Below are 72,089 nucleotides of genomic sequence, written 5' to 3' on the forward strand. Positions count from 1 at the left end.
GAGTCAGGCTCTGTGCTGACAGCTCAGAGCCTAGAGCCTGCTTTGGATTCTGTGTCTCCCTCTCTCTCTGCCCTTTCCCTGCTCACGCTCTGTCTCTCTCAAAAATAAATAAACATTTAAAAAAAAAGCCATACTAAAGGCCATGATCTCCCTTCACTCTCTCTGCCTTCTGACCCACCCTGGTCCTTCCCCATGTGGCCCCCGCATGGCATGGGGAGCCCTCCTCCTCTGGGATCTGTAACAAACTATCTTTTCAATGACAGGCATTTCCTGATTTGTTGGCCTCACTATACCTGAATAATAATAAAACTGGCATTTTATAGCAGTAATTTGGAACAGGAAATTTAAATTTTTTTAAGTTTATTTGTGTGTGTGTGTGTGAGAGAGAGAGAGCAGGGGAGGGGCAGAGAGAGGGAGACAGAAGAGCTGTGTGAGCACAGAGCCCAATGTGGGGCTTGAACTCATGACTGTGAGACCATGACCTGAGCCAAAATCAAGAGTAAGTCACTTAACTAACTGAGCCACTCAGCTGTCCCTGGAACAGGAAATTTAATTCCCATGCTGTCCCTAATCATTTCTGAGCCTTCAGGGGGCTAAATCTACATTGCCCAACATCAGGTCCAGAAAAAGTTCCTGTGTTTCCTCATCAAGTAGCCTCGGAAAGGCCAACTGGGACTGTGGGCAAGCTGCCCTCCTCCACCCTGTGGGACTCAGGCTGGATGGAGTCCCACAGGGCAAGAGAACTAAAACCCTCGGGAATTCTATAGGGAGGAGGGACACTTGGGTCCCATTCCTGGTGCTTCCTTCCCCATGGTGGGACCCCCACTAGAATCATTCGTGTCCCCTCACGGATTCCAGATGTATCTCTTGTGAGTTTAGAGAGGAACCAAACACATGCATCTTAGCCCTTGTCAGTGGCCGGGTCACCTCCAGGAAAGCAAATATTTGCTCTGCTCCTTCTTGTCTGTCTCCTTGCACAGGATTCACCCCCGCTTGGGGCCAGCTGTTCTCCAGCTGTTCTGAGTCCTGGAAGTATTAGTTGTTTGTTGCCGCACATCTACGCCACATGATGACGTCATGTTTAAACAGAGCCTCCTTGCCCTTGTCTCCAGCACATGGGTTCAGTATTCGCCCACATTCTGAGGATTAAATTGAGTAAAACATATAAAATCTTGTACGTTGTGCATTCTTAAATGTTGGTTTCCTCTTCTTCAGCCTTGCTTTTTTTCTCCCTCATCGAAAGCTTTTTCTGCCTTGGTCCTTGCAGCTGGCCAAGCAGCTCCTGGCCCCGCATGGCCCAAATCCCTGGCCTCCCTCAGGGACCTGGTAACTGCAGACCGGCCATTTTTGAAGAACCACTAAGCAGCACCTCTGGGAGTTTCTTTGCAGGAGACTTTGTTTTGCTTTGCTTCATCTGAACAAGAATAAGGAAGAGGTTTCTGCAGTCACATCACGGAGAAGAGGCATATTCCACAGATGAGTCGTGTGGGAGCGGGGGTGCAGGCCCCCAGCACCACTGCGCTTGTCTGGCCAGCCACATGAGCCACAAAGGGGGAACTTCTGGCTCCTGGCACCACAGCTGACAGAGGCTGCAGCCCAGGGTGACGGTTGGATGGCTTGTCCTCGGGACACCCCGAACACTGCCCTCTGCAGCGGGACATTGCTCTGTTGGAGGCCAGACACAGTACTGAGGAGTCTTGAAGAGATGGCATGGTTGGCAGATGCCCGGGGATGGGGGCAAGTGCCGGAGGCCCGCTCCGGCTGGTCCAGGGCTCCCTGAAGGAGGCAGCGGCCTCGGCGAAACGGGTTGAGAGAGATCCACACAGTTTCTTTCTTTCTTGGTCACCAGCCTGGCATCATCTCTGTCATCTCTCTCGGTTGCCAGGTTTTGGGCCTTTATTTATAGATTTAAGTGTTAACATGACATCAAAAAGTGGAATTTTTACAAATAATTCTCAGTGATAAAGATGCTTTGAAAAGGGTGCAGAAACAGGTTTTACAGAGGCATTTTTGCAGAACTATTCTGATTACAATGAGGTAACTTACACATCATAGGATAACAGGATAGTCATAGTGAAAAGCAGATAACATACACATTTGTTTGAACCAGTAGTAAATCTTACAACTAAGAAGATAGCAGCAAGTTTTCAGTGAGAAGCAAATAGCAAACACATTTTATAACAATAACGCTAAGATTCAGGCATAAACAAGGCTAGGAGGCATTCTATTTGGCTCAGAAGAGGAAGAATATTCCTGATGGTTAGTAGATAAACCTTTTGTCGACCTTGTTCTTTGATGTTAAAGGTGTAAGTGCCATAGGTGCCCTAGATGTGCGGGCCTTTGCATATGCGTTTAAGTTGTAACTACTCTTACCTTTCCTCACACTAAGCACCAAATTAGCATATGTATGCACAGTAACTTATGCCTGGCTCTTGTTTGTTTGTATTTCCTAAATTAGGCTCTTTATCTCGGGGCCAAAGTAAATATTATTCTTGTGTTCTTTAACCCTCTTTATTATCCATGTCTTAAGTTTGTGAAGCTCAACAGAAGAGTCTTTCCACAAACATCTGCAGTGCTTTGTTTAAATTCCTCTTTATAGAGGTGGGAATATGCTTCTTCCCATGAGGTATCTGTGTGGGGAATATCGGTTTGACTTGGAACATTGTGAGACCTAATCAATAGCAACTGGCTTAATGTCACATGAGTAGTAGTAGCAGAAGGAGATGCCAGTTTCCGCCTCTCATGGCAGGAGCCATGCAATATCTGCCATTTCCTTACTGTGACCATGTCATCCAGCAAGGCCGGTGCAGCTCCCAGCAGGCAAGAGCAGGAAAACAACCACCAAACACGAGGCCCATTTATGTGTCCTAGTGAGCTATTAGAACAAGTCGTGCAAATAACCAGTGCGGATTTGGGAGTAGGGGTAGGAGCCAGGAAACTTGGGAGAACCCTACTGGTGGGATCCCATTTGTCCACACAGGCTGGTGAGTTCTGGGAAAAGCCAAGCAGCACACGATTTCTCTATCCATCCAGCAGATGCTTCTTAAGTCCCTACTAGGTCCGAGGTGCCATGTCAGGTGCTGGGGATGTGGGATGTGTCAATGAGCAGAAGTGCCCCGTCGCTGGAAGACTGTGCCATAGATATACCACCCTACCCACTCTGAAAAGCCCCTATATTTTTCCACAGCACATGAAATACTTGAGACATCAAATTTAATTTGAGTGCATAAATGATGGTTGGTACCTGTTACTGGTGTCCACTGTCATCCGCAGTTAGTTCTTGGGAAAGTAGTATTGCATTACATAGGGCTTGTTTTCCTGCAGGTAGTACGCCCAAGTGTGAGGCTGCCAAATGCTATTTACTGCCCATCCCCCAGATTTGTAGGGGGAAGTGAAAATTCAAAGGCTCAATGAAAAGAAGGAACATAAAATAGATGAAAACATTAAGAAAATGCCTCATTTCTTTTGTTCATTTAATTCGGACTCAGATGTGCAGAATTAATCAGATTCCTAAGTTCAAGACACGCACTCTTCATTGGTCCATGAGTGGCCTGTGTCTTAATCTGTGTGATAATAAACAGTAATAATCTATGACTCAATATGAGATCCAGACTTGATGATACTTACCTCTTCCTAACCCATCCCAGCCTGGTCTTCCATTTGTCACCTGATGTGTTCACGCTTGTAGGCCCTGGGTTTCTCATTCTCTTGCTTTCTTCAAATGTAGACAATTGTAAACAACTTAAATCACATAAAGGATCACATATCCTTTAAAAAGGACACATACACACCCAAATATAGTTAAAATGTAGTTTATCACATATGTGGTCTTCTATATAAATATGCACATATGTATGCATGTATTCATAGAGAATGGTTGTAATTTTAGTTGTTTTTCACTTTATATAAAAAGGCATCATGCTTTAAATAGATGTTTCTGGGACTCATTTTTTACTTAAGATTTCTAAGGTTTGTCAATATTGTTGCATGGAGCTATGTTTTATTCACTGCCACCACTGCAGAAGATTCCACTGTGCCCTGCTCGTGGATTTAGTCCCCTGTCTAGTGGGTAGTTATTTCTAAATTTTTAGTTTTTTCCTGTGTATTGTGGAAATTTCTAAACATACGCAAAATGAGAGAGTTGTATAATAGGAACCCTCATGCACCGTCACTGATGTTAATGATCATCAATACACAGATAATCGCATTTCATCTTTATTCCCTGCCCCTGCCATGGCACTGGACCATGTGGAAGCAGATCTCAACTCTCATCCATGACTACTCCTGTATGGCTCTTAGAAAAATATAATGAATCTTCTTCTGAGGCACCCGTGTGGCTCAATCAGTTAAGCTCCAACTCTTGATTCCAGCTCAGGTTGTGATCTCACGGTTGTGAGATCGAGCCCTGCATCTGGCTCCATGCTGACAGCCTGCTTGGGATTCTTTCTCCCCCTCTCTCTCTCTCTCTCTGCCCCTCACCATCCCCTTCAAAATAAATAAACTTAAAAAAAGAAATACAACGACTCTTCTTTCAAAATGTTACAATCCCCATATCACACTTATCCTTTGATATTATTGTAAATCTGGTGTCCAAAATTCCCTATTCTTTCTAAGAGCATGAGCCCCACCCTGTGAACTGTGGACAGGAGGAAGTACATAAGCTGTGCAGTCAAGGTGGAGTCTAAAAAGTTGTCTTCTGGCTGCAGTCAGCTTCTTTTCTGGGTCATTGCTGAAGCTGCTGGAATCTGAAGGTGGGGAACTCCGGAGAGCAATGGAGGAGTCGTCCCAGGAAGGAAGAGGGAGGAGAGCAGGGCGGCACCCAAGCCTGAGGATCCAGAAAGGGCAGAAACACCCAGAAAGCCCCCTGGAAAGTCCTCACCTCTTCTTCCATCCCAAACCTTGTTTCCCCCTCCTTCCCGGTGAAAGTTTCTGATTCGATGCTGAAAGGCATCTCCCTTCCCATTTCCTTGTCTGTCCTTACACGCTTACCAAACAGGAAAGGAAGGACAGAGAAGAAAAGGGCAGGGAAATATAAAAGTAAAGCTCAAAAGCTGCCTATATGTTTCCTTGGTCTAAACCAGTGGTCAGAGAGCTTTCTCTGTATGGGGCCAGATAGCAAAGAGTTCAGACTTTATGGTCTCAACTACTCTGCCTTCAAAGAGCGAAAGCAGCCATAGACCATGCATAAACAAAATGGTGTGTTCTAATAAAACGTATTTTCCAGGGGCCCCTGGGTGGCTCAGTTGGTTGAGTGCCTGACTTTGGCTCAGGTCGTGGTCTCATGGTTTGTGGGTTCGAGCCCCATGTCAGGCTCTGTGCTGACAGCTTGGAACCTGCTTTGAATTTTGTGTCTCCTTCTCTTGCTCTGACCTTCCCCCACTTGTGCTCTGTCTCTCTCAAAAATAAATACACATTAAAAAAATTAACATAATTTACAGAAACAAAGGGCAGGCTACATTTGGCCAGAAGGCTGCAGTGTGTCAACCTTTGGTCTAAACAATACAAGTATTTTTATTCCTGCATATTCCTCTTATGTTTTTGATTATTAAATATCGCACTCTAGGATAGTCCTTGTTATTATCCCCATTTTCCAGATTAGAAGACTGACTGACACGGAGAGACTAAAGGCCTTGCCTAGGATCAGAGGCACCACATGGTACACCTTGAATTAAACCCAAGAAATCTGTCTTCAAAATCCTGGGGGTTTTTTTTCCACCCTTTTCTAGTTGCAAATGAATTTTAGCATTGTCATAATCATATAAATCACATAAAATATACAATTTTCCCATAACAATTATTTCAGTCTCACATTCTTGCTAATTATAATTTATAATTGGCGCGTAATTGTTCATCATCACGGTGATGAGTTTCACTGAAGTTTCTCAAACATCTGTTTATCTTCTTTGGTTCAATTGTTGTGGAAGATTACTACCCTGGAGCAGCATTTCCAGGCATCTGCACAGCCTTGTAGGGGGTACTGGGAAGGGACCACGGGCCTGTGGCGTTTGCCAGTTTCCATAGCATCAGACTCCCATGGTGGTGGATTTTAAGCTACTAACACGATGACGTCTCGGAACGGAGCTCAGAAGAGAGCCCACACTCCGCTCTTGCAAGAAGATACACGCTGTACCCAGCACCCTACTGGCTTGTTACAAATTGCCTTTCTACTTCCCAGTACCAAGTTATAAATGGAATTACAGGAAATGGGAGTTATGATTTGGAAATGACCTTGATGTTGCCTTTAAAACTTGATATTGTGTGAGTGCTTTGGTATCTCAATGTTGCTTTAATTTCCATCTCTGATTATTCCTGAAACAGATCGTTTTTCATGGTTCCATTATGTGTTTCTTCCATAAACTCCCTGTTCGTGTTCTCCCATCTGTGAGCGTCATGACGCCTTTCTTTAAAGCCTGAATTAACCATATAGGCTATCATTATTAATTCCTTGAACTCGCCTGACATAATACCTTTTACATTTTACTTTCATTCTCGTGTGAGGCAGGAATTGTAACCTAATTAGGCCCGTCCATCTGTACTCTGCCCGTTCTTTTTTTTTTTATTGGTAGTGAACAAAAGAAAATACATCGTAGGCTCACTTATTTTACAAACATTTATTAAATGTTCACTGTATGACAGGCATGATTCCAGGTACTGGGAATACAGCTGTGACCAAAATAACACCTCTGCCCTCATGGAATTCCGGTGGGAAGACCCGAAAATAAAGAAGTAAATCTGTAATGGAAGGTCTGGTGGTGATAAGATCTATCTCAACACAAAGCAGAGGGAGGGGACAGAGAGGGATGGAAAAGAGGTGCTATTCAGAATTGCCTCTGGGAAGGTCTCTTGAACAAAGACTCAAATAAATGAAGGAGTGAGTCATGCTAATTTTTCTACAATTTGATTTATTTAAATTTAATTTATTAATTTAACTGGGATTTATGGGGGGGTGATATGATATAGAGGCCCGAGTGAGCTTTTCCCCAATGCGCATGCAATTATCCCAATGCCTTTCCTTCCTCCTTACTTTCAGAGGTTGTGTTATAAAGTTGAGTCTGTTTCTCAGTTCACTAATATGTCCTAACATGTATTTTTCTCACAGTCTACTCTATTTTAATTGCTATTTCTTGGCTCATCCTTTTGTAAAAACTCAGCAGTCCTTGCTGATTCTCCTTCTATAGCATGTCTAACTCGCTCCGGTCTCAAAATGAAATTCCATCTTCCCAAAAAGACAGCCTATATCTTAACTATTTTTGAATCTATAACACCTTCCACAGAGCATAACCAAGGTAGACTTCTAATACATAGTTGTTGGGTGACAAATGAATGAAGTCTAACACTCATGTAGATGTTTTTGACTCTAACTCGGGCCTGGGGGCACCTCACTCTTTTAAAACAGGTCACAAATGGCAGGGAACTACTGACCCTCCCGCATGCACACTTCCTCCTGCCATTCAGCTTCAGGATAAACATCACGTTCATTCTTCGGTCCTTCACCATAAACACAGCAGCTCTTGTTAAACAACTGAGGAAGAGCAGAATCCTCGAAAAGGTCAAGCCACTTCCATGAAAAAGGATATCGCTTGGATTTGCATTGTTTTATTGCCTTTATTTCACTCGGATAAGATTGAAAATCTTAAGGGCCAGTCTTTAACGTGGTCAAACCATATGTTTTTCCAGTTCTGTGTTTATACCATCTGTGCATCCATATTCCCACCAAAACCAAGACGACCAGGGAGAGGGGCGCCAGTGCAATCTCCCAGGAGAACGAGGCCGCTGTAGGAAGAACAGAGTTACATCATGGGGGACGGAACATGCTCTCACTGCCAAACAGGATGGTGCAGGGCAGGTTTATGGAGAAGACAGGAAGTTGGATTTGTTTTTTCTAATAAGAATGCACTGATTTTTCAGAAAGCACATCCCTCACACCAGATCAAGGACCTTTGAGAATGCTATCTGTGGCATTAGGGAAATAAGGAAGGTAGAACAAAAATCCATTAAGGAGAAACAGCACAGAGTGGGGATCAGGTCAAGGGTCTTTGTTCCACCCATTGAACAGTGTGCAGTAAGATGGTGTCTGTTTAGGGGCACCTGGGGACTGAGTCAGTCAAGCATCCAACTTCGGCTCAGGTCATGATCTCACAGTTTGTGGGTTCCAGCCCCCATGGGGCTCTGTGCTGACACCTCAGAGCCAGGAGCCTGCTTCAGATTCTGTGTCTCCCTCTCTCTCGGCCCCTTCCCCACTCAACCTCCTTCTCTCTCTGTCCCTCAAAAATGAGTAAATGTTAAAAATAAATTAAAACAAAAAAAGATGGTATCTGTGTAGGCCTCAACCAGCCGACTGTGACTTGGCCAGGGAACAGTCTGCCCCTTTCCAGTGAGCACGACTGTCAGGAAGATCAATAAAGTAACAAAGAAAGAGAAAACAAACTTCAAATGAAGGAGCATTAGGTGTCCAGATACTGCTTGGACCCAGCTACTTTATATTCTACTCCTTGGTATCCCTGTGTTATGAAAATAGAGTATGAATAAAAACATAACAAGTAAACACAAGAACGCAAGTGTTACTGGACTCGATGATGAAACCAGGATTTTACATTTTAAAGCTATTTATCATAGTCTGTCTAGGCCTCCAGGAATCAACACAATCTCAGACCATTTCTCCAGATGATTCTTTTCTCTTAAAATCGCACAGGTTTAGAAGTGAGAAAAGCTTTAGTTTTCTGAGCAGCTGCCCAGATGCACCTCTCAATAGTGGTGACAGGTTTTCAACTACTCCCGCAGCCATGAGCCATGGCCACCCCAGCACCGGACATGCAGGGAGAGGGCTCACCTTACAGAAACATTTAAAGGGTCCCAGCTTCAGGACGGGCAGACAAACCACAGGTTCCTTTGGGTCATACTCTGGACCCCAGAAGTAGATTCTGCTTTCCGTGGTACCCTTCCTTTCCAAGTCTCTACACCTACTGATTCTTTCATGGATATGATCTAGGTCAGTGGTTCTCAAACTTGAGTATGAAAGGAGTCCGCTGGACTGCAGTCTCTGTCTTACCCTGCGAGAAGCTGAGTAGATGTGGGGTGAGCTCAGGGCTCTGTGTTTCCAACTAGTGGCCCAAGTGTGCCTTGCTGGTGGTGCTCAGACCACATTTAGAAGAAAGTCCTGTGTGCAGTCATGCTGTGCCCTGAGGCTTAACCAAATCCTCAGCTTTTCAATTACAAGTCTGTCTACAGCTGCCTTCCCAGCAAACACTGAGAATGTGGAGCAATTTGTGTGATTGCTACAGAATGCCCAGAAGGCCTAATGAGACTGCAGCAGGAGGTCACTTCAGTGTGTCCCCGGCTGACCTTTCTGACTGTCAAGGGTCTCCGCACTACCTCTATTTCCCTTTCCCACTCAGTGCTTAAACACTGGGAAGAAATTAACTTGGTCAAAATGATAGTATGGGCTTTTCTTCTTCTTCTTCTTCTTCTTCTTTTTAACATTTATTTATTTTTGAGAGAGATAGAGGACAAACAGAAAGGGGTAGAGACAGAGGGAGACACAGAATCCGAAGCAGGCTTCAGGCTCTGAGCTGTCAGCACAGAGCCCGATGTGGGGCTGGAACTCACAAATCAAGAGATCGTGACTTAAGCTGAAGTAGGATGCTCAACCACTGAGCCACCCAGATGCCCCATTTTTTAAAGATCCTTAAGTGGGCATTGGGTTGACTGGACTTTAGTCTTGTGTTTTCTCTCCTGTCAACTGATGACTTTAGCCTGATGCTGCCCAGAGCCCTGCCTATCTCCCAGTGCCCATCTCCAGCCCCCATCTCTCGGAGAAAGGAGTTTTCTATTTCAGGGATAAAGAATGTCCCACCGTCCTGCTCAAGGCATCACGAAGAAGTAGGAGGTCCTGCTGATCCAGGGAAGAACCACATGAAAACACCAGGGATATTTTTTAGTTTATCACAGGACCATTCTGTGTTTTTTCCAAAAATCAGCTTGCCTTTTAAAGTTTGATTTGAATAATCTCCCAAAGCCAGCCCCCACCCTACAAGAAATAAATCAGGAAAAAAATAAGAACTGTTTCTGGTGATATAAGCAAACATCTGGAGAGCCAGTAGCTTTGTCTAGCAGCCACAGACCATCAAACACGCTGTTTTCCTTCTTTAATGCCCAACAAGTACATACCTTCTTTGACTGTGGTGCGTAGCATCTGAAAACTCAGTGTGTTCCGGACAACGCATTTAAAATCCGTGTTCAAATCCTCTCTTATGACTGGATCAAAAATCAGTGGCACTTCAATGTAGTTCTCATTGTTTTCTGAGTATTCCCTGAGTTAGGAAATAATCACTTAAACATGATGTATCAAATGCAAGTTCACCATTATGACATCCAAACACTCTCAATGAGAAGGATCCATTGTGCTTAAATTGGTCTTGATTCATAAAGTCAAGGGCACTCGCCATGCAGTTTATTTGTTCCCTATCTGGGAGAATTCTAAGCCTGTGCCCAAGGTGGGTGACGCTGAAGCTGTTGGGAGTGACACTAAGGACATTGATCCCTGTAACAGGACACTTGTCATAAGGAAAACTTAACAGGAGCCCGTTTTGTTTGGATAATGGAAGAATTCATTTTTTAAGGCCATTGATGAACAAAGAGGCAGCGGTGGGAATAGAAATGCCGAGTATGGGGAAACTTGACTGTAACACCACTAAATCATTTGCATATTGAGGAGAAGGGAGTTTCCAGGAATGCTGGCCTCCATGGCGTTTCCTCCTCCTCTCGGCTCCTTTGCCAGCTAGGTCCCTCTGGAAACTCAAGTTGGGAGCAGAGCGCCACAGACGGGCCACAGAATGGCTCCAGTCAGCCATTTGTAGTGATAGCGACATGAAGATGCTTCACTGCCACTGATGGGCATAAATAAACATATCATGATGTGGATCTACTAGGGCTACTTTTTTTTTTCCTCTTTGGGAGAAAATAGGCTCCTGTAAGTGAGTGGATAGTATGAGTAAGCAGACATGGGGCATGTTAGCAATGCCAAGGTTTTCCCAACGACTGTGTAAGCAAGCAGCTATGCTAACCACATATAATTCTGACCTGCTAAACTGCATCCAGAAAGAATTTATTTGTCTTTCAAAAAAAAAAAGATAAAAAAATTGGCAATTGAAAGTCCAGGCTAATTCAGAGTACCAAAACCGTAATTTCAAAAGTACTTGGTAATTGGGAACATTGAATGGTCTCTCTCCCTTCCTCAAACACTAAAGGTTCACATTTCCAAAGTCTGATTGTTCTACCTTTAGAGTGAGAAAACATTCCAGAGATTAATGCTTATGAGAACAAAATTCTTCCTTTCTTTTAATATTAACCTTTCTGAGTGCCTGCGGCAGCCCCCAGATCCTTGAGAAAGAAAGGAGGCCGTGCAATACGGGGTTGACCTTCAGAGCCTTCTGAGGGGTTTGTGAAAATGTTTGACACTCAGGTTGCAGAGTGCAGAGTGGAAATGTTTTAACTCCAAAGGTTTTTTTTTAACTCCAAAACTCAAGACACAAAACGTTTAACAAAACAGCTAGAAAATGCAACATCAATGCCAAGCAGTCCGCTACAACTCAGCTCCTAGAGAAAGTTTGATTCTCAAGAGCAATTGGGAATGCTTAGCCAAACTCCATGTATAAAATCCTGTAACTCCAACAGCTTAGCATCAAAAAGGTTATTTTTAATATAGTATGTGTGTCATTATGAATAGGATTCTATTTCTAAATAGAATTTCTAAAAGAAGAGCAAAGCCCACGTCAGTCCCCTAACAGCTCTGCCTAGAAGATGCTTCTCAGCAGACCCAGATCTTCACACACTTACTGGCGCTGCCCCTCGGTCACACGGCCTCCCCGGTAGGCGCCCTCTATGCTGGTGGTGTTGGCCATCCACCACAGCATGGTAGTCGAATGCGTGCCAGCTCCCAGAAACACCTTACATGGGATGGTCAGTCTTGACCCTGCATACAGCAAGACAGCACACATCAACGTCAGAGCCCGGCCAGGGAACAGGGCTCACACCAGTCCTGCATCCATCTGAGCGGCGGACCTTTCCCCGTCTCAAACACCCCTTGCAGCCAACTCTTTCCTTAGGAGGAAACTTAGCTCCCTCATATGATTTCATTCACACAGGACTCCAGTATTTATCAAGTGTCCCCTGTTCCCTTAACTGGTCTTCATGGCAGATGAAAACTCAAGAGGCAAGTGGCTTCTCCAAGGCCATTAAGCTCCTACAGGACATTCTGAATTCACAACACCTTCTCCCACAATTTATTCTAAGTACCTCAAAAAGTCCAGATTAATGTTTGGATTCTTTCTCTCCACCCACTACTGGTGTCAGGGCTCATGTTTCCCCCCAAAACTCCCCAGTCCCAGATCATGTTCATTTGGGATTTACCATTGAAGAAACCACTGGATTTTATAGGGATGGGGCCTTTTACTGTTGCTCAGGGTACCGGTACTGGGCCCCTTGCCTCAGTCACTATGAGTTTTAGTTTTTAAGTCACTGAAGGGGAGGAAAGAAAAAAATGAACAAATCCATACCATCTGTTTTTTCCTTATGGGGGATTTGCCTCCCTGAGGTGTGTCTTTGAATATCCTGGCCTCCCTTGAGGCTCAGAATGCCAGCTCTTCTCCCTCCTTCACCACCTCTGATAACCTTAAAGATTTCTCAGCCCAAACCAACCCATTACATCTGGCTCCGTGAGACTCTGCCACACACATCAGTGCATTCAAAGCACCAGGATGGAGAACTCAACTCCACTCGTCTGGGGAACACTGAGGAGCCAGGTGGCTGGAATCTCAGCCAGCACCAGCCCTGTCCCCACTTCCCCCAGCTGTCCCAAGGGCTATGACAACCATCAGGAGCTGCAGCTCATGTGTCAGAGAGCAACCCCACCATCTGCACAGAAGTCCCCCTTCTCTACGGCCACCAATTAAAACTTAGAACATAAGCCCAATTCCAAACAGAAGAGATGGATAGTTAGATGGATGGGTAGATGGATGGAAGGATAGAATGTAAGCCCAACACCAAACAGAAGATTTGGATGTATGGATGGAGAGAAGGATGGGGAGGGAGGGACGGAGGGTGGAAGGAAGGAAGGAGGGAAGGATAGATGGATGAGGCCTACAAAACCATTATAAATAAGCATAGGCCTACAAAACAATTATGCAAAAAAAAAAAAAGGCACAAGCCTGTCTGAACCCCAGCCTGACTTGAGTGTGGCTTTTGATCTTCGTTGAGCCACCATGATCCCTGAGCAGCTTTTCCTTTTGGAAAATGGGAGAAATGAGGCCCTCCTACAGGGTCTATCTTGGCATTGAGTGGCATCCCATTAGACAGTGATGTTCCGCAGGGAAGTGTGTGCGTGGGCCCGAGTGAGAAATGGGAAATCCCATCAGTCACTTTCATCACCCCAGTCGACCAGCTGACAGCTATTTCGGCCACCGGGGACACCTCTGTGGGGCCAGCGGTGGCAGGATCAGCCTCACTTTACAAATGGACCCTTAGGGAAATGCGGAGTGTCCGCCTTCGGTAAAGTGAATGATGAAAAATACCCTCCAGGTGTGGGCTGCCTGAGGGAGCCGCGCCGCCGATTGCCTCGCACAGTTGAGGACTGCCACCAGAAGGTTTGGAGCGTCACAATCAGACTGTCGTAGGCAGCGTTTTCATGTAACAAAGCGGACCTATTTTCAATCAACGCCACTTCTAACATCTCACGGAAGAAAATGTTCCTTCGTATCTGTTATCTCTGCCTCTCACGGCGGGATGCTGGGGTCCCACCCAGGCACACTGCACATCAAAGGGACAGTGCAGTCAGGGGTCACAGGGTCTGGGACCATGGGCGTGGGCACTGCAGGCACCCCTGTGGGTTACACGGTCCTCGTGTGCCTTACCCAGTGAAGCTGAGATGGTCTGGTGAGGGGAGATAATCACAGGAATTGTCTCCTCTTCTTTTTCTGAGAAATACAGGAGACAAACAGATTCAATTAAGAAAGCCTTCATTTCAAGCTGAGAGTCAAGTTTCATTGTTCAGCTAATTCACAAAGTTCTCCTCAGCAGCATGGCCAGCCATTGTAAGGTTCGACCTTCCTAGCAAAGGAAACAGGCTCTCCACAGAAGCAAGCATCTCTGGCCAATGCCTTTCCCAGAAGAGATATTACTGGAAGCGGCCACAGTTAAATACACATTCCGCTACCAGATGTTCTTTGCTCTGTGATAAATAATTAACCATTCCCCTTCCTGGCTTCCTGAATAAATTCTTAAGAGTAAGGTCCACAATGTCCACAAGATGGGCTTTACCTCAACATCATTTGCCCTACAATATCTCCATCCTTTCCATTCCTGCCTCCCCATGTGCCTGCCTCAGAATAATAAAGAGTCACTTGAAAAAATTTTAAAAAGGCACTGGAATTTGGGAACCCCCTGTTTATACTGCTAATCCCACACTGAGTGATAATGAGCACAATCCAGCATTGGCTACTATGTCTTGTTCATTGAAGATGTAACTCTTTTGGGAAACAGAAATGGACTTCTGAATAGCAACCCAACTCCCCAAGAGGAAGGCCTCTCAACAGCTTGAAGAAACTGGGCACGTGAGCCAGAGCAAATCCTTACGTCTTCCCTGCAAAGCGTTTTGAAATCCTAACGTGAGTAAGTATTAGACAGTCTCATAGCAGAGAACCAAACCAGATGGCTTCTTGATCGTGACCAGGAGCCTCCCCACAACTGCCCCCCACAAACACTCATAATCACATGTCTGCTGCACTGAGGGGGAGGGGGGCAACAGAGAGGAGGTGAGAAAAGAGCCTCAGGGGCTAGTACCTCAGTGCTTCTCAGATCTGAAGGTGCAGCAGCATCACGTGGGCCACATGTTAAACACAGATTGCTGTGCTCCCCCCACCACATGCCTGTTTCTAACTCAGTGGGTCTGGAATGGAGACTGAGATTCTTCAATCTGGTGAGCACCCAAGTGCTGCTACTGCTGGCTGGCCCAGGACCACCCTTTGAGAACCTCTGAGAGTGTGAGCATAACGCAGGGTACTATGAAGGTTGGTCGCCCCCTAGCGTTCCTGGGCAGTATCACATAAACAGGATAATTAAGAGCCCCTTCAAAGACCGGAAAGTTTCTGTGATTTCCCTGTGGGGGAATAAGTTGTTGATATGAATGAATGCTGTATATATAACTTAGAGATTTTAGTTCATGGGAGGCACGATTTTCCCTATAGTAAAATTGAATCTCTGGATTCCCTGTGACCAAAGAAAAAAAATGTCTTCTCCCTTCAATGACCAATTATTTAACCTTAATGTATTTTCAAAGCCCTCTGAAATGCTCTAGAAGACTCCAACTGTGTCCTTGTTCAGTATATAACATCAAGAAAGGAGGTATAGTCTTTAGGGTGGAGTCCAGGGTTAAAACACTTTTGTGTTCCTTGTACCAAGCTTGATGTCCAGCACATAGGAGGTATGCAGTAAATGCTGAACAATTTTAAATACTAACCAACACTGTTCACAACATTATTTTCAAGTGGAACTCATTTAAACCAATGAGAGCCCTCACTGTTTGAAATTCTAGTTTCAAGAGCCACATGCCTTGGGGAAGACCAAAAAAAAGGCAATTTCCACTGGATATGCCAATACACAGCCTTCTAACTGAAAAGCCCAATAAAATTCTAGTATCCTAGAATTATACATAAAGTTATGGCAGCCATGTTCTGATCACTGACCCTGGAGCACAAGCCTTCCAAAGGGGGCTTTCGAAAGAGACCTTCCAAGTGAACCAAGTGTTTGGTGCCCTCTGCTGGTGTGTTTTAGCCTCACACTTGGAACCCTATCAACTACCCAGGGATTCACCTTTTCTCATGAAAACATCCCGCTATCTTCCGAAGGTTCACACATGTTTCATTAGCCTGATGCTTTAGGAAAGTTGACAGGTCTGTCTTCCTTTCCTACAAAGACATTCAAGGAATTCCACGGAAACCCTAATTTGTTCCTTGCATGCTTGGTTTTGACAGGGTGGAGAGGTACCTCGACGGCAAGTACTCACTGTTGACGCGTAGTTCAATGTTCCTAGTCACATTGTACTGCGTGCCTGCGTGAGCGAACACCACGGCACAGCTGTAATAGCCCGCGTCCTCCGCAGACACATTATGTATGAGTAAGCGAGGGGTTCCCCTCACGCTTAGGAACTTGTCGTTGTCTTGATCCAAAAGGACAGAATCCTTAAGGGAAAATAGTTTTGGAAGTTATACTATGTACTAATTTATATCTCAAAAGCTATATGAATAGCATCAGTATTGTCAATCGATGTTGAATATGCAACCCAACAATTGCCCTAGTATTGACTTTGTAAATGTCCTTTGGACATACTATTAACTGTACTTTTTAGCAGAAGGAATTTGTTAACATAGAAAACAAAATTGTAGGGTGCCCAGGTGGCTCAGTCATTAAGTATCTGACTTCAGCTCACAGTTAGTGAGTTCCAGTTCCACATCGGGTGATCTCGAGCCCCATTTCTGCCTCTAAGTCTCTCTCTCTCTCTCTCTCTCTCTCTGTGCCTCTCATGGGATTCTCTTTCTCTCTGCTTCTCTGTCTCTGCCCCTCAATCACTTGTGACTTGAAAAGTAATATTCAAAAGAAATGATGTTGCAGTAATTACTTTAAAGATCATTTCAATTTCAGGAGTCAATAAAGATGGTGGAAATTTTGTAAGAAAAAACTAAATGAGAGAAATGAGGGCCCACTTCTCACATGGGCAAAAGATTCTGTGGGTTTTACACAACAGAATCCTAAAGAGCAAGGCCTCAAAGAACAGAAAAAGCTGAATGAGATTCAAGAAAACATCCTAACAAGCACAAAGTGTTCTCAGGAACCTAACTTTCAAAGCCATGATGATCAAAGACCTGCAATAGTCAAACATAACCTTGAGCTGTTTCAGACTCTTGCTCTGAATAGTAGCACAGACATAATTGGAAAGGTTTGTCACCTAATGGCTCATAAAGTATTATTTTACAATCTATTTAACTAAAAAGAGATTTTATTGTCCCTAACATGAGTAGCCAAACACGGAAACGGGGCTCAGCACCCTTGTTTCTCCAAGGCCTCCAAGCCCCCAGGGCTCCCCTGCACGGCAGGGGTGTGTGGAGCCCGGCCTCAGGGGCTAGAGTTCTGGCTGCACCATCTACCAGCCGTGTGACCTTGGACAAGGGCCTTACACTTCTGTATCTCCATTTCTTAATCTGTAAAATGGAGATATTAACAGTCCCTACTTTGTTAGTTTCTATGCCAGGGAGTCTAGAATAGACTTCTACCCAGGACAGGCTAAGTAAAGATCAGCTTCTGTGTCCTATGTATATCTTGTAGGTATAATACCAGTCACTTCGTTGACCTATCCTTGATCAAATAATTCATTTGTATCAAATTGTATTTTTTTATTGTTTTAATGTTTATTTCTTTTGAGAGAGACAGAAACAGAGAGAGACAGAGAGAGAGTATGCAAGCAGGGAAGGAGCAGAGAGAAAGAGAGAATCCCAACTGTTGGTGCAAAGCTGGACATGGGGCTCAATCCCACATCCTGCAAGATCATGACCTGAGCCAGAATCAAGAGCAGGAGGCTTAACCGACTGAGCCACCCAGGTGCCTTATGTCAAATTTTACACAAATAACTGTACTTTTCAATATCAGTCTATGGTCTGTCTATAACGGGGATCAGCAAATTCTTCTGTAAAGGACCAGATAGTAAATATTTCAGGCCGACAGTCCACATGGCCTCTGTCCTCTGGAAAGTTTGAAGAACTACTCCATTCTGCCCTTGGGGTATGACCACAGAAACAGTAAGCATGGCCGTGTCCCACTAAAGCATTATTTACGAACACTGAAATTTGAATTTTACATCATTTCCATATATCATGAAACACTAGTCTTCTTTTATTTTTTTTTAACCATTTAAGAAAGTGAAAACTGGGGGCGCCTGGGTGGCTCAGTCATTTAAGTGTCCAACTCTTGATTTCTGCTCAGGTCATGATCCCAGGGTCATGGGATTGAGTCCCATATCAGGCTCCATGATCAGCATGCTTAAGATTCTCTCTCTCTCTCTCTCCCTCTTCCTCTCTCCCTCCTCTCTCTCTCTTTCAAATAAAAAAAGAAAGAAAGAAAGTAAAAACTATCCCCAGCATATAAAAACAGGCAGCCCCTCAATTTGGCCACTGTTTATAGCTATCATTTGCCCACACTTGGTCTACACGGGTGATCTGATGATAGTATTTGTTAAATCAGGCAAAAAAATGAATTGTTTATATATATACTCTTTTAACACAAAAGTTAATTATCATGTGCTTTAAAAAATCTTCATTAATATGTATACAATGTCATTAAATAAACAATTGGTTTTTTCTACATTGTTATAGACAAATGACAGAGTAAAAAGCTATTTTCTTCAACTGTCACTTCCTCTGCATTCATTTTACATTCTGTCTTCTCAAATTCCTATTCTGAGAACCCTTGCCCCAGCCACATAAAGATAAATAGAACATATTAATTATGACCCTTTTTAAACCAACTAGTTGAAAAAAAATCAGAAATATAAAAGGGAATATGTTATCTTCAGAACGGCTATTTTATATCTTTCCTGTAACTAGTAAGACACATTTTAATTAAATGGCAATTTTTAAAGATGTACCTTGTACCACTGGATCTTCACTTCCATTTTGTTACGGGTGAATTCACTCAGCTCAGGGCAAACTAAAGACCCAGAGGTTGACAGCGTAAGGATTTGTGGGTATGAGATGAAAGGCAGGGAAGCTTCTGTCTTCTCAAAAACCCTGAGCTCAGTGGACATTTCATCACAATAAGAGGCATTTCTGATGTAAAAGGGAAAAAAAAAGGATAATAAATGATAAGGCAAAATAACAGTAAAGCTAAATGAAGTTAAGATTAATTTGGGGTGCCAGAGTGGCTCAGTTGGTTAAGCATCCAACTTCAGCTCAGGTCATGATCTCATGGTTCGTGAGTTTGAGCCCCACGTCAGGCTCTGACGCTCAGAGCCTGGAGCCTGCTTTGGATTCTATGTCTCACTCTCTCTCTCTGCCCCTGCCCCATTTGTGCTCTGTCTCTCCCTCAAAAATAAAATAAGACATTTTAAAAAATAATAATTTCCCCAAGCCCATTAAATTCTGTGTTCTTCATTTCTTGATTAGTATTGCAATGCTTCTCTTCCTGATCTTTTTGAGTCCTGAAGAGACAAAAGAAAAAAAAAAGTACCACATCATAACTATTGTAAAAAATAAAATAAAATAAATGATGACATGGTCTGCATTTTTCCCAAAGGACCCTCTGCAGGCCTTATTTCAACCCCATCAAGTGTCACTAAGAGGTCCCCAGATACCCTTCAAATGGGCCTTAACTTTCCGGTTCTAGGGGGTCCCTGAGCACAGCCCCAACACACTTCAGCGTCCTAGTGCAGAAGGCCACATCCAAAAAGACACATGGTCTCCTAAGAGCCACCGTTTACCTAGAAGAAAGTTCCCTTTACTCTTGCAAATCATCTATAAGCTTAAGTCGAATTTCAGAAAACTGCTGAGAACTTTGTGTAAGATCTGTAAAATATTTTTGCAATACAGCATAGGGAAATGAAAGCAAGTTTGTTTTGTTTTTAATTTGGTTTGGTTTGGTTTGGTTGTTTTGTTTTGTTGGTTGGCCTAACTCTAATCTCAATATCATAATTCTATCAAGACCCTAGAGCAGGGGAAAAGGCAGAGGCAAAACGTTGATAGAAACATGGGGTGGGGGGAGATAGAAAAACATAAAAATACAATGACCTCAGCTAAGCCCCTGGTTATCTAAGAAACACAACATCAACAGAGGCTATGAAAATGTGTGCTGTAAAAGAAAGAAAGAAAGAAAAAGAAAGTGTGTGCTGTATAAGGAAGGGGTGGGGGGCCTGTACAGCCAAAGGAAGAACAATCTGTATCTAAAGAAGGAACAAAATGTGAAAAATGTATGTAAAAGAAGTGATAAAAGCTTGCTACCTGAAAGTGAAAAGAATTAATTCAAATATACAGAGGCAATATCTATATTATATTTCATGTCTGGTTTAAAAAAGGAAAAACAATGAGTGAATATTTTAGGCACAAAGAAATGCAGGAAGTTAACTATCACCTTGAAAAATATATAATCTCACTGTAAGAAATGTAAATGAGGAGGGGCACCTGGGTGGCTCAGTCGGTTGAACATCCGACTTTGGCTCAGGTCATGATCTCATGGTCCGTGAGTTCGAGCCCCCCACCAGGCTCTGTGCTGACAGCTCAGAGCCTGGAGCCTGCTTCAGATTCTGTGTCTCCCTCTCTCTCTTCTCCTCCCCTGATTGCACGCTCTCTCACTCTCTCAAAAATAAATAAACATTTTTTTTAATTTTAATAAGAAAAAATGTAAATAAAGACAAGTCTAAAGAAGAGTATACTCCTGAAAGTAGTCACCCCAGCAGCTAGAGGAGGCACGTGCCAGGCCCTGTGTTTTATGCTCTATATTTGTTATTTTATTTATTCTTTAACCCTATGAGCAGGAATTATTATTATATCATTTTTAGGTGAGGAAAATTAGGTATACAGAAATTAAGTAATTTCCTAAGGCTGTACAGCAATTAAGAGGTCAAATAAGGGTAGAAGCCCAGTAAGCCTCTGGGAAAACCCATAAATTAGGGCAGTATCTCCCGAAACCAAACTTACTACACATATTGAAAGTTACAAATCTGTTCCCATTATTGATCTCGTAATTCCCCTTGGGCATTGAAATTGACACAGAAGAAAGATGGGTACGGAATGATTTGATCACCACTCACATTCTCCACGTGGCGTTACATCCCCACAGCAAACAGGCGGTGGTCATGAGTGTTATTCACCAAATGTGTCCAACCCCCCATCCTGAGCAAACAGTGGAATTAACAGTCATGGTCATGCCCCCACTGTGGGTGGGTGCAGTTATACGACTCTTCTAGTCAATGACATATGTATGTCACTTCTATACCAAAGTATGTTATTTTTAATGTGTACTTATTTTTGAGAGAGATAGGATAGAGCACAAGTGGGAGAGGGGCAGAGAGAGAGGGAGACACCGCATCTGAAGCAGGCACTAGGCTCTGAGCTGTCAGCACACAGCCTGATGCGGGGCTCAAACTCACAAACCACGAGATCATGACCTGAGCCGAAGCAGGATGCCGACTGAGCCACCCAGGTGCCCCTACACCAAAGTTTTGATAGCAATAGAGTGTAAGACACTCTAGAGCATGTCTCCTTCTGGTGTGGCAGCCAGCATTTGAGATAGTGGCTGCTCCTTCAGTCTGGGTCCCCGATTGTCTCCGAACCCAACATGAGTTTGTTGATAAGTGAGAGTCACCGACTGTCGGTGACTCTCAGCCCACTGGGAGCCCAGTCTCAGAGCCGGGAGAGAGTTCTAGAGATCAGGCTCTTTCTCATGCTAAGAAACCTTGACCCACACTGAGATGTCTACTTCCCCCCTCAATCTCAGATCTCTTTTTTTCTGCAAGAATAGAAAATAAAATAAGAGTATGAGGTACAATTTTTTAAAGCAAGTATAAAAACAAACCTTAAGACAAACATGACTTAGTTCACCTCTCCCTGATTTTCACATAGTATCACTACAGGAGTCTATAGACGTTGCTTTCAGGAAAGAAAAGGCATTTTCATGTATATATCGACCATCTTCTATGGTGCTCCCCATAACTAGGTGCTTCACATGCTCTGATTTCATAGAACTCTCCCAACAACTCTCTTTACAGAGGAGAAAACTGAGACCCGTAAATGCCAAGTAATAAGACCAATGTCCTACCAGCTAGAAAATGAGAGAGATAGGATTCACCCCCACACTATTCCAATTTCCATTCCTTTTCTACTGAACAATAAGTTTTCCTAGTAGTGCTCCTAAGGAAAACATTAGAATTCTTCTACACTAAAAGGCAAGGAAAACTATGCATTGATAGCTATTGTAAAAACCAAACATCCACATTTCCCTGAAATGGAAATAAGAGAATGTTTGTCTAGGTCCTAGGCCGGATTCATCGACAGGATTGAACTCATACACTGGACTATGACTCAGCCAGGAAAAAGAATGAAATCTTGCCATTTGCAACAACATCGATGGATCTAGATGACATGATGCTAAGTGACATAAGTCAGACAGAGAAAGATAGATACCATATAATTTCACTCATAGGTGGAATTTAAGAGACAAAACGAATGAACAGCAAAAAAAGAGAGACAAACAAACAAGACTCTTAAATACAGACAACAAACTGGTGGATGCCAGCGGGGCGGTGGCTTGGGGGATGGGTGACCCAGACGAAGGGGATTAAGAGCACACTTAGCGCGCCGAGCACTGAGAAATGTACAGAACCGCTGAATCATTATACTCTGCACCTGAAACTAATATAGCACTGCATGTTAATTGTTTTTCCATTTTTAAAAGAAATTAAATATAAGAACCCAAAAAAATTTAAAAATTAAAAATAGGCAAAGGACTTGAACAGACATTTGGCCAATAAAGGGCATGGAAATAGGCTTAGAATAACTAATCGTTAGGGAAATGCAAATCAAAAGCACAATAATATATCACTTCACACCCAGGAGGATGGCTATTATCCCTCTCCAAAAAAAAGAAAAAGCAAAAGCAAACCCAGAAACTAATAAGTGGTAGTGAAGATGTGGAGACACTGGAAGTTTGTACACTGCTGGCGGGCATGGAAAATGGAGCCGGCACTGCTGCAAACCAAACAATGTGATGGTTTCTCAAAAAATTAAACATAGGATTACCATACGAGCCACCAGCTCTCTCCTGGGTATGGACCCAAAAGAACTGAAAGCAGGGGCTCCGCCAGATCTTTGTACACCTGTATTCAGCCCAGCATTACTCAAACAGCCTAAAGGCAGAAGCACCGTAAGTACCAAAATATGATATATTTATGCCATGAAATATTATCCACTCTTGAAAAGGAACAAAATTCTGATACACGCTGCAATACGGATGAGCCCTGAGGATTCTGTGCCGAGTGAGATAAGCCGCTCACAAAGGACAGACACTATACGACTCCACTCGTGTGAGGTGCGTAGAGCAGCCAAACTCACAGAGACAGAAAGCAGGGTGGGGGTTGCCAGGAGCTGGGGGAAATGAGGAGCTAGTGTTGAATGGGCTCAGAGTGTCAGTGCGGGATGATGAGGCGTTCTGGAGATGAAGAGGGGTAGTGGTCCCACACCGATGGTGACTGTGCTTACCACACCAAAGTGTACCCTAAAGAGCGGATAAGATGATGACTTGGTCGCTGTGCATATGTTACCATGACTTTTCACAAAAGCAACAGGACAAAGAGGGAGCGGGGTAGACCCCACACCAGGAGGTTTCAGTTTCGGTCTCAGTTCCACACCGGCCACCTGGGCTCACTCCATAAGTGAGCTTGGTCCCCTTACATGTACAATAAGCAACTGGACCAACTCACTCCTAAAGTCCGATCCAATTTCTACACCAGTTTCTTCTGTCCATGTGGACACAGGCATGAACAAATTGGCCCAAGTCCCAGTGCTCCTGGGGTTTACGTTCTTACAGGGTAGACGAACATTCAACATGTAAACACATGTGTGTCAGGTGAGGAAAACTACCAGAGAGAGTGTCTGGAGTACTGCTTTAAGTACTCCAAAAGAGATCTCCAAAGATGACATTTGAGCAAAGACTTAAATGCAGAGGAAGGAGCCATGAGGGCATCTGGGGAAGGCTCCCGGGTAGGAGGTAATTCAGGAACAGTGAAAAGGACAAAAGGCAGATTCTCATTTCGAAATCCAGGTCAATATTGAAGAGGCGCATAAAAGTCTGTTCTGGAGGGAGCCCCGCTTTTAGCCTAGTCCCGGGGCGCTCACCTGACAGTGCAGATGTAGGTGCCGGAGTCCTCCTGCAAGCCTGGCAAGATCCAGAGAGCACCATCCTGGACCCACATTCGTGTCCCCTCTTCCCCTGGGACCGTTCTAGCAGAATCATTTTTACGCCATGTCACGTTGATGTGGGGGCCGACAGACTCCCACAGCCACAATTGCACCTGGGGGCACTTCAGGACCACAGGCTCCCCTTCCACCTTGAAGTCAGTTTTGAAATGCTTGCCAAGAAACTGGCAGTTTCCTGCAGCTACTGAAGGACAGAGAGACCACAGTCAGGCTTTGGGTCCAAAACCTCCTTCGATGAGCATGTCTGACGAAGCTGAATGCCCCTAACAAGCAGCCTGCACCCTGGAGGCCCCATTAACCCCTGCTGTTATAATGATCCAAAATTCCCCAAAACAATTTTTGGGCTATCGTCAATGCCAATTTACATTTTGTGGGGAAAGTTCGATCCAGTTCAAGTAGAGATGAAAGAATGATTTAAAAGTTGGGCCAGGGGTGCCTGGGTGGCTCAGATGGTTAAGCCTCCGGCTTTAGCCCAGGTCAGATCTCATGTTCGTGGGTTCGAGCCCCACATCAGGCTCTGTGCTGACAGCCAGCTCAGAGCCTGGAGCCTGCTTCCGGTTCTGTGTCTCCTTCTCTCTCTGCCCCTCCCCCTCTCATGCTCTGTCTCTCTCTATATCAAAAATAATAAATAAAATATTAAAAATTTTTTTTAAAAAGTTGGGCCATAGTTTTCACTTGTTTACTCCTTATCATTGAAAGTGGATTTGGGCTGAGTTCAGATAGAAAAAGAGCTTAGTTGTGACAGGACACATGGTTAAAATCCAAAAGCACCTTTTGCTGAGGACAAACGTGCCACCTTCTTGGCTCACACTTTGGCAGGAATGACCGATGCCCAGAGCAAGCAAGTGCAACAGAGCAGATGGGCAGGAGGAAGCATTGGTCACATCTTGCCTTTTGAAAACAACAGACTGCACTAGATAAACAACCACTTTCCCCCAGAGAGGCTGCTGGCAAGCCCTTTCCAGCTGAAAGATTCATTTCTCACCTGTACGTTCCTCAGGCTGAGGGGCGAACGAATAAACACCCATCATCAACATGTACAAGACGAGCATTGTTTCCGGCAACTTCTGGAGGACACGGGAGGTGGAGATCATAGGTTCAGCGCCCCGTAATCTATAGGTGGAGACAGAGGGGTCACCAGGAGCCACAAGCACACCCAGAGAGAGAACTCCTTGACGGTGGTCCCAGTAGGAGGCTCTGGAGGCTTCCCCTGATGATGGAAATCTTTATGTCCAGACTTTATAAACAAGAAAAAAACAGAAGTTTGGGATTTGCTGCTCAATAGCTATATTCCCTGAGCACACCTTACATCAACTCCCCAGAGCACTAACAAGGTGTCTTGGCCGAGGTGTTCCATCTCCTAAAGTGTCTCTCTCTCCGGATGTGCGCCTCAGCATTCCCGGCCCTGAACTGAGATGCTCTTTCCTTGGCTGTGGCCACTGCCCAGGCTCTCGCCAACCTTCAGGTCCTTACTCAAAATTGTTTTAATGAGGTCTTTCCTGACCTTTCTGGGTGCAGCGGCACCACCCTTCTGTGTGAATGCTGCACATCTTCCTTTGCTGCTTTACTGCTGCCTATGGCATTCATCATCAACCACGTCTCCTCCCTGTAGAATGTAGCTCATGTGCTCAAGGATCCGACTTACAACCGTATCCCTAAGTTCTACTTGTTGAATGAATGAATGCATGAATGAATGAGTGGCTTAATCACCAGAAGTCAAAAGGTCCTTATATTTTTACTGTCTCTATGAATTAGCTCTTATTTTACATACAATTCGACGATGATGGATTCTATGTACCACTAACTCTCTGGTTAGAGCATCCCAGGAGGAAAAGCAAAATAAGTTACAAATAGTGAATAACTCATACAAGTTCATAAAACACTCCACTTGACATACTTCCCTGAGATGGAGCACCAGATGCCTCTGTACCACCCTGAAGTCCCTGTCACACCCTATTGTAATTGTCTGTTGTATTAGCTGACCATCGCCACAGCCATACTGCCAACAATCCATCTCAAAACTGAAATGCATAAAACAATCACTGTGGCAATTATGCCAATGGTGTAAAACAATTCTAGCTCACAGTCTGAGGATCAGATAGGGGTTGGCTGACCTAAATCGGGCTGTTAGGTTTGACTCCATGCTTTGGGTGGGATTTAAGTCTCCTCCATGTATTTTTCATCCTCCTTGGACCTAGGACCTCCTGGGAGATGATCTCCTTCTGTGATGGCAAAAAAGGAAAAAATGTGGGCAAAACCCCTCAAGGCTGTTCTCAGAACTGGCTCACTGCTGGTCTGCCCACATTCCACTGGCCAAAGCAAGTCACGTGGCCAAAGCTGCCATCATCAGGGAGATTACCTCCACTTCTAGTGGGAGGAGCTCCAAGTTACACCAGGAAGAGAAATACCAGGGAGCAAGGATGACGTCTGCCACACCTGTGTCTTGTTGGCTTCCCTGGGTGGGGACAGTCTTGAGAACAGAGGCCTGGTCTTATTCACTGCTCTCAAGGCCTACAAGATACCCAGTCCCAGAGAGTACCAGAGATTATTAATGATCAAAAGCCTAGCAGGAAATTGGAAGTGATGAATGAATCTAAGGAAAAAAAAATTCCCTTTTACCACCCCTCCCCCATTTCAGTAAAGTTTTTCTTGTTTCCTGTCCTTGGAACAGATACCATTCTGAATGTCTCACAGTAAACCAAGATGGACCGTAAGCGACCAGGGCAGCATTGGCAAACTAAGGAAGTAACCCTTGCAGGCTAGAAACCCTCCCTCATCCAAAGGCACAGGCTCAGAGTTGCAGTCTAAACTCCCCGTTGGGTTATGATGAGCTGGGGTAGGCAGTGAAATGACTTGAGATCTTCCCTTAGCTGCCTGTCTGCCCCAGGGCTGTTTCCCCTAAGCTCTTCCTGCTTCTGCATGGTCCCATCCTTCACATGCTTCTGAAACACAAATATTTCCTGTGACTTTAACCACTAACCCCAGCCTCAGGTTAACCAGACCACTTGATTAGCATAAGAGTCACATCAACACTGACCAAGTTGCTTTGCCCTCTTTGCACATACATTAGCTTCTTGCATCCCCCGCTGTACCTGTCCCAGTCAGACTCACTGGTTCTCTAGAGAGGATATGAAAAAAGAGGGAGTCAAGTACACATGTATAACCAATACCACATATCCACATAAGTGAATTGAGTCAAAGATGGTGACAAAAGGGCTGGTGTGATCATGAGCTACTGAGCTAAATGCTGAGAAGATGAGTTTTCTCATTTTACCCATGACGTGAATATCATGATGCCAATTTGGTAGATCATATAATACAAGAGATTAAGGAGGTTATATAGCTTGACCAATATCTCACAACTAGTAAGCAGGAATTGAAGTTTAAACCCAAGACTACTGATTCCAAAGCCCCTACTCTTCAAAAATATGGAATTTACGACAGATGCTGTTGGTTTCGTCCTCTAAGATCTGTCTTCCCTGCTTTGCCCGTTATAGAACTCCTGACTATCACGTTACTGTCCCACACAAAGGCTACATTTCCCACCTTCCCTTGCTACTGGGAGTGGCTTAGGGACAGAATTTGGGCCAATGAATGTATGTGGACATATATGCTTCTCCTGGGAATTCTACTTAAAAGTCTCCTCAAAAGACTGAAAAATCCCCACTGGTCTTCCTTCCTGCTGGCTCCATATGGGAGCAGTGGGTGGATGGCAGCCATGTTGGGCCACAAGGTGCAGACCCCTTGCCAACAGTGTTGGGGCAACAAGACAGGAGCATGAGTCCTCCGTGGTTTCATGAACATCCCACCCAAGATACTTTTTTTTTTACATGTTTAGGCTTCCTGCCATACATAGGTAAACTGAATCCCAATATGCAAACTTGTCCAAGTTAATAAAAAGGGCCCCACGGGAAGGAGCCCTGCCAGGTCGGGTGTTTTGTTCTCACTGGTCATCTTCCGAATACTCAACCGTTTCAAACAGTTTCTGCTGACTGACTCTAAGATGTCAACTCGGCTTCCTGGCTGGCTCAGCTGGTAAAGTATATCTCTTATCTTAGAGTCATGAGTTCAAGCCCCACACAAGGCGTTGAACTTACTTAAGAGAAAACATTTACATTATGGGGCACCTGGAGGCTCAGTGGGTTAAGCATCCAGCTCTTGATCTCACTCATGTTTGTGAGATGGGGTCCCATAGCGGGCTCCATTCTGAGCATGGAGCCTGCTTGGGATTCTCTCTCTCCCTCTCTGCCCCTCCCCCATTTGTGCCTTCATGCACTCTCAAAATAAACAAATAAATAAACTTTTTAAAAAAAAAGTGATTTCAACTCAAAAGCAGGAGGCGCTGAGCAGCCTCCCTTTGGATAAGAGCGTCTCCCAGGACTCAGGGCAGGCTTAGCCTTCAGTTACATGACCTGTAACCATGTCTAAAATTACTTTCACACGAGAGAGTCAGGCTGTATCCATCCAGGGGGGGTTGTCAGCTGAGGCTTCACAGAGAGAGCTGGAAGGGTCTTAGAGAAATCTAGTCCCCTCACTTACTTCATCATGGGTTGAAAGCAACCTGGACATTAACCTTCTTCTCAAAATCGCATGTCTACTCGGGAGAAGTAGAGGTTCTTCAACAAGGACCCTGTTCCAGTAGAATGAAACCCTAAAATGTAGTACTCATCATCCCCCTCCCCCTCTCCAGGGCCCCTCAGCCAACGGAATTGTCTTGGCTTCCCTCTGAGGACTTGTCAAAAAACAACTGCCTTACTGTGACCTCTTCAGGAAGTGGCTTCAGACAATTAAACCATAAACATGTAGTGGCGATCATTTTTAATAATCAAAACCTCAGGAAGAGGCTGGAACCAAAATTGCCATAGCGTGGGAAATAGTAACTCTTTGGCAGGCCCAAAGGAAAAAGAATTCATTCTGCAGAGGTTTGCAACAAAACATTCCTTTCCTGTCCTACTTTCTTTCAATGTGTCTTTAAATTACAGATGATTTGACATTTCTTGAATCTGAGTTGACCTTCTTACTGGAAGAAAGAAATTTTAAAGGCAGCTGGTTCCAAGAATTTGAGGACAATTTTTGTTTCCACATAACTATGTTTCACTACACCCAGTGTGTGAAAACAGAGGAATAAGATGAGAAGCGGGGCCAGGCACAAGAAAATGACCACCAGTGTGTGGGGAGTTCAAGGGAAGAGAAAGAACACAGGGAGGTGGAAAGAGCTAGGGGCACTGCACCGAGCCCGGCACCCCACTTACCACCTCTGACCCCCAGTGTCAGCCTCCTTCTCACCGGTGGTACACATAGCCTAAGAGGATGCAGCTGTTTGCTTCACCTTTTAATTTTGAAAACTTCTAACAGACTAAAAAGTGAGAAAATGGTATAACACCAGTATGTATTTTACTTAGATTCACCAATTATTTTTTTTAATGATCTTTTTTAGTTTTGATACAGAGAGAGACAGAGCATGAGAGTGGGTGGGGCAGAGAGAGGGGGAGACACAGAATCGAAAGCAGGCTCCAGGCTCTGAGCTGTTGTCACAGAGCCCAACGCGGGACTCGAACCCACGAACGTGAGATCATCACCTGAGCCGAAGCCAGACGCTTAACCAACTGAGCCACCCAGGCGCCCCAGATTCACCAATTATTAACATTTTGCTTTATTCTCATTCTGTCTCTCTCCTTCTATATATGTGTATATATCTGTGTATTAATATACACACATATATACATACTTGCATATATACACACACATATATAAATACACATATATACATACACACATATACACACCCATACATACACATACACATATACACATGCACATATATACACACATATAACAATGATACACATGTATGTATGTACACACATGTATGTGTACACATGCATGTACACACATGCACACATATATCCACACATGCATACATATAATATACATACACATAAACATACACATATACATATTGTTCCCCTGAACACTGGAAAATTACAAACATCCTCAAACCTCACCCCTAAATACTTTAGAATGCATGTAGAAACACATGTTTTAGCAAATAGAGGACAAATAAGTAAGTAGTCCGAGAGATCAATCTTCAGGCATTTAAAAGGATTACACATCTTACTCTATGGTATATTTTAGTATATCTCTTAATTCACTGAAAAGACTAAACTTTGCTTTGTTTCTATCTTCACCTTATTCCCGAAAGATCCTAGGCAGTGCCCAACTCTGAGTCAGGCGGTACGGTCATCCAAAAAAGCAAAACAAAGGTGACAGATCTTGAATATTAATGAAGTCAAAGAGTTATCAGGCCCTACTCATCCCATTCACCCACCTCCAGTTTGTAAAATTAATTCCTAAAAACTGACACATGTTGCAGGCATGTGGTATAAATATTTGCGTCAATGTTAAGCTTGGAATTTTTTTTTAATTTAAGGCCAAAGCAAAATAAGAAGGATTTTTGAACTAAGCATTTGGAAAGCACAGAATGTTAAGAGATTAGGGAATAAGGAGATCTTCTAGTTTCAGATGCAGAGAAATATATGACCAGGTTTGAGGTAGCTTTTTTTTTTTGAAAAATATACCTTGAAATATGTTTTGAAAAATAAAATACTAAAGCAGAACGGTTGATGGGTTGTCCACAAATTATTTTGGTCCTACAGAAAACAGAGAAGCTGGTTTCCCCACGAAACTCCCCGACTCCAACTGTCCCAGAATTCAGGGAGCGCCGTGCAGCCCAGGGGAACTGTTTCCAGTCTTCATGGCCATGTCAGAATGACAGCTCCTCAATGTCCTGGGCTCCGGTGGGGCCTGGGAAGACGGAATTGCTTGCCAGAAGCCATGGACCCAGAAGAGCCCATTCTGATGGGCTGAATCTCAAAGGGAAAACCTAGAGAAGCTCAGACGGCTCCACCAAGGGCTACATGGTCTCTTTATGTTTTACTTTCTGCCAACAAGTAGCATTTCTCTCTAAAACCCCCCTTTTCTTATCAAACCTTTTGAGCTTGGCCAACTTCTGCCCCAAGAACCATCGACAAAGAAGTTCAACAAATCAACTCAACTCATCTCCCCACTCACTAGAATCCTCTGCTCACACTTTGCATTCCCAGTAAGCCTGAGTCATTCAGAGCCCCAAGCCTGTTGGACCTTCAACCAAGACACTTCCTTCACCTTCTTCCTGCCCATCAGACCGTCTTACAGGCTAGCCACTGACAAGCCCACCCCTCTAGCTCAGAATAATTGCCATCCTCCTGGAAAATGACTGATGTGGAGTGGAAGCGCCTCCCATGAGGCCCTCAGCACCCACAGTATGAATCCACTAGGCTTCAAGTTCTCCAGCCTGATATTTGTGTGAGTGGAATTTGCTGCTATGAACAATTCCAGAGGGCTAAACTCATGAGTCTGGTAGAGTGCATCTTCCCCATTATAAACATGGAGCAATGGAAATAGACTCAGATACATTAAGTAACTTACCCAAGGCCACAGAGCTAATGGAATGATAAAGTGGAATGTAAACCTGAGTCAACACAATCCTTAGCCTTGGTACTCATCCTCTGCTCCATAGAAGCACCAGAACCTGGAGCTGGATGGGGCTCTAGAAGCCATAAAGCTCAGGAGCTCATCCAGTCTTCCCAAACCCAGCGCCCTCCATAAATGGCCAAGTTTACCCTTCATTAGATGGACATTTTGAGTCTTGGAAAATACACGTGGTCAGAAACTTTTGTCATTTAGGGGTACCTGGGTGGCTCAGTTGATTAAGTATCCCACTGTTGATTTCAGCTAAGGTCATGATCGAACAGTTTGTGGGATCGAGCCCCGTGTCTGGCTCTGTACTGAGGGCACAGTGTCTGCTTAAGACTTTCTCTCTCCCTCTCTCTCTGCCCCTCCTACTCTTGTACTTTCTTTCTGTCTCTCTTCCTCTCTCTCAAAATAAATAAACATTTTTTTTAAAAAAACCAGAAACTTCTGTCATTTCAAATGCAAATTTGCTTTCTCCTAAGCTCCACTCATTGGTCAGATTCCACCCGAGGAGACAGTCAGATTCCACCCGAGGAGACAGCTCAGAAGTCTGTGTGCATCTCACAGTAGTCCTGAGAGTTAGGAGTCTATACAGGAAAGAACTAAGTAAAGCACATGGATGTGAGCATCTGAGAGAGCAAGTGTGAGGCCTGCCTTCCTTGTGTGCCAGCTAGATGGTTCAGTGCTGGGCAGGGGGGTGGAGGGGATCATATTGCCTCTGAGAGGCTCAGTCTGATAATCTGTAAAATGGCTGTAGCCTGGCCTGTGTCCCAGGAGGGCCAGACGTCGTGTGACATGTAGAGAGGTCAACACAGAGCTGGCAAAGACAAAGCACTCAAAAAGTGGTGACTCTCATCAGCGCTTTACTGAAGCAGACCCAAAAACTGAGGAGGTGAGTAACTTTCTCAAGAGCATGCAACTGGAAGAAGTGAGTGAGAAGCAGAGGCCCTACTGTGAGAGGGACTGTAAGGTCCTGAGAACTTTCTGGCACCATAGTCAATAACTTACCTAATACCAGTTACTACATTAGAACGGTGTTCAACTTTACCTAATGGAATCAATAAACCTGATAAATCCATATTATAGAAGTGTGTTTAGGGGACTTGGGTGGCCTCAGTTGGTTAAGCGTCCGACTCTTGATATCAGCTCAGGTCATGATCTCCCAGTTGTGGGGTTGAGCCCTGAGTTGGACTCTGCACTGACAGCATGGAGACTGTTTGAAATTCTCTCTCTTCCTCTCTCTCTCTCTCTGCCCCTCCCGTGCTTGTGCATGCATGCACATTCTCTCTCTCTCTCTCTTTCTCTCTCCCTCACTCAAAAATAAGTAAATAAACCTTAAAAAAAAGAAGTGTGTTTAACATGTAAACACACAATTGTAAATACATGCACACATACACATTCAAAGCCTACCATGGAATTCTGATGCTTTCATTCAGACTGACATCTTAGCGGTAGAGTCTTTAGACACATTAGAGCAGGAGATTGAAGCTGGATTTCTGGAAGCTGGATTCACTCTACCATTAATTAGCTATGTGATCTTAGGCAAGCCACTAAGCAATTTACGCAATCTGGGTCAGTTTTCATCTCCAAAATAAATACAAGGGCTGAGCTGCGGAAAGCTCCCAGGTCCCTCCCAGCTGTAAAACCCTGGGATTCTAAGTTAGTCTGGATTTGCACTTAGGATTCAGCCCCGGGCACAGCTTCAGTTTCTAAAGCACCAAGTAAGGGGCCTTAAACAGATAACCACCAAATCTCCTCAACTCCCTTGCACAAGTCCCAGAGCCAGAAAACAACAGAGCCAGGACTCAAGACCTCTGCATTCTCCTGGGAATGGGGGTTCTACCCACTGGGGCTCCATGGGGCTACTCACTGGGTCACGTTAGCTGTGGGCTGGCATGGGACAGAAGGCAAGCCCTTTAAGCCAAATGTGCCATTCAACCTCTTGTAATCTGAGTGTATGTGGTAAACACCACACAGTCATCCAAAACACTTGTTCATCTGAAATACAAGGCGGGCAGAAGAAACAAGGACAAAAAGACCTGAACAGCTGAAAGAGAAAAATAGGATCCTGGCACAAAGCCACATATATGTTCCTCACAGAAGAAGCTTTTCACCTCTCATAGAACCTCTTTTTCCTTGAATATGAGTATTATCGCTTCTCAGAGTGGCAATTATATTTTCTAAAGACGGCCACAATGGTATCTCCCATCTTAAATGGTCTTCTATGTGACTGTGCCACTCTGCCATCAAAATGTGGAGTCCAACTCACGTCTCTTGAATGGGACCTGCCTGGGACTTGTGCCTAACCAACCGAATAATGCTAGGTGTGTGCTTCCAGCTGGTGTCCTTGGGTCGCTTACTCCGGGGAAAGCCATCCACCATGTAAACTGCCCAACTACCCTGAGACCACCTTGCAAGGGAGGCCACGTGTAGGGAGGTATGGCTGACCCTTCCAGCTATGTCTAGCCTCAAGGGAATCCCCTAAAAGGCACCATCCATGTGAGGAGAGCCCTCTGAGACTCTCCAGAAGACTCCTCTCACTACCACTGTTTGAACCCAATTGAACCACATGGAGCAGAAGAATTGCATAGCTGAATCCTTCTCAAATTTCTGACCTGCAGAAAATGTGAATTATAATAAAGTGTTTGTTGTAAGCTGCTAAATTCCAGGGCACTTCGTTACGCAGGAATATGTGACCAGAATGCTTAATCAAAAGCAGATTTGAGGTAGCAAATTAGAAAGAGGGACTGGGTTGGTAGAAGAAAATGTACAGAGAAGGGAGTGGTGGCTGATGGCCCAATGACACAGGAGACAGAAAAACATGAAGACAGATACAGAAAAAAAAGAAAAGAAAAACATGAAGACAGTTGTAAGAATCAGAGTGCTGCGATCAGGGACCTTTAAGAGCTGACATCAATGGTCCTCTCCACCTCCCTGTGCTCAACTGACAGTGTCAGGGTGTTCCCACACACAACAGTGCATGTTCGAGACAGTTTTCCTAAATCATGAAGAATGTTTAAGTTTTGTCTGAATCCTCTTTCTCTACATATGCGATGAGGGTAATACTCTAATCACCTGCCAATGTATTTCTCTCCTTGCTATCTCCAATTCTTCTGCCACTATAGCCCCCCAAAAAAAGGGAAGAGAAAAGCCCTCTCCAGAAAGGAGGGAAGGAAGTGGATATGACATATTCCTTCCTGGTAGGAAGGGGAAGTAGAAGAGAAGGCTTTGGGGGCTCCAGGATGAGAGGAGGAAAACCACAAGAGGAAGTAGGCATATTGGCATGCTCCTGATTCTGAGTTCAAAAACTAAGTACAAAGAGATACATGGTAGAAGGAGTGGGGGTGGGGAGGCAGCTGAGAGCAGAGAAACTTTTGTTCTGCTCTCAAATTGGGTCTTTAGGCATCCTGACCAAGTGGGGGCACTAAGGAAGAAGGGAATAAGGGCATGACATGTTCAGGGAGAGAGATACAAGAGTTAGTCTCCCACTAGGCTGAGTTCTTCACTGATGGAGAAGAGAACAAGATATTCCCCTGTTATTCCAGTGAGGAATGGGAGGTAAATTGCCATCTGGGCTACTACGGGGCTGCTATGATGAAGGACAAGGTGACCTGGAGTGGAGGCTGCCAGATATTCAGTTCATAAAGAGCAGTGTGGCTAAATGTGGAAACATATCCCCAACAGGTGTTAAATTCAACTGACTTAAGCCCTGAGCTCTCTGCCCGCAGCTAGCATGGCTCTCGTGAGGCCCCCTGAGATCCTCATGGTCCAGCAACAGATACTCCAGCATCTGTTCCAAGTGGTTGGTGCTCATTCCTGCTGGTTGTTAAATATTTTGAGTATCATCTGCACAAGTGACCAGTCTAAGCCAGGGGAGAAATGTGGCCATGGCCAAGACACAGAGAACCTATGGGGCCACTGAGGGGTACAGTGGACCCAAGTTGGTCATTGTCATGGCTCCAACCCAGCTACAAGACCAGACCATGGGTTTTCCCAGTCACAGACCTCGGCAGTAGATTCAGCAGGGCACCCCATGGCAAACCAGGTCCGGAGACATCTTCATGGAAACCAGTGAAGTCCTCAGGCCATCAGGTGTAGACTGCCACCCTCCCCATCCTGCCCTGGGGACATGCCTTCCATATTGTCAGACTCCTTCCTGACCAGGAGGTGGGAAACTCTGAAAGTCTGAGCATCTACCCAAAAGAGACGGAATAAATCCAAGAGAGGCAGATGTACCAGCAAGATGGGGATGATATGGTACTGCTAGGTTTAATTCCCCTTGCCTAATGAAAAGGGGCCTCAAGACCAAATGAGATTTTATTAGAATAGTTATTAAGGGGCACAAAGGTGGGCTCAGTTGGTTAAGCGTCCAACATCAGCTCAGCTCACGATCTCGCTGTTAGTGAGCTCGAGCCCCGCATCGGGCTCTGTGCTGACAGCTCACAGCCTAGAGCCTGCTTCAGATTCTGTCTCCCTCTCTCTCTGCCCACCCCCCCCCACTCACATCTGTCTCTCTCTCTCCCTCCCTCTCTTAAAAATAAATAAACATTTTTAAAAGTTTAGAATAGGTATTAAAGGTACATTTTTTGTTGTCAATTTGTAGTGAGTATAAATTTTCACCATGATACATTTATTTTAGAAATATTTCCTTCCAAAATTAAGTTGTCAAAAAAGGTGGGTTTTTCTCGTTATGCATTGAAAGATCATCTTCCACTCTCTGGAAAATGTGCCCAACTAGGACAGCTTGTCTTCTGAGGGTCACAGAAGGTGCTAGCTTTCCCCACCCGTGTCCAGCATGTCCATGAGAGCAAAGTCAAGCGAAAACAAACAATAGAAAACTCAAGCGATTTTTCTCTATACCGTGTGGAGAAGTCCCTTGCCACAAGGAAGTCCACTAAAGCCTGAGGACGGCCCAGACTTACTGGGTCTTCCACAGGCCCAAAAAGTCCCACCAAGAAGCCCTATGCTGTCCTCTGTGGCTGGGGGCAAGCGTTCCGTTCATGCACTAACCCCTCTGGCTGCTCTCAGCCCAGAGATGCCCAACCACCTTGTCAAGAAGCGATCCGTGAAGCTGGACGGTCTGAAATCCTGCTTCCTCTGCCCTACCTGAGCAATGTGCTGTGGTAGACAGACTCATGCTCACCAGTATCTGGAACTTTTCTACTTTGGGCTACACACAGGATTTCGCTTCTCTGTACCCTTAAAGTTAGGCATAGCCATGTGACTGGTTACAGTCATGAAAAGTCAGTGAGGAGAACATGGGTCACTAAGTGTTTCATTTCTGGTGCCCTACCCTCCAGTACGCTTTCTCTGAGCCCTCATTTATTGACGGAGTCCACGTGGGATCATCAGGCCATCCTGATAGGAGGCTGAGGTCTATCTACCTCCATCCATGGTTTCGCTCAGTTGTTTCTGCACGACATTCTCCTCCTGTTAACTAGGAGAAACACCTATTTCCCACCCCAACACTCATATCAAAACAATCCAGCAGATGGTGTCCATGACTTCTCTTTCGAAAATGTCCTCAAGTGGCTACAGTGAGCCGCCCAGAGTCTCACACAGCTGACCAGTGACAATGAGATAGTATGAGCAAAACAAACTTGAGTTGTATTAAGCTGCCGATATGTTTTAGGTTATCTCTAACTTGGAATGATATGCACAGCAATCAAAGAAAAGAATTAAGACATCGTATTTGTTTTCCATTGCTGTGTAGAGATACCATGGACTCAGTGACTTAAAATAACACCCGTTCATTAGTCATACTGCTGTTGGCCAGATGTCTGGTCTCAGTTTGGATGACATCTCTGCTCAAGGTCTAGCAGACTATCAAAGCTCAGGGTCCTATTCCAAGCGGTTGTTGGTAGAAGTCAGTTCCTCATGATTGTACAACTAGGGTCCCTGCTTTTGTGCCAGCTGTCAGCCAAGGCCACTCTCAGCAGCTAGAGGCCACCCACAATTTCCTGCCCCGTGGCCACCTCCATAAGATAACAGTTTGTTTTCTCAAGACCAATAGAACAATATCAGCTGTTGCTTCTTGTGTCTCTGACCTCTTGACTCTGACCTCTAAACCTTTTTTTTTTTTTTTAACAATCCACCTGGTTGTGTCAGGCACACCCAGGAAAATTACTGTTGATCAGCTTCAAGTCAACTGGTCAGGATCTTAAATGACACCTGCAGAATTCCTTCACCTGTGTGGAATGAGGCAAACCTAATCATTACATTCTTATACTCACCCTCATTCAGGGGACGGGGGTATACACTCGCATGGATCAGTGGAGGGTGGTCTTAGGATTCTGCTTGCTGCAGACACTTAAAAAACATTCTGATGAATATTAGCTCTAGAAAATCCAGAACCTAGCCACAGCTTTGCATTCACTTCTTCCTTTCTCTCAAGGAAGAAAACCTTGTCCCAAATGCTCTGAAGTCTCGCTACTCAAGTGTGGTCCGTGACCAGCAGCATCGCTTGTGAAGAGGGGCAAAATCTCAGGCCCCACCTCAGACTCAGGCATCAGAATTATGAGCATATTAACAAGACTTCTAGGTGATTGGGGAGCACTGATCTTTAGATTGGCTCATCCTTAAATAAAGTAGGCAGATGCCTACATGGAGTGAGAGCACAGCTTATATTAAATCCCAGTGCCCTGATAACTCCAGGCCTTCAGAGTGGCTTCTGAAATTTTCCTGTCTGAATCACATAATCTGATGCTGATATTGAAGATGGTGATACGAGCTAACATTTACTGAACATCAATAAACGGCAAGCTGTTGGCAAAGTTCTTTTAATTTCCCCCACATGTAATGAACTACACATTATTATTTTCACGTTAGAGATGAAGACACTGAGGCTTACAAGAGTTCCCTACTCCTCTATGGAAATACAAATAAAAGCAGTGGGGCCAGGATTTGCCATAACTCAGGGTGTATGTGGTCATATTGTCAGAAGTTGTCAAAGCCAGTCCATGAATCACAAAGTGGGGTCTGGGCTAATTCAACTTGTGAGTAAGCATTATTCACCCAGAGTGTTGGTCTTACTTTTCACTGAATGTCATTCCTAAGGGATAAGCTCGTTCCGGTTGGCCACAAGCCCCATCACTCATAGTCTTACAGAGCTGACTTACTGCCTGGACCCTGAGTACACTCGAGCCTGAAATCCCCAATCAAGTCCACATATTCTTAAATTTCCCCTTGACATTTCATGACAAATGTGGGTGGTACAAAAACTTTCCAGAGATCCTTAACAACAGCACAGCACCTCTGTTCCCTAACCCATCCCTGTCATGTGATGAGTGAAACTAATGTCCAGAAATGAAGGTTGTGGCTAAGTCACATAGCAAGATAATATCTTGGTTCTAAATGGGACTCTTTTGGCCCTGCAATCAAATATCACAATCATTTGCCTCCTTGTGTTTAGGAAATTATTTATGCTCAATATGAAAGAGAGGTTCTTAACAAAAGTATGTTTCAGAAACGTTCGGTGGAGTTTAATACAGATTCTCAGACTTCTCTCCTATTCACACCATGCTTATTTATCTGAGACTCATCAGGTAAGTGACAGGTTCAGAACACAGGGTTTGAAGAGAGAAAGAAGAAGTCCTTGAATAGTTAATAGAAGGTGGGGAAGAAAGGAGTGTAAGGAATGGAATAGGACAGTGGGTCTCAGCCTTAGTTATACATTGTGATTTCCTGGAAAGCTTCAAATTTTTTCTTTTAATTTTTATTTATTTTTGAGAGACAGAGAGAGAGAGAGAGAGAGAAAGAGAGAGAGAGAGTGGGGGAGGTGAAAGGAGAGAGACACACAGAATCCGAAGCAGACTCCAGGCTCTGAGCTGTCAGCACAGAGCCCAAAGCAGGGCTCAAACTCACGGACCGTGAGATCATGACCTGAGTCGAAGTCAGACACTTAATGGACCACGTCACCCCCACCCAGGAGCCTCTAGAAAGCTTTAAACACTGCTAATGCCTGGGTTCCAGCCCCAATGTTAATGATGTAATTGGTCCCAGGTACAGAGATTTTTAAAAGCTCCCCAAGTGATTCTAACACTTGGCCAGGCCTGAGAACCCCTGGAGCAGAGTCTCTGAAATTCTAGAGGACGAACAGCTCCACCACCATTTCCCTTGTGGCTCCACTGGGTTTGGCCCATCACCTGGCCACAGAAGCTTCCATATTCCTTTCATCTTTTTGCTGCCCTTTGCCACCCCCTTCCTATGTTAAGCAACGCTCCTTCATTAGTAAAGAACAAAACCGTCAGGACAAGTTTCAGACACTGAGATACCTATTGTTCCTGCTGTGCCTATTTGGCCTTCTGTTAAATAGAATTCTCCTATTTAAGACCTCCAGCCTCTAGCACTGGTGTCAAACCCAGTAGGTCTCAGAGGGCTGTTTTGAAAATGGCCTCAAAAGGTTCTTGTCCTGAAACAACTCCCTGGTCAGTTTGCCACTGGATGTAAAACTTCTTATTGTTGCCTAAGGAAGTGGTTCTCAAAGTGTGGTCCCCAGACCCGCAGCATCAGCATCACCTGGAAACTTCTCAGAAATGCAAGTCCTCAAACACTCCGCACACAAGTACCGAATCAGAAATCTGAGCAAACCCAGCAGTCTGAGCTTACTAAACCCCAGGGGTTCGGGTGCACCCTCAAGTTTGAGAAGCACTGGCCAAAGCACCATCATGACCCCTGTGCTCCCATACAGACCGGCAGCTGATGGTAACATAAAAAGACAACCCAAACCATAGAACTCCCGTTCTCCGGTTTGTCAGTTGCGCTTTTATGTGACGAGGATTCTGCTAGCCTCGGGGAGGGAGCTGAGGAAGGAGCCTGAGGGTCTTCACCACACAGGAGTTTGTCAGAACTGCTGGGGTGTGAGGCCCAGAGGGAGCCAGGAGGTTGAAGGGACACCTGCTGGTAGGACTTGGGAGGTGCTCCCAGGCCGCTGGGAATAAATGGGGCAGAGACTATCCTCACAGCTCCTAGGACCCTATCCAAGCTTCCTGCTTGCCTTTTAGGGTATCCAAAGAAGCTAAAACATGGGAAAATGCAACAAAAATGGACAAGACTGTAATGAGAGGTGAGAGAAGGTCCTCAGTGGTGTGTGTGGGAAGACCACACCGAGCCTGTGGGAAGGAACCCACCGCCCTCTTGGGATGGCAGAGCTCAGAGAGATGGGCCAGGGCAAGGTGAGCTTGGTGGTTGGGAGGGGGGAGTTCGGAGAAGGAAGCAGCACCCGACGCAGACCTCCAAGCAGCCCCGAGGGCCTTGCAAGGTCAGGTCACTCAACAGCCTATTTACAGAGGAGGAAACCCAGACAGACATAGGCTTGACCTGAATCACACCAGGCTAATGGCAGAACTGGGAGCTCCTGAAAGCACTGGGGTTCCATGAGGGGCCAAGGCCTCCAAGGGTGTGGGATTCAAGAGAGAGAACGCCAAAGAGCGAGAGCCAATGCTTCAGCAACACCCACAGTGTGCCAGGCTGCTCCGGATGCTTCCGGGGATTCACACTCATTTACCCTTCCCACCACCTTGGGATCCTCCTCATCAAGGTCACTATTTACAGATGGGGAAACTGAGGCACTGAGCGATTAAATACAAATTGTGCAATGTGTTTAATTATAATTGGGGATAAAATTCAACTTTATTTTAAAAATTGTACCCAGTTTTATTATTTCACAGGAGTGAAGCAAGGGATAAAGGTCAGTTTAATCCTTCCTGGCTATTGAATACTGGCCAGCTGCTGGCCACTGGATAGATGATCTCTAGCCAAAGGGTACTCCTTATTCACTAGAGTACAGACTGTAGAAAGACAGTCATGATATGACACAGGTGTGACATCATACACCTTGTCAGAGGCAAAGTCAGAACTCGAACACTACCCTTCAGCCTCCGGACTCACCCTTCACCATCACCATCCCCTTGCTACTCCTCCAAGACAACACAGAGTCTGAAAGCCCTAGAGGCAGAAAAGTTATATCTCCTTTAAAAAAGGAAACATGCCATACTAGAAAGTTCCCTGACCTTCCAAAGAAGAAAGCCTCTGAATTCAGTGTAAGCCTGGCAGGCACAGCCTCCCCCAAGGTGATCTGTCTATAGCTATTAATTTCCTTTTATTGGATTCTGCACCATTTTTTTACCTGTTGCTTGGAATCATAGAAGATCCTCAGAGACCCTCTGATCCAGCCCTTTTTTGACAGAGAAACTGAAGCCCCAGAAGGTCAAGGTCACCTTCATAAAAGTGAAGGTCTAAGAGATGAGGAATGTCACCCAGAGAAGGCACCCAGAGACATCAGGAAAGCTACTTGAGGTTCCATGCTGAAATGGAACCCAAGGGTCCTGACCCCTCAGATTTCTTTCTCTCTCTCTCTCTCTCTCTCTCTCTCAAGCCTCTTACCTGCAGCCCTGCATTCTTTGACCTTGTTGCTGCTCGCCCGGGGAAGGCTGCCAGGCCTGACTTTTACCTTCAGCGGAAACTCAGCAGTCAGGCAGGGATTTATATCCTCGTCCTCCAGGGATTTCCTAATAGAGCTTGTGTCACTCTCTCTGACTGAGTGGTTGTGGACACACCTTTTCCCTCCTCACAGGGGAGCACCCTCTGGCCTATGGCTCTGGGTGCGTGATCACTCAGATGGGGAAGTGGCCAAGGAAACTGTGCGTAAGTTTCCCGATTTTTTTGTGACTCGCTAAAACTTACGTACTTCCACCAGAGAGGTGGTTTTCTGCCTGACCATGCCTCTTTCAAAGAGAAAAGGAGGTCTTCTGGTCTTTAACCTGTGAGATGGTTGATGTTGATATCCCCATGGAACCCTTCCGGGATAGAAAGGGAGTTAGGCTTTGAGTCCCCTGTGTCCAAGTCTTATATGATTTTTAACTGTTAAGTGAAGGAGGGGGGTGACTTTCCAAATCTTTAATACAATTTGTGGAACCAAATAATTTGTCCACTGGAAATGGAAATGCAGTCCTGAATCATTCTGTACAAAACAAATGTCTCCTAACTCCCCCCAAAAGGCCCAAAGGTTATGTTGATGGTCCCTCTGTCCCCCTCACGAGCCACCAGGAGTTAGAGAGGAGGGAGCCACATAGGGTGGGGGAAACGGAGGAAGGAAGGAGGTAAGCCTGCCCAGTGCCTGCCACAGGAGCTTTCCCAGAGCTCACCAGGACCTGCTGCAAATCCTCAGGTGCATAGGACCCCTGATGGATTAACTGCCTTGCCATTGTCCCGGATGTGGGCTTAAGAGCACCTACCCCATCCCCCCCACACCCCGGGTCCAGTGCCCTCCTTCATATGAACACAAAGCCATGTGGGAAAGGATAAAAACCTGGCTAGGAACAAGGCATGGGGCCAGGACGTAAACCCTCTGAGTCCCCAACACCTCCTATTGGGCCAAGTTGCAGAGTGTCATATGGATCCCCGCTGGTGGATGGAAAAAAACATTTATCCAAATGTCCTCAAAAATCCATGTTACTAACTTTAATGACACATTCTGTCTAATTTACTCAGATACTGAGGTTCTTACAGGTGAAAAGGCAGATAGAGAAAAGCTTTTAGAGAAGTGTTAGGACTTTTATATCCACAACAAATGGCTCAAAGTTAAAAAGGCCCATTGGCCCTTGTTTTATCTTTGGGCTAACAAGGAAGACAACCCTCAGGGAATCACAGCTCGGATTGGGTAAATAAAAATCTGAGAAAAATACAATGTTGGATCTAGATGGACACTTGGAGATGGTTGCAAATCGAGGTCCACGCATTTAGGGAGACCACAGGTGAGGAAGCTGTATTAATTTATTTAACTTCATGATGGAAGCTGTAATATGTCCAAAATGGAGATTGTTGGACAAGGATTACACTGTATCCATGTTTATTCTTTCTCCAATGACCAGTCGAAGGGGGAGCATTTGGTTTTGTTCTGTAATCTTGACATGGCTGAAGTATCAGCTATAAGTTTTGGGTCAAGCCATGTAATTTCAAGGCTGTGAATTCACTCCAGCAGGGAAATCTCCCTAAATACCTCATCATCCCAGGATGAAGGGTATGCAAATAATTACATACTGTCCTCACTCTCTCTGTGGTCAACCAAACACCAGCCCCAGCTAAACTTGCCTTGGCTGGGATCCTATTTGCTAAATAGCAGAGGAAAGCCCATACCTTAATATAGCCAAATAGAAGAAGTGAAACCCTGCAGTCTGCTTTTGGTCAAGTGTAACTGCTGATCTTATGATCCATAAAGAGAAATTTACACAACCTCGCTTCTTCAGTGGGAAAGTGTAATCATGGAGCCACAAGATTTGCTTGAATAGCCCTTCCTAATGCCTTAGACCCACTGAATCATCACTGAAAGTACTCCCGGAAAATGGCTACCCTCCCCATATCTCTCCATTTCCAATCCATGGTCTACACCGTCCCCTCCTCACTATCACTAGAGTGTTTGGTTCAATTTCTCCACCAACTGATGGGAAATGGACAAGGCACAGAATGTTCTATAGTATCTCGAAATCCTCTGAGGTTTGAGGTGAAAGTCACCCAGGATGTTTATTGCAAGGATTGAAGCAATGAGTCTTCATTTTTTGAACCCAGCCCTTTCCAAAGTCTGTTTTAGGTCAGAAATCAACAGTGTCTTCTGAAAACCTCTGTGGTGAGCTTCCATCCTTCCCTGTGATGTAAAGGCCAGAGGGTAGAGAATGGTGAGGAGGGAGTTTGGAGGAGCAAAGAATCTGTGTTGGTCACTATGTCATGGATTATAGCAGGGACTATTTGTCCCTAGTTTGATGGGACTGTCAAATTATCCTCAGATATTCACTCGTTCTTATCCTTAATTTGGATTCAAGAAAATACGGTCACCAAGCCCATAGGATCATTGAACATTCCAAAGCCTGCTCTGGTCAGCGGGCCAATAATAGAAAAATACTCTTGGGTCTTATTCATAGAGGCAAAAGAAAGTTCTTCCCATCCCCATACATAATTAACACACTAACGAACTAAAATATTGACTGCCAATGGGCTTCTGACTCAACTGTGAAAAGAGGTAAACTAGTTCTGTATCAGTTTCCTGTTGCTGCTGTAACAGATTACCGCCAACAGTGGCCCCATTCAACACCAATTAGTTCTCTTACAGTTCTGGAGACCCGACGTGTGACATGGGTCTTGGCGGGGCTCAGCTCCTTCTGAAAGCTCCAGGGGACAATGCACTTCCAGAGGTTGTCTTCATTCATTCACTGAGGCCTCCCGCACACTTCCCTTCCCCCCATGCTCCCATCGCCCCGTGACCTTCTTCTTTGTGTTCCTTGCTCCCTCTTATGAGGACCCTGGTGGTTATATTTGGGGCCCATTCAAATAAGCCAGGACAATGTCCCCACCTGAAGATTCTTACCTTAACCTCATCTGTAAAATCCCTTTTGCCATAGAAGCAACATAATCGTAGGGTCCAGGAATTCAGATGTGGGAACGTTCAAGGGACCATTGTTCAGCCACGCACAGCTCAAAGATTGCTTCCTGTTTTGTTTTGTTTTGTTTTGTTTTGTTTTTTATACTCACAATAAAGGCGATCTTTGGAACTCATTTGGAGATAAAACTTCAAAGTCTCCATCTCTGGCCTTTTGTGACTTTAAGTCTCAGGTCAAACAGCCTTCCTGGCCAGTGTCACTCACACCCTACCCACGGCCCACCCTAATATAGCCCCAGTTTCTATAATGGCTTCTAGTTTCCACACAGCTCTTTTTCTGAGTCATGAGAACTTTCTCTGCCTTCTAATAATCTCTCAGTAACGTATAGAAAATTTTGCTTTGTTCTGCTGATACACTTCTGAAAAGCAGTGATTGCGCCTGAGTCATCTTGCAGGGCCTCAGGGGCACCCATCACCTTCTCGTCTGTGTGTCATGTTATATAATGCACAGCCTCACAGTGACCCCACCTGCGTGGTGACACGCCTGGCCTCTGACAGGCACGACACCTCACGCAGAGCCCTGACCCCTCCAGCACGCTCATTGCACCCGGGGCGGGCACTAGGCAGGCTTCGCAGCTGGAACTCCCCTGAGGTTGATCACAAAGGAGAGTCCACGCTCCTCAGCGTCCTGTCATGGGCTGGCACTCTGGCTTCCCCAGGAAGAGACATCCACAGTGGTTACATGTGCTGCTTCATCTAGCGCTACTGAAGTGATTGCCTCTGCCCCCTGAAGCCCGTGGGCGACCAGTGACCTCACGCCCCTGCAGCTAGCCTTGGTGCGCAAATTGTGACCAACGGACACACTGGACATGGAGAGGGTGGTGACAGTCACATCCCCTAACCTGGCCTGGGAAAGGTTGAGCTTAGAGGCAAAGGGCAGTTACATGCCAATGTACATTTTATGGACCAGACATTGTTTATAGAGCAACTTTAGAATGAATCCACAGGAAACTCCATTCCTATGTCTGCCCAGCTCAGAGCCAAGCATTCCCCTGCATTAACCATGACTTTTAGTAACAACGTCTGTATTCTGAGGCTCTGACATCCGGGCCTTGCTGAGCCCTCCAGGTTAGCCAACTCCTAGAAGTGGCACACGCTCACCCCAAGCTCTGCTCTCATGCATGCACCGCCAACGCACGCCCATGCCCCAGCCACCTCCGAATGTGTCCACTTCCATGGGCTTGGTCCCCAGTTGGGGGGTCCATTTCCCCTTCAAATCAAACACCTTTTGAAGCATTCCAATCACCTCTGGGTTGAGAAGAGTAGATTTAAAAAATATTGTGTTCTGCACCCTGTCAGGGATATCCTGGAAGTCAGCAAAGGGCAAGCCAGCGCAGAGAGCCAAGCAAGTGCCCAGCAGGGGAAGGAAGGGCCAGCTCAGCAGGGGTGGGGAGCAGTGAGCTCTGCATCAGTGATAGCCATGCCTGGGTCCCTAGGGCAGCAGTTCTCAAAGTACTGCCCAGACCAACAGCAGCAGCATGTCCTGGGAGCCTGGGAGAAATGGCATTCTGAACCCTAAACCCAGACTACTAAATCAGAAATAGGGAGGGACATGGCAACGGGTGCTTAACAGCCCCCACATGATTCCAGTGCAGTTAACATACAGTACTATATTAATTTCGGGTGTACAAAGTAGCAATTCGACATTTACATACCTTATGAAATGCTCACCATGGTAAAAATAGACTCACCATCTGTCACCATGCAGTTATTACAATATTATTGGCTATATTTCCTATGCTGTTCATTTCAACCCTGCAACTTTATTTATTTTATAACTTTGTGCCTCTTAATCCTCTTCACCTAATTTGTCCAACTCCCCTCCTCCAGCCCTCAAACCACCAGTTTGTTCTCTGGTATTTATGAGTCTGTTTCTGTTTTGTTTTTTAGTTTAGATTTCACATATGAGTGAAATCATATGGCATTTGTCTTTCTCTGTCTGACTTATTTCACTTAGCATTGTACCCCCTAAGCCCATCCATGTTGTTGGAGATGGCAAGATCTCATTCTTTTAAATGGCAGAGTGACATTTCATGGGGTGTGTGTGTGTGTGTGTGTGTGTGTGTGTGTGTGTGTATCACATCTTCTTTATCCATTCATCTACCAATGGACACTTGACTTGCTTCCTTACCTTGGCTATTATAAATAATGCCGCAATAAACATGGCAGGGCACATATCTTTTTGAATGAGCATTTTTGTTTTCTTTTAGCAAATACTTAGAAGTGGAATTACTGGGTCATATGATAGTTCTATTTTTAACTTTTTGAGGAACCTCCATACTGTTTTCCACAGTGGCTGCACCAGTTTACATTCCCAACAGTGCACAAAGGTTCCCCTTTTTCCACATCCTCAGCAACACTTATTTCTTGTCTCTTTTTTTTAATGTTTATTTATTTATTTTGAGAGAGACAAAATGAGATGGGGGAGGGGGAGGGAGAGAATGCAAGTGGGGGAGGGGAAGAGAGAGAATCTCAAGCAGGTTCTGCACTGACAGCCCCCTAGTGCAGGGCTCTAGCTCATGAACCATAAGATTGTGACCTGAGCCAAAATCAATAGTTTGACAGTTAACCAGCTGAGCCACCCAGGCGCCCCTCCTGTCTTTTTGACACTAGTCATTCTGTCACTTGACAGATTGATTTGGTTTGCATTTCCCTGATGATGAGTTATGTTAATATCTTTTCATGTGTCTGTTGGCCATCTGGATGTTTGAAGCAACGACATTTTGAGCACTACTCCAGTGGTTATCAATTCTGGCTGCACATGAGAAACTCTTAATGAATACTGGTGCCCAGGCCCACCTCTATACCAATGTGATCTTGAAAGAGGTAGGGCTGGCCCGGTCAATACTTTGTAAGCTCCCCCAGTTATTCTAATATGTTGTCTGCCACAGTTGAGGACCACTGCCTAAGGAGTTGAACTGCTCACATTCTTCAGAGCTGTGTCTTTACCTCTTGCAGGAAGAAAAGATAAGTAAGTGGGGAAAATTTCCATAGAGGACAGTTAGTAAGAAAGACAAAGGTGAAGCTGGGCTAGATCAGAAGAGCTGAACTTACAGGCTCTACCCTGGAATCAGGCCAAGTATGGGGACAGCATCCCCATTCATTCATTCATTCATTCATTCATTCATTCATTCATTCCTCTAATATGATTTTGATCACTTGCTCCAAACCCAGCATTGTTCTAGGCCCTGAAAACCCAGTGAGTGGGAGCAGGACCCTCTTCTTATAGTTACGGAGGTACAGTCTCTCTGGAGGTTAACACACTTGCAGAGGGTTTGAGGTTGGGTTACAAACCTAAGTCAGTTGGTTCCATCTCCAGACTAGAACCAACTCTAGTGGGAGAAATGATGACAATAAAGACATAAACAAATGAATGTCAATTTATGTCAAGCAAGCTGCTGGCCAACCAATAACCAATACTAAGGTAACTCAAATGTCATTTCTCACTGGGTTTGGTCTCAGCAACTGGCATCATCTGTTTTCACCATCGATAATGCTGACTTAGGTACCCCAGCCTCAAAGCTTCCGCAAGCATGTTAACCTCCAGAGACTGTACCTGTGTAACTATAAGAGAGGGGCCCAGTAGCAGCTGCTCCCCCTCACCGAGCGGTCACTGTCCCAAGCACTTGATTCACATGTCACTTATTTCATCATATCAACAGCCCTACGAGGTAAGTATTATAACAGATTGACAGCCCCGTTTTACAAATGAAGAAGCAGAGGTATGCAGTCATTAGTAACTTGTCAAAGGTGACACAGCTTTATGGGGTTGATTAGTGTCTCCCTCCAACAAAAAAAGGAGGTGTGTAAGAGTTCTAACCACAAGGTCATCAGAACATTACCTTAGTCAGAACTCAGGTCTTTACAGAGGCAATCCGGTTCAAATGAAGTCATTGGGGTGGGCCATATCCAAAATGACTGGTATCTTTATAAAAAAGGAAAAATTTCAGGTTGCCTGGGTGGCTCCGTTGGTTAAGTATCCAACTTTGGCTCAGGTCATTACCTCGGGGTTCGTGAGTTCGAGCCCCACATTGGGCTCTGTGCTGACAGCTCACAGCCTGGAGCCTGCTTCAATACTCTGTCTCCCACTCTCTCTGTCCCTCCCTCACTCATGCTCTGTCTCTCTCTGTCTCTCAAAAATAAGAGAAATCTGGACGCAGAGACAGACACACATAAGAGAAGATAGCTGTGTGATGCATCTACGAGCCAAGCAATGGCTGGTAACACAAGAGGCAAGGAAGGGCCCTTCCCTAGAGCCCTCTCAGGGAACATGGGCTTGCTGACACCTTGATCTGGGACTTGTAGTCCCCAGAACTGGGCCAATAAATAACTGTCGTTCCAAACCATCCAGCTAGTGGTAACAGATACATAGAAGGGGTCGGTGCTGGAGCTGAGATGCCAAATCACACACTCTGATCCTAGAGCCCAAGGTCCTCCTCCTCGTCATCCCATGGGGTGCCTGTGAGAGGGACAGTAGCCGGCTCAGTGCCAGGACACGATGGCGCTCACCCATGGTGGTGGCAGAGCATGTTAGCTACAAACCCTACAGAGATGAAACAAACAACATTTGCTCATTGGCCATCCACGTTCTCAGAAGATAAATACATACGATGAAGTTGGCAAATATCCCCAAGACTGGAACCGCCCCGACTCCTCAGCTTGTAGCAACAAGACAGTTCAATCTAGAATGTCACGTACCCCGCAGAGACGGGATGGTTGTTTACCACTTTCTTTTTCTAACTGATATTTTGCTCTATCAGTTTCCATCAAGAACTTAATTACTTTGCTACTCTTGCCAAATGGAAGATTCCAAAGGCTAAATGCCTTCCCAAGTTGGGCAGATGAGAGGCCCTCTCCAAACTTGCTCCCTTCAAGCATGGCCACACCTCGGGGTCAGCAGTGGGGCCCAGACCCAGCACAGGCTGCTGGACAGAAGCACAGCCCTCACCCTGGCCAGGAGCATAGTCAGCACCATTGATCTTGAACAGCCATACCCAAACAATTGCTGGTGAGCAAGAATCACTGACTCAGTGTAGCCTAACATTTATTAAGCACTTACTGAGTTCAAAGAGTAGAAGTGCAAAGGTGAACATGACTGTCTACTAGTTAGTGGCCTTTGGCACAATTCTTAACTTCTCTGTGCCTCTGCATTGTCCTCTGTACAGTGGAGACAATAATAGTGTCTATCTAGGGTTGTTTTACCATTAAGCCGCACTTAGAAAAGTGCTGTACACAAAGTAAAGCACTGGGTAGACATCAGCAACTACAAAGCTAACACCAACTCTTTAATGCCCCGGACATGAAGACCCAGCATAATGACACGAGGTACCAAGAAACAGCTCTCTGTTTATCTGAGGGCTGAGTAAGGGCCTGCCCTGCTCCCAGCCTCACCTGCCAGGGTTCCTGGCACCACTCTTGAGCACAGCCCCACCTTAGGCGCTGGGACCAGCCTACTGTAGTCAGAAGGAATTTACAGAGCCATAGGCTATTGGCTCAATGTCAAGTCAGCCTTGCCAGGCCTCTGACCTTTTTTTTTTGCCAGACCCTTCTCCCAGGTCCTGCTGGGACCTGCAGGAGCTGCTGTGCACAGGCATCTAGGGCCAGCCTCCACAGGGGAAGAAAAGTCAGAGGCTGGGAACTGGTCCAGGCACTTAGAAGGCAGTGACATCTATGAAAAGCAAAGGTGAGTGAGGAGGTGGGAAGTAAGTGGATAGGTAGGTAGGGAAAGGAGGGAAGGCCAAGCTTCCAGAGATGTCCCTGGATCCCTGCCAGAATGATCCTTGTGCCTACCCGGCCCTGGCAGACAGGCCCCTAAGGAAGAAGGCAGTCCCCACAGATTGCTGGTTCTAATGGCTGAGCTCGCCACTTCTTTCTCGAGATCAGCTCCACTGTGTACCCAGTGCACATGAAAAGAAACAGAGGGAGCCGATGGTTGTGAAGCCCATCTGTGCTCCAGGCACTGGGTTCAATACACAACATGCATCATTCCACTTCAAGTCCCAACCTTCCAGGCACTACATGGTATCAGCTCACTTCTCCAGGGATCAGGAAACAGAGGGACAGCGAGCCTGCATCACACAGCCAGTATAGAAAAGAGCCAGAGTTCCACATGGGGGTGCCTCTGAACACTAAACCCTAGTCCCTGTTCTTAGATCCCGTAGCCCCCTGCCCCATTCTCTGGTGTGGATTGGGGTGGAGCCCACTTGCCTGGCCTCTGTCTCCTGACCGTTTCTAGAACTGACTGCTCCCAGTGGCCAGGGGACTGCAGATCTATCTCTCAGTGACACCACTTCCCAGTCTGGTCATTTCTGCATTCAGCAGAGCCCTGGCTCTCACAGGGATGAACTTTTAATAACTGAGTGCTTACACTGGGCCAACAGAGCAGAGATACCTAAGCCGTGGAGCTCCTATGAATTCCTAGGCTCAATGTGGCAGGTGGAAAGTGGGCCCTCAGTCCACACAGAAGGTGAGAATACTCACCAGCAAGACTGAGTTTGTTCCTCTGTGCGGTCAGGGATTCAGAGCAGCCCTTGCTGAGGCAACAGTACTTCTCATCTTCCCAGAGAAGGTGCTGGCTGCTCAAGGCTCCCTGAGCGCACTCAGTGACCCAGCCAGTGTCCAGGGTCACACCAGAACTTGGCCCCAGTCTACTGGTAAGAGAGGCCCGTCATGGTCTTTTCAGTGGCCAAATCAGGGTATGGCCTCATGGTGACCAGACACAGGTCTAGCCACAGGGTGCCACTCTCCACCATCAGCCTGCTGGCCTCAGTCATCCTGCCCCAGAACTTCACTCAAGGCCCTCATCCTGCAGACACCTATCCAACCCCCCTCCAGTCAACACTAGGCCCTCTGCTCCCCATGCAGGGTTGTCCCCCTCACTCCCTCTCCCAAATGATCACGTCTTCTAAGTCCCCTCCAGGTTAACCACTCCCAGTGGGCCTGATTTCACAAATGAGTCCCAGCTGGCTTTTGTCCCTGAAGTGCTAAAGACATTCACATTGGAGCAAGAGAGCCAGCACCTACACACCAATGCCTGCTGGCCTCCTCGTAACAATGAAGGGAGATGTTACCGTGTTTGCTCTTTCAGACCCTTGTACCGCCCAGAGAACCAGACGGGAAGCAATATCTCAACAGCCTTTCCTAGAGAAATAACCAGGCAGCATAGTGACCTCAGGCCCCTCCTGATGCCTCCGACGGAGGCACCCCAGGTATATGAGGATAAATTTGGCCAACCACCACCCACCCCCCAAATCGCCAACCAGGCCTTTCTAGTCAGAGCTGTTCCTCCCTCCATGTTCATACCTGGACCTTTCTAAGACACCAAGAGAAGAAAAGGAGGAGGTACCCCAAAGTGATTGGGCAGCAGGGTGGCACCCATGGCACAACCAGCTCCCCAGCCTGCCTGGCATCCACCCCTAGAAGAATGTTCCAGTCTCTCCCTGACCCCCTCGTGGGCCCTGCTCTTTGAGGTGGCAGGAGGAGAGGTCCCAGCTCTCTAGTCTCCTGTGGGACTGGATCCTTCCTCCAGTTGTTCCCAACTCAGGCCACACCCAATCTTCACCTGGGCCAGGCCCCAGCCACAGACATTCTGAGCTCCCAGGTTCAAAGTATGGTCTGGACATCAGGTTTTTAAACAATGCCCAAGGCAATTCCAATTGTCAGCAGAGTTGAAGAATCAAAAGCTCTACACTCTGAGCAGGACCCACTTCTGTACTGCTGTGTGTCCAATTTACAAATGCAGGATGGCATCCAAATTTCCCTCATACCAAGTTAAAAAAAGGCTCTTGGCTTTCTTTCTTTTTTGTTCTTTTATCTTTTATTCATTCTTGGGCATGGGGTGCAGACAGAGACGGAGAGACCCAGAATCTGAAGCAGGCTCCGGGCTCCGAGCTGTCAGCACAGAGGCGCTCTTGGCTTTCTTAAACACGGTGAGAGTGCTGAAGGAGGTCCCCTTGGTTGCAAACCGACCTAATGGAGACCATTAGCTGGCGAAGTCTGAAGCTGGCCATTCCGCTCCACAGCCTTGCTGCCGTGTTATGAGGAAAGCAAGTCTAAGACCAACTGGTACCTCATACACACAGACATTTTTTAACTAAAAATATTTACTAGCAAGAAAGGACCAAAAATGTTCATATGTTTCATTGGGTAGGCTCAAAAAGTCCCAGTTTTCCACTCCTATAGTACTCCAACCACCACCTGGCATGAAATAGTCCTTTAAGCCAAAAGCCAAGCCAATATGAGGTCACAAGAATCCACCTAGGACCTAGACTGAGTACAGGATGACTAGACATCATCACTAAAGGGCCATTCTGGGTCCTATTTATGCAAGAATGCAAAAAGGGTTTTACAATATCTTAGTCACACATCTCAAATACCTTTAATCTCAGCAACAAGAACCGGTTCCTAAATTGCACCATGCACTTAGCAGGTCACTGTCCTCACCGGACACAAAACAAAAGCAAAAACAAAACCATTCTGACCATGATTTAGTTGTTGATTGAGACAGAGGTGACAGGAAGCCTCCTTTGGGGAACATGCTGACCTTTGGCCTGAGTTCTCTTGACCCAAATGCTTGCAGCCCCTGGAGCATAGCTTAATCTCAGAACCATACATGAAGGCGCATGTAGATGCCTACATGGGTCAAGGTCAGTTATCTGAAGCACTGAAAGGAGTTTAGCCGCCTCACCTGGGTGTTCTCACCCAAGGTGCACAACCTGAATCTAGTCACAAGCAAATGCCAGAGAAAGCAAGGGACTTTCTACAGAATCCCAGACCCTTACTCTTCAAAAGTGTCAGTATCATGAAGTGCTAGGAAGTCTTGTACCTGTTCCAGATTACAGGAGACCAAAGAGAGGAGACAACCAGAAGCAACAAATGATTTTGGATTCTCTTTCCTTTAAAGGGAATGATTAGGACAAGTCGAGAAATTTATTCAAGGTCTGTAAGTTAGATAACAATATCATGAGAATGACCTGATTTTGATCATTGCACTGTGGTTATATAAGAGAATTCCTCATCTTTAGGAAATATACCCCAGTATGTTTGGGAATAAATGGATATGCCCACAACTTACTCTTGATTGATTCAGGAACAATAATACACATACTCACACACACATACACATGTGGGAGACAGTGGAGAACAAAGTAAATGTAATATATTAACCTTTGGGAAATCTGGGTGAATGACATGAAAATTCTTTTTACTATTTTTGCCACTTTTCTCCAAATGTAAAATATGCCAAAGTCATTTTTTAAGTAAAAAAAAAAAGCCAGTCCTGTAACACCATCCATACGTGCCTGCTTTTCTCATGTGCTCACAGGCCTGGGTCTCCCCCTCCCAGGCCCAGACCTTCTGTGCACACCTGAGGCCACCCGCTGAGGGCAGCTGCATGTGCCTGTGTGTCCAGTTCTGGGGACCCCTTGAGTCAGCAGCTGGCTTTCAGGGGGGCCAGCTGTCTGAAATCCCCAGGAGCCTAATGCAACACTCAGGACCCTCACTCTTGTGAAACCTCCTCTTGCCTCCCTCCCATTGGGCTTAGGAGGGAGCCACTGAAATTGCCCCCCAAGTCTTGTTCCCCACCCACCCCCACCCCAAACCTTGCTCCAGGAATTCAGGGAATTCGAAGGAGGGTTGGGTCAGGACGCCTCTGAGCTGGACCCATCTACTTTGTGTTAGGTTTCTTCATGGGTCAGATCCATGCTTTTGTGGAAATGAAGGAAGACCATTTGCCTGAGAACCAGCAAAGGTGATTAATGCAGAGCTGGCGATACGAAAGTAGTCAGCCACTATCACTTGGTTTTGGGAAAACTTTATAATGGAAAAAAAGAAGTGCCTGGTTGGAGGCTGTGGTGTGGAGAAGCTGTAGGCCTAGCAACCGAAAGCTGGGCACCCCATGTGATTGGTGAGGGGTGCGTAGTTGGTTATGAGGGTCACTGCTTGACTTCCTGGACTGGTTGCTAGAAAATTACTTGGACTCCTACAGGGCTGCCTTAGAGATGGCAGGTCAGCTTCCTGGGCTGGTGACTGCAGATTGTGGGTCAGAGTGCTGTTATGACATCTATTCTGGCCATTGTCCACTGGTACATTCAGTCTCCCAATTTCTAACACTAAAGTCTTTCTGCCAGACATCTCAAGTCCCAATCAACCCAACCCTGGGAGGTTTCTAAGGAGCTAGAATAACCATTTCTCTGATAGGTGCCCGTAGGTGTATCTCTGAGTCTGCAGTGATCAGGCTAAAGTCATGCATGATAAGAGCATGCGCACTGAGAGCCACAGGGCATGTCCTCAGGACCATCCTGTCTGGGCCTCCCAGAGCTGCCAATGCCCCAAGGGCTCAGCGGAGCTGTCTAGCCAAGGTTCCAGCCCTCCTCCCCAAAGGTGGTGTGTCCTCCCACCCTCAGCTTCTGGTAGGTCACTGGTATCGCCTTCATCATCATCATCAGTACAGCTGGCTCCACTTCCTGCCCATCACATCTCGGGAGTCAGGTCTGTGGGCAGGACGGTATTGTCCATCCTCACTCCCGACATTACCCCTGTACACCTCTCCTTCTCTGAGAAGGGTTTCCGGTTTGCAGAGTTGGATTCTGTTTATTTGGGGAAGTTTTTGTGTTGTGACAGCTGTAGTGGTCACTTATAGTCAGAGTCTGAAATAGGATCCCTAAAATCACCTTCCATGCCCCTGTCTTTCTGAGCAATAATCTGTGCACCAGAAAGCCTCAGGTAGAGTTACTTGCCCCCAGGACAGGAAACCAAGACTTAGTTGTAGTTTCAACCTCTCAAAGAGTGAAAGCTTACAGGAATCAATCCAGAATTTTCTGGTGTGCACCAGTAAGACAATCTGGGCCTTTGGGACAGTCATAGGCCTTTCTGTCCCTCAGAGGAAGATGAGATGACCCATCTAATAAGACCTCCTGGGGACACCTGAGTGGCTCAGTCAGTTAAGTGTCTGACTTTGGCTCAGGTCATGATCTCACAGTTTGTGGGTTCGAGCCCTGCATCAGGCTCTGTGCTGACAGCTCAGAGCCTGGAGCCTGCTTCAGATTCTGTATCTCCCTCTCTCTCTCACCCTCCCCAGCTTACACTGTCTCTCTCTGTCTCTCAAAAATAAACTAAAAAAAAAAAAACATAAAAAAAAGATCCCCTGCCCTTCCCCTTAAGAGAAGGTGACCTTACCGAAACAATCCTCTTTTGATAATAACGGTTTGTCCCACCCTCCTTCCTATAAAAACCTTACATTTTGTATGCCTTGGAACTCCCCTCCACTTGCCAGATGAGATATTGCCCAACTCATGAATCACTTAATAGAGACAAATGTTATTTAACCTCCAATCAGCTGGAGCTGTGGTAAGTCTGTGGTACAGATACAAGCGGCACACATGTTCTCCAAAAGCCCGTAAAGACTTCCAAGATCAAGCAGGACTTGTTTCATCAGTCTTAGGTGCAAGAAACCTCACATTTCCTAATTTTTCCACACCTAATTAAATCTGGCTCCAACACATCGCCACCGCCTCCCAAGAACACATGCGTACTTTAGTCAGAGCAGGTGAGAAAGTCAATCTCAGTCAAGTCCAGAGTCAAATAAGAATCCATAGGAAGGGTCTCACTACCATTATCTTCACTCTGCCCAGAGCCACACGGAAAACCCTCTCCACAGACAACCCCCACACCAAAGGCCCCAGCACTCCCAAGGTCACCCTGCTGTGTACCTGTGAGACAGAGAAACTGAAGGGACCCCATGGAAGACTGCTTTTTTGCTGACTCTAGTTTTGCTAGGACCTATAGCCCTGCTCTACGCACACTTTATAGTACAGATAATGCATGTCCTCCTTGGGAAGAACACTGGCACATGCACACACTCTCTCTCGAGATAAATAAATAAACTTAAATATATAAACATAGATATTAAATAAACTTAAATAGATTATATATTATATATAATAGAGGCAAATTTATACATATATTTTATATATATATATACATATTACAGGCAAATATATATGTATACACGAGGCAAATTTGGCTTTTCCAAGGGGGTAGTCTTTACTGAGATAGGAATGAGCAGCATCCCGTTCCAGACCCAATGCTGTCACTTCTCAACCCACGGTCCTTGGGGAAATCACAGCTGCTCTGAGCCTCCTTTCTCAAAGGACTTGCAGCAATACTCTCCTGAATAGCTCACCAAGCTGATGTGGGGATCATATCACATAGGGGTGGTGAATGTTCTTTGACGATGGTTTTAAAAAATAAACCCCAAATAAATAAAACCAAAGCCATACACCGAAGGCACTATTGCCTATGAAATGCTACCTTCCTTTTACTGTAGTTCTTCTGGAAGGATTAGGAATGAGAGTAGCACCATTACTATAGCATTTGCATTCCATAAAGGGCTATATATAAGTTCAGGGGGAAAAGAATCAGGGAAAGGGACTCACTTGCATTTGATCCTGTCAGCAATAAGATCCCTTGGAGAGAGCAGAATGGAGTCACTCACGTCAAGCAGTGACTCATGTCAAGCAGTGACCTAAGCAGCCAAGGGTGTTACAGCTAAGACCAGATATCACCAAAACCAGCACAGGCTGATGATACCCAGCACTGATAACCAGCAGAACCAGAGGAGACCCGCAAAGGGCCAAGACTGGAACTGTCAGACTCTCTGGAAGCTGACCCTTTCACGTCTGACCACATCAAAAAGGCCCTTGGAGGCTCTGCCTGACTGATCTCTGGACATAACAGATCCTCCACTGCTTGAACATGAAAAGCAGCAAGCGCCGAGAGCTGACCCGGACTGCAGAGTCTTCGTCTCAGCTGGGCGCTCACAGACTGACTTTGCATTTGGTTTGTTAACTTCTTACCTCTCGTATCTTGTTTGTTGGGTGACTTGGTATTGTGCTTACTTTGTGTGATGTGTATGAAGCCAAGTTCAGTGGGTAGTGAAATGTCATTGAGTTTGGAATCCTGGACCTGCTTGACAATAGCATTAATCTTGCTTTACAGTCGAATCCAGACACAGCTTGTGTGTGAGCATAATCACTCATTGTCCTCCTGCATTCAGGGTTGACCCCTGAACTCAAGAAACTCCTAGCAGCTTCTGCCTGTCGATTTCATCTCTTAGAAACTAACTAATTGCTGGAACAGGTAAATAACCATTTGAGACTTATCTCAGCCTCATGATAATGTTAAAATCCTTCTCTGAATACCCACCCGAAGCTCTAACAAAAAGAGCCTGCTTACCAGATTTGGAAATTCTTCCCCATGATCTCATTTGCTGCAAATAAAGACAACCTTGTGAGGCAACTCCATCTGGTATAGTCTCTGTGCATAACTCACCGAGGAGGACACCCACTTTGGTTGGGTAAAAATACCAGCTTTACCGACAGCTGTGTGACTTTGGACACTTGATTTAGCCCCTAAGAGTTTCCATTTCCCCATCAGTAGATTATAAATTATTGGGAGGCTTAAAGGAGATAATTCACAGATAGCTCATTTGCCTTTGGTATCTGACTGTAGTAAGTACTTACAGTAAATTCTCAGCAATTTTTCTTTTATTATTAAAAATTTTATTTTAGTAGATCTCCACAGGGCCAGACCTGAAAAACCAGAGTGCTAAAAACTCTTCAACCCAACAAGAATTTATTGAGTGTCATGTTAGCATTGTACCAAGCATTAATAGAAATGACAATATTAACCCAGCCCACTGCCCTAAGCAAGTCTAGAATCCCACTGGGGAGATCCTTGAAGCAGGATCTATGAGTGCATGGTCATGTATTTTACTTCCTCCTGTTAGGTAAATTGGTCATTTTGACATTAAATGAGACCCTGGGGCACATAGGCAGCTGTGCCAGAGGAGTCTGGTACTAAAGCCTCGGTGGCGCCCCTAGTGGAGGAAGCAGATGCAGCTCCTCCCACCTGGGCAAGGTGTGGATGACACCACAGAGTAGCTCAAGGGAAGAGGTGCACAGATTGGGGGGCGGAGGGGACTGGTGTATTTTGCCAAACAGAGCAGGTTGGTCCTGGAATTCCCTCTGAAGTCTCCTCTGAACATTTTTATTTTTAAAAGTTTATTTATTTACCGAGAGAGAGAGAGAGAGAGAGAGAGAGAGAGAGAGAGAGAGCACGCGCACACACATGTGAACATGGGAGGGGGAGAGAGAATCCCAAGCAGCCTCCCTGCTGTCAGCACAGAGCTTGATGAGGGGCTCAATCTTACAAACTGTGAGATCACAACCTTAGCTGAAATCGAATTTCCTGCTTAGGAAAGGAAAATACAAATTCAGAACAAGAGTTCAATTCTTGTAGAAAATAAGGAAAGAGATTTTCTCCCCTCTTTTCTTAGAGCATTTTCTTTAGAAAACATAGAAATTCTTTCTTACTTTGAATGTATGTAAATCTTTGTTAGAACCTCAAAGAAGCCTCTCCCCAGTTTTATGACCCAAGCATGTCTTTCTCCAGGACCTGAGAGCCATCTCTTTGAAATGTAAACATCAAAGAAATACTCTGTCTCTCAGTTTCTCTGGGAGAGCAGGAGCTTACCCTCAGCAGGTGCCTGGCTCCAAGCTGCAGAAGTACTTCCTGTCATACAGCCAGGAGAAGCTCATCTTTGTATAAAATCAGTGAACCAGGGGCACCTGGGCGGCTCAGCTGGCTGAGTATATGACTTCAGCTCAGGTCATGACCTCACAGTTTGGAAGTTCAACCCCGGCATCAGGCTCTCTGCTGTCAGCCCAGGGCTTGCTTTGGATCTTCTGTCTCCCTCTCTCCGCCTCTGCCCGCCTTGCACACTCTCCGTCTCTCTCAAAATAAATAAACAAACTAAAAAAAACTCAGTGAACTAACACAGACAGTGACTTTAGTTAGTGGGTAAATTGAGGATGAACTATGTGTGACCAGGGGGCTTGCTTGAGGACTGGTTGTCGTTTGAGGGCATGTATATAATAGATTGTATCTGTTTGGCAAAGTAAGCAGTTGAGATTTCTGCTTTGCGGTCTATTAGCAGATCGCTTGGGCTGCGTATCACATTATGGTCTGATGCTTATTTATCTATAAAATTGTTTTCTTTCTCTCCTATCTTTGTCAAGAGATTTTCTGGGTTGGGAGACTTTCTCTTTCACCCCATTTCCCTGGTAGAACAAACCAGCCTCACCCCCGTCTTCTCCGGACAGGGCGGGACCCCCAAACCTTGGAGTTTAGCTCTTGCTTTCTCAGAGCCTCCCAGCTCTGGGAAGTGCTTGCAGCTGACAGATGCGGGCCACCTGAGAGCTGTCACAGAGCTGTCACCTTGATTAACATGGAGGAGGAGGCCTTGCCGCATGCTCCCCGATGTAACCCAGAGCCCGACATGGGTGGTTGTTCAGAGTCCCACTCTCCAGGGAGAACCAGCAGCAGGACCCTGGAACTGTCGCTCCCTGGGTCCAGGCTGCTCTACCTGGAAAAGCTCTAGGTTGGGAGAGATGGGGTGTCATGAAGTCATAAGCCAAACATGCTTTGTTTTTCCAGAGTGCCAAGTGTCCTCAAGTAAGTAATTTAAAACATCATTTGGAATGAAAACAAATGGAGATTATATTATGCTGTTGGATTCAAATTTTCATACTAAAGTCTAAGCTACCATGGGAGAAGACAAACGCATTTCATGCTTCGTCCCTAGGGCCGCGTTCTCCCCCATTGTCCCCCACCCCGACTCTGGGCACAGGAGCCTTACCTGGCAAGCTTGAGAAGCCCTGCTGGTGAGCTGACAGAACCAAGCTGAGTGGTAGGGCGTGGCGGAGGTTGTTCCTCCACTGAAATAAATTTCTTTTAACCACTATTTATTCTTGAGAGAGAGAGAGAGAGAGCGCACAAGCAGGGGAGGGACAGAGAGAGAGGGAGACACAGAATCAAAGCGGGCTCCAGGCACTGGGCTGTCAGCACAGAGCCCAACATGGGGTTGGAAGTTTATTTAAACTTGTTCCTGACTTCCAGAGCCGGCCTTGGATTTTTACCACAGGGCTTTTGAACTGCCCAGGTGACTGCTTTCATTCTTTCATTTAGTTTTCTAACATTCATCAGGTGGTGTAACTTTGAGCTTCATTTTAAAGACGTGGAAACTGAGACTCAGAGGATATGAGGTGATTTGACCAAGGTCCCTGCCGGTAAGTGGCATGGCCTACCTATTTTCTCTACACTAACATGTCCTGGTGTTCAAACTCAGGATGGTCTGCGCTGATGGCATATAAAAGGGCTGAGCCCTCAGGTCAAAAGCCAGAACCCCTGGGGGCTTGTTTTAGGAGCTGCACTGTGTTTCAACACAAGGTTGCCTAACACTTCTTTGCTTACAAAGAAACGGTGCCAGAACTTCTCTGCCTGCTTGAGAAACAGCATGTGGTTTACTCTATACAAAACAGAAACCCGTTATGAAATGCCGCTAACCAGAGTCCATGTGGCGGCGGTTAGTTCCTAGCTCCAGGGAGCAGTCTGCAGGCGGAGGTCCTGGGAAATGTTGCTGAGGGCCAACCCATTACCTGACCACTGGCTCAGAGGCCCCTAAATTCCTTAGACTCTGAGGCCAGCTCACAGACTCCCCCAGGACACCATGACGAAGGCCATTGGCTCAGGCTTTCCAAAGAAAACTTGGCTGTTCTTCTGGGAAGACCTACATTCAGAACAGGAGTGGTCAAGTACCTGTGAGTAGGGAGAGAAGGTGGAAGCTCAGAGACTGCACCGATCCTGCTTTGACTGTATGTCCTTTGACAGATCACTTAGCCTAACTGGATTCTTACCTTCTCACCTACAAAAGACACAGTCAGCAATTCTGCCTCCTAAGATATCAACGTGCCAGGAACTTGGTGAATGTCTGGTGGATCTGTACTACCTCCAGGCATGTAAAGTCCAAGGTGACAGCATCAGCTTCTACAAATTGGCTTTATAATAAAATAAATAAAAGCCAGTTTCCTTACTGTCTCATCAACTAAAAGCAATATGCTTTTAGTCCTAGCACTGGGAGGAAATACAAAAAATGCAAAGCCTTGGATTCTAGCTCTTGCTCTGCAGAACTCCATAAATAACTTTGAACATTAGTCACAACCTCTCTGTGCTTCAGTGTTTCCCTGTGTCAAATGAAGAGCATCACCTTTAAGGTGACCTTGGAGATAGCTCTGCATTACTCAGACCCTGGGAGGTCTCAGTCACCCTGCTGGCCGGTCTGCCTGAGGAAAGCCAGCCCTCAAGCAACTTCTGAGCTGGGCTAGACCAATGGCAAAAAAGGCAGCCTGAACAGCCTGGTGATCCCTCCCATGTACTTTCCTCAGTGGCTGAGCCAACTGGAGACCATCTTGGAAAGAACATCCCCCTCCATTGGAACCCACCATTTCCCCTGATACTACCAATTTCCAGCCTTTCAAGGAGGGCGAAAGAGGAAAATAGCAAAGGGACACTGGATCAAGCAAACCCCACCCCTGTTTGGTTTGCCAAGAATCACCTCCGTAATGGGGTGCTTGGGCTTTCTAGGGACCCTGGGCTTTAAAGAGTGAAGAGTTGTGTCAAAGGGGAGGGAGCTGCTCTTCTAGGCAGAAGGAATTGCATGGCATGTTGGAGGAACCTCTGACATGTGGTTGGTTCATTCTTTGAACAAATGTCACCAAAGCTGTATCTTGAGTATGTCACCACCATGTGCTGCCCTCCCACCCCAAGGTTGGCACCCAATACAGTAGCCACAAATTCTAGAGGCCTCATCTCCCTGTCCCTGAGCAAAACTTTCAGATAGGACTTTTAGTCTCTATGAACAACAAAATAATCCATTGTTCAAGAACAAACAAGATGGAAAGCCTTGGCATTCTGCTTAGAGATCAGTCCAGGTAAATAACCATCATTGGCATCATCTAGATTGTCACCACAAATATTCTTTGTAGACTGAAGTGGGTACTTCAAGAAACACTGTTAGTGGAATTCCAGAGACCCAGGGTAAATCACAATTTTTTAAGATAGGTGGAAGGCATGATAAAATGACATTTGGTGCCCACTCCAACCTTCTTCTACTGCAGATCTAAAAGCCCTTGTTGCTAAGGTTCTATATACAAACTAGGTACCATCAGTTATTTTCTCATGGTTCTGGAGGCCAAAGGATGGCACAGCCATTTTCCAGTAGTTTCTGCTATTGCTACTGGCAAGCATGACAATAGAGACATTTGTTTGTCGGTTTGTTCCTAAAAATCATTCCAGGGGCTACCCACCAGCTTTGTGGGCATTGAGAGCTAGCTGCAGTAGGGGTAGTTTGCAGATCAAACTATGTGACAAGCCATTAACTCATTGGTTACCAGGGTGGTCTCCTGTGTTCCCACCTGTCAACTGAACAAAAGACAGTTATGTAGAATTGTTCTGGGAGTCAGTCCTGAAGGCCTCTCCTAGAGCCCCCTCTAGTCCTAAAGTAAACACCCAGCATGTACCAAGGACAGCATGGCAACAGCAACAAAAAGCTCATGATCCAGGTGGGGAAATACGTGGAAAGAGACTGGTAAGCTTCCATCTCCTTGCATTCCTCATGCCCAGCTCTGCCTATTGAAATCCAACTCACCCTTCAAAATACAGCCAGATCTTACTTCCTCCAGGAAACCTTCCCTGGTGGATGCTGGAAGCACTGTGTCCTCTCCATGACTCCTACAACTCTATACTTATTTCTCCCTATAGCATAGGATGTATACCTGGTATTTCAGCTATTTGCATGCAATTATCCTTTTCCGTAGGATGCTAACCTTCTTGAAGATGGGGACTTGGTCTTTTCTCTCTGACAATGTTAGACCTAATGTTGATACCTAAAATAATCCCAATAAACACCATGACTGAATGAGGCTCAGTGAGGAGACAAGATATAGACAAAGCCACTGGGGAACAACCCATGGAGATATGTGTAAGGGCTGAACTGAGTGCATCTTATAAAGAATGGCAGACCCCTTCCTCCATTTCAAGCAGCAAGGTGACTACCCTCCCTCCACATTTCTGTGCCCACCTCCAACCCCACCCACAATAGACAAAGGTATATTCTCTGAGCAAATTGAACCATGAAGGTGCCAGATTGCAGGATACTAAGAGCAGTAAAAATTCATAACCAAAGATAGAAAAAACGAAATGTAATCCAACCCAGACAAAATTATGTTTCCTATGTCACTTCTACCACAAGAAATCAGAGAGTTTGTAAAAATTCAACACATCAAATCCCCAGAAAACATATTTCCATATTTGGAGATGCTTGTATGGAGAGGCCAACCATCTGATCACCCTAATGAAGGCCCAACCCATAAGGCCTGCACAGGATATGAAACTTCTAATTGCTATTTCATGCTTCATTTTTAAACATGAATGGATAGTGATGAATCATTAGACATTTCAGAAAAGTGCTCACCATCAAAAAGAGGAACCAAAAGAGACAAACAAATTCACAGAAAATTTAAAGGAGAAGAAATAGGGAACAGGAGAGAAAACAAACAAACAAACCCTAGAATGCCTTTGGAGAAATAAGAAAAGATAGCAAATCTACCCCACAAGTACATATTATAAGGATAGGATATTGAGAGAAAAGAATAATCATAGAATAAGAAAGATTTCTTGAAAAACTGGAAGAATATATCCAACTACCAAATTAGTGGACACAGTCCCCTCCAGACCTCGCTCACCTCTGATACCAATTGCAAGTGTGAGGGATTCCCAAAGCTATCCTAAGGCTCTATAATTCAGTGGAAGGACTCAGAACTCACTGAAAGCTGCTGTTCTCAGTTACAGTTTATTACAGGAAAGACTACAGATTAACATCAGCCAAGGGGAAAAATGCATCAGGCATAGTCTAGGAAAAGTACACACCTGTTGTCATCTCCCCATGGAGTGAGGGTGCATTATTCTTCCAGGGACAATATCTGATGACACATGTGAAGTAATTCTAACCAGGGAGGTTCACCTGAGCCTCCCTGTCCAGGCTTTCTGAGGCTCCATTACACAGGCATATCCGTTCATGTGGCTGACTTTGGGCCCTTGCCTCCAGTCCCTCCAGGCATGACACGAAGCCCGGGCCCCATAGCATACTGTTGGGTCATTCTGGTATGCTCAGTCTCCACACTAAGACTTTTGGGTGTCCAAACCCTACCACAAAACCACAATGTTGGTTTTAGATATGAAAGGACTCAAAACGTTTATTTCCCATGCACCTTTCCAAAGAAACTACTGGAATTTGTGCTCTTACAGAACTAGGAAATAAAGAAAAAGATGAAGATGTGTTACGCCAGATTGCAATGCAAAGCAAAAAAACACCCTGAATCCTTTGCGGCCCCTTCTGTCTGTTTCCCCACTCTTGAAACCAGGCTGGCCCTGTGACTTGTTTTAACCAATAGGATGTGGCAGAATTAACAAATGATTTTCACACACAGTTCTCAAGAAGCCGTGCAGCTTCTGTTCCCACACTGGGCACTCTTGCTCCACTGTGTGAATGAGCCCAAGCTGGCCTGCTGGCGGGGGTGGAGCCATGTAGAGAAAGCCACCAGTCACCACTGTCATTCCAGCTGAGGCTCCAGACACAGGAACCTCAGCTGAGCCAGCCCAGACAAGAAGAACCACCCAGCGAACCCATGAAATCATAAGAAATAATCAAGATTTTGGTTGTTTGAGTCATCCAGTTTGGAGGTGGTTTGTTACCCAGTGAAAGCTAATGGATAATTGTGTGAGCCAGCAAATGGGCTGATCTCAAGAAAACTGCAAAGAAAAGCATTCCCATGAAGACATGTTGGCCTACCTTTAACGTTGCAGGGCTCAGGGCAAGATAAAAATAGAGGCCTATGTACTTTACATCTAAGCTTTTAAAGATATGACTCAAGCAACAAATAGTTCAATGAAATATATACTCGTACCTTAGCAAATTCACCAGCAGACCTTCCAGAAGGAGGAGGGGAGTTGTAGGCTGGAATGCGAAGACTTGAGAGGAGAGCCAGCCGCTAGCCCATCCCTCTGTCTCTCACTGGAGTCTCTGTGCGGCACCTCAAGGGACCTTGCATGTAAGGATGAACCTTCTAGCCCAGCAGTCAAGAAGCCCGTTCCACTCTCTAGGCCAGCAGCAGCATCCCTAATAGATGCCCTAGTCATCTCTCTGTTTCTTTGTCTCTGTCTCTGTCTCTGTCTCTGTCTCTGTCTCTCTCTCTCTCTCTCTCTCTCTCACACACACACACACACACATACACACACACACACACACACACACACACACACGCACACACACACAGGAAGGTCCACATTCAGTGTAACAGACTCAGAGAAGAGGATCCCGCAGGCCCTGGAAGCAGACTCAATATGAAGCAATATGATCAGAGTACTCCAAGATTCAAGGTTCCCCGGGTGGGGTCTGAAAGGAGGAAAGGGCTTCTGGCTGATCTGACCCCTTTACCATATAGACTCCTCACTCTATGGGAGGTAAATTCCTGGAGAAGGATTTTCAAAGCATAGGACTTGGACCAGGGGTCTCTCTTGTCCTTGAACTCAGGATGGTATTGATAACAACACAGTAGTCCTAGAAAGCAACCAACCCAGACTAGAGCAGGAGATCAGAGAATTCCAAGAGGGAGGTCCCAGGAAAAACAAAATGGTTTTGTAAGTTATTTCGTGTTTCACCATCTGGAATAGAAATTGATAGATATAAAATGGATCTTGTGACAAAAGAGAGAAATATTAATGGTGAGCCCACAGAAATCTAAGCAAATGAAAACATGCAATTATTAACTTGAGGTAAATCAAACATCATACACGAAATAGATACTGACTGCACACTATTTGGCCTAGCCCTTGTTTCAGTTATAAATTTCTGCGTGCGCACTTGTTGGGATGAGCCCTGGGTGTTGTATATAAGCAATGAATCATGGGAATCTACTCCCGAAACCAAGAGCACATGGTATACACTGTATATTAGCTAACCTGAAGATAAATTATATTTAGAAAAAAAAGTAGTCAGAGAAATTGTTACTATTCTCTTCCAGTAAGAAGAATATTGTTTTCCAAGCTTACATATTTAAATACTTAACTATTTCTACAGAAGAAGGATAATGAAATTTCTATTTTTCATTGTGCTTTGATTTATGATGGATGAAAATAAAGTTTTGTGTTCAGTATTTAGAGAATTAGTAAAAATGTAAACAAAGCAAAAGTAATAAAAGAAAGTTTAAAAAGACCTGTAAATGAGGAACAAACAATTCTGAAAGATAATAATGGGCATTTTGGACATAAAACTATATCATTTTATGTTAATTAATAATTAATAAACTGATGATTTATTAATTTATGTAAATTGATGATTACTTTAATTAATACTTTAAATAAACTTCTGTGTGCCCAGAGGAAACCAGACTAGGTAAACAGCCCCTTCCATAGACAGTACAACCCCACAGAAGGAAAGAAGAAACAGCTATAGGGGAGGGATCCTTATAGAAAGAGAAAATGCCTTGTAAGACATTCTGGCTACATTAATAAAGATGGAAAGGGCCACATTTCACATTAAAGTATGTCTTTGAAAGCTACATAGTCATTGACAATGGCCTGGAAATGAGAAATGGAATGAAGAGCAGTATCAGCCAAAGAGGGGGAAGGAAGGGCTGGGAGGGAGGACAGAGAGAAAGTGATGTGCTAGTCAGCTCCGGCCACAGTAAGGCCACAGAGTGGGTGGCTCAAACAACACAAATTCATTCTCTCACTGCTTTTGAGACAGGAATGCCTAAGATTGAGACTCTATCAGGGTCATTTTCTGGTGAGAACTCTCTTCCTGCCTTCTTACTGTTTGCTCAAATGGCCTCTTTCCTGTGTACATGCAGGGAGAGATGGAGGTGGGAGGAGGAAGAGGAGAGGGAAAGAGAGAGATTTCTTCCTCTTCCTCTAGAGACACCAATCCTACTGGATTAGCCCCCAACCCCATGACCTCATTTAAACTTAATTACCTCCTAAAGGCCCTATCTGCAAATACAGTCACTTGGGGATTAGAGTTTCAACATACAAATTTTGGGGACATAACTCAGTCCATAACAGTGACCCACAAAGCATCGCCTGCTACCTGAAACCAGCTCAGTTTCAGGTCAGTGCAGCCTGTTAGAAGTGGTTCCAAACCAGGCACAGCCAGAGTACAGCCATGTTGATCCACTACTGTCATTTTACACCTAGAGCAGCCTGTTAGTGACACTGGGTCTATGTCAGGAATCAGGACATCCAGTACCACAGTGCTTGTAGAGGCTTTCCAAAGCACCCAGTTAGACCAAGGCAAAACAAAGAGGAAATACACGTGCTCTGCTTCCAAGACAGCAGGCCATGGCCATGCGAGACTGGGGGGACCATCGGAGGACCGTCCTCCCAGCCAAAGACATTCGCCCTCTCATCCAACAGTCCCTGAACCCACACTGGTGTGACAAGTGGGCGGGGCATTGAGTATTGGGCAGGACTGGGTCATGGAGATGAAAATGCCAAATTATTGAAGGGTCTGAGACATCACCTCAAATTCTCTTAATTTCTTTTACAATGAAATTGCTTTTTAAAGTTTTTTAAAGTTTTTATTTATTAATTTTGAGAGAGACAGAGATAGTGTGAGCTGCGGAGGGGAAGAGAGAGAGGGAGAGAGAATTTCAAACAGGCTCTGCACTGTCAGCACAGAGCCTGACACAGGGATCAAACTCACGAATTGCGAGATCATGACCAGAGCCGAAAGCAGGAGTCAGATGCTTGACTGAGCCACCCAGGTGCCCCATGATTTTTTAAATTATGTAAATAATATATATTCAAAACATATTTTTAATTTATAAAAAAGTTTTTAATATACTCTTAAATTTTTAATTTTTTATGTTTTTTATTTATTTTTGAGAGACAGAGAAAGACAGCATGAGCAGGAGAGGGTCAGAGAGAGAGGGAAATACAGAATCTGAAGCAGGCTCCAGGCTCTGAGCTGTCAGCACAGAGCCTGATGTGGGGCTCGAACCCACAAGCCCTGAGATCATGACCTGAGCCAAAGCAGGATGCTTAACCAACCAAGCCACCCATGCACCCCTATACCCTTAAAAAACTTTAACTACAAAAATTAAAAGGGAGAAAGTAAAAATCTGCTATTTACATACAAACATCATTAACTTTTTAGTAATCATCTTTTCATTATCATTATCATTCATCTATTCATAATCTTCATTTCATCTGCATCAACAAATGTTAGTAGCTGGTGCAATCCCTGCATACCTTTCTTGGAGCTGGTTTATCTATAGACAAATATTTTGGTCATTGTATTATAAAAGTAGGTTCATATTACACACCTTTCTCCAAAACTTGCTTTTATCACTTAAGAATGTAACATTGTGATGATTAAGTTTGTGTGTTAATCAGGCTGTGTTAATTAGGCACACAGGCTGCACAGATAGTTAGTCAACATTATTCTGGGTATTTCTGTGGAAAGCCTGAACAGAATGAAAAGATTAGCCTCCCTAAGTAAGAGAGAAGTGTCCAGTTGACTGCCTTCAGACTTCATCTGCACCATTGACTTTCCTGAGTCTCCAGCCTCCAGCCCACACTGGAGACTCCACAATCATATGATAATAAATATCTTTCTCTATGTTTATACATCCTATTAGCTTATGTTACTCTGAAGACCCATGACTAATACAATTGTTTTAAACATCAGGTTACCATATGACCCAGCAGTTCCACTTTTAGATATATGCCCAAGATAAAGGAAAATATACATCCACACAAAAACTCATACATACATTTTTATGGCAACATGACTGATAATAGCCAAAAAGTGGAACTCACTCAAATTTCCATCAGTAGATGAATAAATGAAATGTGACATATCTGTTCAATGGAATATTACTCAGCAAAAGAAGGAAGAAAGTATTGATACATACTACCAGTGGATGATCCTTGAAAATATTATGCCAAGGAAAAGAAGCCAGACACACAAAGGACCACATGTTGTATGATGTAGTTTACATGGAATGTCCAGAATAAGCAAATCTATAGTGACAGAAAGTAGACTAGTAGCTACCTAGAGCTAGAGGCATGGGGGTGATTTGGGGGGAGGGTGGCTAAATAAGTAGAGGGTATCTCATTGGGTTGATGAAAATGTTTTCAATTTAAATAGTGATGACAATTTTATAACTTTGTGAATGTGCCATACAAACACAGAATTCACACATCATGTCACTTGAAACAGTTATCACCCTGTTTGTGATATTCCTGCCAAAGATGCATGACCTGGATCTAATTATGAGGAAACATCAGACAGTCCAAATTGAGAACATTCCATGAAATAGCTCATCTGTACTATTCAAAAATATTAAGGTCAAGAGAGACAATGAAGGACTGAGGAAATGTCACAGATTGGAAAAGATTAAAAAGACTGACAAGTAAACACAATATAGATCCTAAGTTGGGCTGATCCTGGATGGTATCCTAGAAACCTTTTTCTTTTTTCCTGTAAAGGGCACCAGTGGTACAACTGGTTGCAGAAAAAATAATAGCAATATCAATGTTCATTTCCTGACTTTGCTACTTGTAAGAGAATGTTCCCATTACTATAAAACACACAGTGAAATAGTTAGGCACAAAGAAGAATCATGAAAAGTTATCTATATCTACCCAGAGAAAAGAGAGAGAAAAAAAGAATGTGGTAAAAAGTTAACTGGGGAATCTGAGTGAAGGGAAATATAGGAATTCTTTGTATGACTTTGCAACTTTCCAGAAGGTCTGCAATTATTTCCAAAGGGAAAAAAAGAATACATCATGATTCTCTCTCCTGGCCACTAGTATAGTCTAACACATGTTTTCATGGGCTGTGTGATATCCCTTTAATTGGATGAACAAAATTATTCAAACATTCTCCAAATATGGGAATTGGTCTTGTGTCCAGTTTTTGGTACAATTTTTGTACGTGGTCCTTATGTGTTGGTGTTTTTATTTCCATAAGGTAGAGTCTTAGGAGCAAGACTGCTGGGAAGAAAGTTATGTCATATTTTTAGTTTCATACTTATTGCTAGATTTGCTATCTCAAAAGGCTGCACAATTCATTTTCCACCAATAGTATATGAGATATTTTCCCTAATCTATATCATTAATGGATGTAACTCTTAATTTTTGATAATCACATTGTCCTAATTTGCATTTCCCTAACTGCTAATGAATTCCTACTATTTATCAGCCTTTTGATTTGCTTTCTTATGAATTGCCTATTCACATATCTTGCCTATTTTCCTATTTGTTCACTATTTTTCTTAAATTTAAAAAGATATTTTAGCAATCTTCCAGTGTGCATTGAAAATATCCACCCATCCCCCTAACACACATATCCATTTTATCATTATCCTGTTGACTGCACTGACAGTATAATTTGCCATTTGGAAATTTTTATGTAATCAAATACATCTGTTATTTCTAATATACTTTCCAGATTTATTGTCTTGACTTAAAAACTCTCCCCTAGAGAGGAGCCAAGATGGTGGAGAGGAAGGGAGCTCTGTAAACTTCGTCTGCCCCATCTATCGAACTGAGAAGGACATTACTCTCATCTTCAAGAGTGGAAGGAGAAAATACAGACTCCAGAAAGAAGACAATCTCAAAGATACCTGAGTGAGTGAGTGAGAACTGGGGAGATTGGAAAACAGGCAAGCCCAAGATGGGCAGAGGAGGTGGGAGCCCCAGCCCAACACGGGGCAAGCGTGCAGAGCCCTAGAGACAAAGGGAAGAGACAGAGAAACTGAACACACTCATAGTATTGTCTCTGGGGAAGATATAAAGAATGTTTAACTGCGCTCGGAGAGAAAAACTCTCACTCCATATATAACTGCTGGGTAGCCCAAATCCCGAACCCAGGTGGCACAAGGGAAAGAACAGCTTCCAGCCTTGTGCCATCCTGGCAGGGAGTCGGTGGCCATGGGGCACTCATTTTGACCTCGGGTGCAGGAGAGGGGGCACGCACCTCATTTCCATGGCGAATCTCACCTCCAGCATTGGCCACTCGAATCCTGAATCCCGGGTGCCAACAGGGAAAAAATAGCCCCCAACCCTATGCGATCCCGGCAGGGAGTTGGCGGCAGTGGAGGCCGCGCTTCGGCTACAGGAGCATGCAGCTCATTTCCAGCAGTGCCCAGTGCCTCAGGCAGCAGCAGCTCGAATCCCAG

General features: G+C 45.0%; 1 protein-coding gene across 3 annotated transcripts; it reads right to left on the reverse strand.

The window, feature by feature from the left end:
* Window positions 1-6,882: 6,882 nt before the first annotated feature.
* IL1R2 (interleukin 1 receptor type 2) lies at window positions 6,883-42,045 on the reverse strand. 3 transcript variants are annotated; one of them, XM_029937124.1, is made up of 9 exons: window positions 41,904-42,045; window positions 24,994-25,121; window positions 23,928-24,189; window positions 18,689-18,869; window positions 16,058-16,232; window positions 13,908-13,970; window positions 11,836-11,971; window positions 10,168-10,310; window positions 6,883-7,773 (listed from the first exon to the last, which is right to left on the reverse strand). In XM_029937124.1, the coding sequence occupies exons 1-9, from the start codon at window positions 41,915-41,917 to the stop codon at window positions 7,634-7,636; spliced, it is 1,242 nt and encodes a 413-aa protein (XP_029792984.1). In that variant the 5' UTR covers window positions 41,918-42,045; the 3' UTR covers window positions 6,883-7,633. The 3 variants fall into 3 exon arrangements, with proteins under 3 accessions (XP_029792984.1, XP_029792983.1, XP_029792985.1); XM_029937123.1 differs by having other exon boundaries at window positions 23,928-24,192; window positions 41,904-42,044; XM_029937125.1 differs by lacking the exon at window positions 13,908-13,970 and having other exon boundaries at window positions 23,928-24,192.
* Between the last annotated feature and the right edge of the window lie 30,044 nt (window positions 42,046-72,089).

The sequence above is a fragment of the Suricata suricatta genome, chromosome 4, assembly GCF_006229205.1.
Source record: "Suricata suricatta isolate VVHF042 chromosome 4, meerkat_22Aug2017_6uvM2_HiC, whole genome shotgun sequence".
NCBI lineage: Eukaryota > Metazoa > Chordata > Mammalia > Carnivora > Herpestidae > Suricata > Suricata suricatta.

Coding starts and splice junctions, on each gene's coding strand:
- IL1R2 (XM_029937123.1), bottom strand. Junction 16,233..18,688: donor TGAAGATCCAGTGGTACAAG/GTACATCTTTAA, acceptor TTTTCCCTTAAG/GATTCTGTCCTTTTGGATCA. Junction 10,311..11,835: donor GTGACCGAGGGGCAGCGCCA/GTAAGTGTGTGA, acceptor TTCCTAACTCAG/GGAATACTCAGAAAACAATG.